Source organism: Bidens hawaiensis, unplaced genomic scaffold, assembly GCF_021521415.1.
Source record: "Bidens hawaiensis isolate Kalapana, Puna unplaced genomic scaffold, B.hawaiensis_p1.1 tig00067638_1, whole genome shotgun sequence".
Taxonomy (NCBI): Eukaryota; Viridiplantae; Streptophyta; class Magnoliopsida; order Asterales; family Asteraceae; genus Bidens; species Bidens hawaiensis.
In genome coordinates, this window is record NW_027501991.1 from 328 (window position 1) to 72,416 (window position 72,089).

The following is a 72,089-nucleotide window of genomic DNA, read 5'->3' on the forward strand; positions in this document are numbered from 1 at the left end:
GACAAAATGGGCGCTGGAATTAGGAGAGCATACGATCGCCTATAAGCCCCGTCCAGCAATAAAGGGACAAGTCTTGGCTGATTTCATTGCAGAAATCCCCGAAGGAAAAATTGAAGAGGCTCAGCGCGAGGTAGACCCTCCGCGAGCCAATGATGAAGAAAATGTTTGGAGATTATTCACCGACGGAGCTTCAAACAACGAAGGATCCGGCGCAGGCCTCAAGCTGGTGGATCCAGAGAATCAGGAATATACTTACGCCATCAGGTTGGACTTCAAGAGCACCAATAATGAAGCTGAGTATGAAGCCCTGCTGGCTGGCCTGCGCATCGCGCACAAATTCGGAGTTAAAAAGCTAGAGGCCCATGTTGATTCATACTTGGTAGCAGCACAGGTCAATGGCCTTTATGATGCCAAGGAGAACACCATGCCTCTGTATCTAGAGCAGGCGAAAAAACTCATCGAGCAATTTGACTTCTTCAGAATCATTCATATTCCGCGCAGTGAAAACAAATCTGCCGACGCGCTGAGTAAGATGGCATCAACCAGCTTCGATCACTTTGATAAAGATGTCAGGGTAGAAGTAATGAGCAACCCGTCGGTGGTAGCGAAGTCTGTCCTTGTAACTCATACAACCCCTTCATCATGGATAACTACAATAATGGAATTCTTGAAGGAGGGAAAGGTACCGGACAATCGCGCACAGGCAAGAAAGATATGACACAAGTCGCAGAACTATGAACTGCTTGATGGTACATTATATCGACGCTCTTATCTTGGACCGCTCATGAAATGCCTAGATGCTGAGGAAGCAAGCTATGTGATCAGAGAGATACACGAAGGAATCTGTGGAATACATGCTGGCCCGCGCATGGTGGTTGCCAAGGCAATGAGCGCAGGTTACTATTGGCCAGGCATGTACTTGGACGCTCTAAAAGAGATCCAAAAATGCAAAGCATGTCAGAGCTATGCGCCAAACACCATGCGGCCAAAGAACAACTTGATTCCGGTGACCTCCGCATGGCCTTTCCACAAATGGGCAATCGACATTGTGGGTCCCCTACCGCAAGCGCAAGGGCGAGTAAAATTTTTGGTTGTAGCAGTAGACTATTTCACAAAATGGGTCGAAGCCAAGCCATTAGCAAAAATCACAGCCGAAGCGATGAAGCAGTTTATTTGGAGCCACATCATATGCCGTTTTGGCCTTCCATGGAAATTGTGAGCGACAATGGCAAACAATTCACTGACAAGAAGATATCCAGCTGGCTCAAGGAATTGCGCATCAACCAAATCTTCACTTCGGTATACCACCCTCAGGGGAATGGCCAAGTGGAGCGCGCGAACCAAAGCTTGTTAAATGGGCTGAAGAAAAGGTTGGAGGGAGAATCCCATTCTTGGGCCGAAGAGCTACCTAATGTCCTGTGGGCACACAGGACATTAAGCAAAACCAGCAATGGCGAATCACCGTTCAGCCTAACCTATGGAACGGAGGCAATGATTCCAGCAGAAATTGGATGCCCATCCCATAGAGTGCTCATGATGAACAAGATTGATAACGAGCGCGAAAGGAGGTTGGATCTCAACTTACTTGAAGGGCGCAGAGAGGCGGCTATCATCAGTGAAGCCAAGTACAAGAAAAAACTGGAAAAATATTACAATCAGCGCGTGAAAGAATGCCACTTCAAGAAGAATGATTTTGTCCTTCGAAACAATGAAGCTAGCCGCGCGATACCACCGGGAAAGATGTCCCCCAATTGGGAGGGACCTTATCAAGTCTCGGAAGAATTGGGAAAAGGCGCATACGCTTTAAAAGATTTGAATGGAAAGAAGATCCCGCGCGCATGGAACGCGGCACAGCTTAGAAAATGTTTCATGTAAAAAGTGTCAAGTTTGTAATCAAGGCTTTTTAAGCCATTATGAATAATGATACGCGCTATCTTCTCTTAATGTGGATTCTATTACCTTTTGCATACATGTTTCACACTTCCCTTTATTAATTTTGAGCAATATGACAACATTGTATTGACATCAAAACGAAATAAAACGAAGTAAAACATACATGCGCGAGCTTCAAGCTCAAACGCGTTAACGAGTCTTAACTCTAAAACGTCAGGGCCTTAGCCCAATAATATGAGCCTTAGCTCAGGGCCTTAGCCCAATAATGCGAGCCTTAGCTCAAATCACTCACAACATCCATCCTACATGCTGCGCAGCCTGACCATAAAAATACCTAAGCACAACTAAGGCAAAGCAAATGCCAAAACATAGTTGTTAAGGTCTCAGGTCGAGGTCGCGCATGAAATTGTAATGGATATCTGAGTAACACATATTGACACGTAAAGGCTAAAAAACTCATAATTCCATATAATAAATGCGCGATAACGTCGCGCAAAAGAGGAATAATGAAAACGCCAAGGCACGTGTCAACATAATCAAGATATGGCAAAATCACTTACAATATGACAAGGATTAAGTATAATAATTTCCTTACAACCTTGTTCTTATTTCAACGTGCAAGCATATCTTATATTCAACAAGCAAACATGCAATATAAAGAGATGAATGGGGAATGCGCAAGATGTGAAGAAGGGAAACACAAAATTTCATTCCAAAGCATTGAAATTTACAAGTTTACAAGATGATGTGATACAAACTACAAATAAAAAAAAAAAAAAAAAAACATGAAGGGCTTCTCAAGTCTCCACGTCGACGTCAGCCTCTTCATCGTCCTCATCACCGCCCTCAGCATCTGGCGCAGCCCGCTCCTCGTCATCTCCAAACTGACCATAGTCAAGTTGTTCATCCTGAATGGAGTCTTCTATCACAATAGTGTCAGGAGAGGATCCTTTGGCCACGCCAGAGCCGCTAGCAGGAGCAGCATTCCCCGCGCCATCATCGCCGCCACCAGCCCCTTCGCACTCGTCAAGTAATTTCTTTAGCGCGCCGAGGTCGGGCTGGTCAGCAAGCGCGGATATCTGCAAATCATATGGAAAAATATGAGAACAAAAAAGACTTGGAAAATAAGTCAAGGTAATCTCATTAAGGTTAAAATACCTGCGCAAGGATGGGAATGGGAGTATTCAAATACTTCTCCCCCATCTCGGCCATGTCCGCGCAGGCAACGTCGCTCTGATAATGGTAGTCGGATGGGTTCTTCTTCAGCATGCCATATTCATAGCCATCCTTAAACCCTTCAGCTCGACCCACCAAGCGCGCGGCAGCGTTGCAATCCATCACAAGGGCCTGAAACTCGTCTGAGTATTTCATCGCGTAAGCGCAACGAGTCATACCCTGTGAGATTAGCCATTGGCGATCCTGCGCGAGGGAAGCAACAGACGTCTCAAGAGCAGGAATCTGAGAGTTTAACAACTCAACAGTTTCCTTAGTCTGTTTCAGCTCCTCTTTGTCGGACGCTGCTGCCGCCGAGGCTTCTTCCTTTTCCGCTCGCGCAAGCTCAAGTGCTTCCTGGCTAGACGCTGCCGTCGCCAAGGCTTCATCTTTCTCGGCCTGCGCGGCAGCCAGCTCCTTCTTCAGGCGCGCAACCTCACTCTCCAGTGATGATTTGTCAGTTATAGACTGGACAAGAGCTTGGTCACGCGCCTCCGCGTCCAGCTCCAAGTCGCGCACTCTACGCGCGTACTTGGCCGCGTCCGCCTCGGCCGCCTGTAGCTTCTCCCGCGCAGCCTGTAGCTCATGCCCGCGCTTCACGAAGGCGGTGTTGGCACTTGCTCTGTTCTCGCTGAGCTCTGCTTGGAGTTTCTCAGCTCTCTCTCGAGCATCAGAAAGATGCCAAGCAGACACTTTAGCCTCTTGCTTGGCTTCCGCAAGAGCATCACGTACCTTTACGTAATCATAGCGAAGCTCTTGGGAGGCAGCAAAGAAAGCCGACCCAGCAAACAAATGATCGTTGAGCAAGTCATCGCGAGCGCGGTCCTCCTGAAACCTCCTTTCAGCTGGAGGCACAGAATGAGCCCAGAAGTCTGCACACACACCCATGGACTGAAATGAGCTGTCCTCAGTAATATTCCATCTCGGGCGGTAAATGTGATCGGCTTCCTGCAAACACAAAGTAATGATCTAAGTCATCAAAACACTAATATGGAAGTCCGCGCAGTGGAGCAAAAACGAACCAATACCTGCGGGGATGAAGCAGAAAAGTCGGCGCCAGCCCCACGAGAAGACTGCGCCACGAAACCTCGTGGCGCTGCAGGGCTGGCGCGGCCGCTGTCGGAGCCTTCAACTTAAACCTCCTCATCCTCCTCTGAAACAGGCCTTTTCTCCTGCGACCTAGAACCAAAATCAGTCTCGCGAGGAGGGCTGCGCGCAGGAGGAGGTGAAGGAGGTCTCGACGCTGCCAGATCGGCGCGTAAAACGGCCTCCTGCTCTTTAGTAATCCCGATGAGGGGAGATTCAGCGCTTGCAGGAGCAGGAGCAGAACCAACGGCGCTGGCACCGGCGCCAGGAGTGCCGCCAGCAGCTTGTACGCCAGCTATGACTCCTATGAAAAAATCAACAAAAAGATATGGTTCATGACTTGATCTAAAAGGAAAAAGTCAGAAAATAAAAGCGCAATACATACCTTGGCGCAACGCCGTTCGCGAGTCAAACATCGCCATGAAGTCCATTCTCCCCTTTTTTGAGGGTAAAACAGGGGACTTCAGAGCGACCTCCGGCGCAGCCTCGGCATCTTGTTGCGCTTGAGGTTGATCCACCAAGGTCGCCGGCTCTACAAACATTTGAGTGAGCAAAGATTCATTAGTAATTCTATCAGAATCGCGCTCATAGAACCATAAAGGATAAGCAAAGTATACCTGTCGAAGAGGAAACGGCAGGCGCAACGCCGCTTCCCTTTTCCGCCGCGCGAAGGGAGGAGGTAGTGGCACCATACCTCGTGTGGACAGGAGGTCTGCCCACTTTTTGAGGCAGGGAAGACAAGGAAAACTTGGTGGTAAACCCCTGGGTTTTCTCAAGTCCCTTCGCCTGAGTAGGAGGATCCTGAACAACAGGGGCATCATCTTTCTTCTGTTTCTTACTGGCCCCAGCGCCAGTTTTCCCTTTAGCTTTACGCTTTAGTTGGGGCGCCTCCTCCTCCTCCTCCTCTTCCGCGAGCTCCAGCTCGTAGTTCTCAAGCGCGTCTACAATACACGCAACAGAAAGGTTAGCCAAATCTGGTATTATAAAGGCATAAGCATAAGTACAAAGGCTTACCAGGCGCATCGCTGTCAAAGAGAAATCCCAGATCAACAGGGATGAACATGTCATCAAAGCGATCGGGGAAGCCAACCTCCCCAGCGCCCAGCGCGACGGAGCCACCCTCCATATGCTCATCATAGGCGGCGTGGACATACTCCTTGCTGACTGCACAAAACAAGTCAAATGATATCAGCAAAACGAATTATATTCGCGCAGAAATAAGGCAATGAGATTAACTTACACAAGCCGTCAACTTGGATAACGGGCTCAGTCGCGCTGTCCGCCCACCTCCTGCTCATACCAACCCCCACCAGCGCCTCCTCGCAAATGTTCTTGGCGGGGGATGGTTCGGCAGTCAACTTTTTTACCCAGGCGCCAGTTGGGTTCTTGAAGACACCCACATCCGCAGGCGCAGAAGAGATCGCGCGCATGGTCATGCGGATGGGGATCACACCAGCCTTAATGTAGAAAAATCTCTCAGACCAGTCATGAAGGCTCTTGAATGAAACAGTGCAGCACTTGACCTTCTGACTGCGAGGAATAAATGAGAACCAAGAATCTTGGATCTTGGGCTTATAAAAAAACTGAAAGCGCCGAGGGGTGGGCTCCTCGCGCTGAGATTTGCACATGAACTCAAAGTGAGTCATGCGCACGAGTCCAAATGGATGGACTTGGGATATATGAATCCCATAAAACCTAAGCAGCGCACCCACAAACCTTGTCATCGGGAGACGAAGGTTGCAGTGGGTGAAAAAATGGCAATAAAGGGATATATAGCCGGTGGACGGGTCCGCCGCCGTTTGCCCGGCCGCCGGCAACATGCAGCCATACTCAGGGAGAAAACCCTGAGAGGCGATAAGGCTATCAAAATCGGACTGCCTCAGTTTACAAGGGATCTCATCCCACTTCTTCACTGCCTTGGTCTTCCCTACCTCCTCCGATGAGGCCTCAGCAGCCCTCTTCCCCTTGCCGGTCTTCTTCAACGTAGACATTACTAGCGATTTCACACGGCGATTGCTGGGGGAGATTGTGTTGTCTGAGCTATCAGACATACAACTATAAAATCGGACAAAGGATGCTTCTGAAGAACAGAGATCTGGAAGCAGAAGACAGTTAATCGGAATAGAATGAAAGAAAGGAAAGCTTCGAATAAACAACAAAGAAGATGAAGAATAAAAACTCTAAGGGCTTGCTTTTATAGGCCCAGGAGAGAGAAAATTTGGTACGGATCGGACTTCACGCGCCCCCACTCGTAGGTGTAAGCCAACGCGAGCGCGACACGTGTCCCTGACACTGTGTGAGGGGACACGAAAAGAAACGATACAGGTGCTGCCAGAGTTCACGCGCCACCACTCGCAGGTACGGACCAACGCGAGCGCGACACGTGTTCCTGACACTATGTGAGGGGACATGAAAGGCAACTGTAGCACCTCGAGCACACGAAAGGTCTGACACGTCTCCATCACTGACGCATGTCAGCAACAACCAACCACGTACAGGGACGATTCGTTTTCAACCAAAAGGATAGAATTTCGCGCACCGATGAGTAATAAGAAGAAAAGACAAACCCTATTAAAAGAGCAAACTATTAAGTCTAATATCTATCTTACCTCGCTCGCGCGAGACAAGACAAACATTAGACTGGGGGGGCTTGAAGAGGTATGTACCCGCCTCAACACCGAGCGAGGCGGGTCAACCCACAAGATATAGACAAGAGGCTTGAAATCAAGATATTATGAAGGCACAAAGCCAAAACCTATGCGCATGGCGCATATCACATATGCTCACGCATATCACATATGCTCATGCATCACATGCTTAGGCATCACATATGCTCATGCATCACATATGCTCACGCATCACATATGCTCACGCATATCACATCTGCGCGTGGCGCATCCGCGCGTGGCGCATATCACATGCTTGTGCATATCACATCTGCGCATGAAACATCTGCGCGTGAGAATAAAGAGAAGACCTCGCGCATCCTCAGGATAGGCGCATATCACACATGCACATAATCAACCTCGTCCTTATCCAAATCAGGATTAGGGCAACCTTGATTGTGCACGTCAGACAACCTTCCAGAAGGTATCTTTTTAAGGAATAAGAATATGCTGATGTTGACAGCTGCCAATGAAAGGTGGACAACTCAGCAAAACCCATGTGCTACCACGTGATTATAACCAATGAAAAAGCACCAGGTGTCTCAGGGACACGTGACGCAAAGCAATTGGAGGAGGCCAAAAAGGCCCTAATTGGGTCTGAGCCCAATCATTGGAAACCCTAGCACTATAAATACCACATCAACTCCACAAGGAGAAGACACCCTATCACACAGTATTCAGCTATATTAAGCAATACACTCCAATTTCCTTACTCTCATATATTATTATCTTCTCCTACAAATCTCTTATTCTCACACCGGAGGGTTACCCCAAAGAGGACCCCTCTGTCCCTTTCTGAGGGGTAATTTTACGGTGCTGTTCATTTTGTAGGTGGAAGAATCTAGATCCCAGAGAACCATAGGTGAAATTGCATAATCACACCCGAGGAAAGTAGATCGTCTACTAGTGAGTCGATCCACGTTTCTTCACTACACACATAGGCTTTTATAAACGTAACGAAAACTAAAGTCTTGATCATAACTAAATGAGTATGCAACCCAAACTAATTATAGAACTATTATTTAAACAATTATTAAATTGAGACACCATCTCACAATGAAGGTCAAATTGGCCATCACCACACAAACACTTTTGTTATATAAACAAACATAAGGTCTCGACACCCTATGGTATACAGGTCTTAAGTGTAAGAATCAAAGAGCAAAAGAAAGTACTAACTAGCCCATAGCTAGAGAAACTTGTTACAAATTAAATAGTTTCATCTATATTGATAATATGCAAAGTCAAGGAGGAAACACTATTCAACTTTAGCCCCCTTTGACCGATCCTCTTTATACACCAACACCCGCTCCCAAACTTGCTTGGAATAGTGAAAGAATTAGATGCAAAGTCATTTCTAGACCACAAGACCAACGGTCACCAACCTCAAATAAACTCTTACAGTCTTACACCTTTATGTGAAAAAAGCCAAGGAAATTAAAGGGAAAATATTAATCAAACCTTTCTTTCATAACCCCCTCCCCCAACCGTCCATTTTCCCTTCTCCCTTCCCTTTTCCCCGTATCTTTATTGTTAGTATACACACATCCAATTATTATTATTATTATTATATACATAAAAAGTATTTTATAAGGAGACTTAACACTAGGAAATAACAAACAACTTGCAAACACAAATCCACAAAGTTCACTGCCGCTCCTTTGCTTCTTCACTGCCAAACAATAACAACCATTATTTATCCCATATTTCATCCAACACACGCGACACACAATATATATATATAGGCAAAGTATAAAATGAAAACCCATTTGAGTTGTGAAAACCCGTGAAAACCCTATGTAACATCGTTTTTTTTTTGTTGTTACATGTAATATATATTGTAACATTTAATACAAAATATCGAAACATAAAAAATATGTTTTGCTATTTTTTAACATTTTTTTACTAATTTTTATATATGTTTTCAGTAGAGAGAAAAAGTTATATTTATATTTACATTTTTTATTCACTTTAATTGTGGACCACAAGATTTAAACTTTAATTAAAAACATGTAGTTGACAATGGGTTTCTAGTGTTTTCACAACTCAAGTGAGTTTTTATTTTAACCTTATCCTATATATATATAGGGGATGGTTCAGTGGAGAAATCATATTAGTGTAAGAAGTGTGAGAAATTAATCATAACCCTTGATTGTGTTGATCTATGGCCTACATTTATTATGACAGTTTTGTAATTAATTGGTTTATGAATTTAATGAGTTTTTAAGAAAAAAAGCGTGGTAGTAATTTATCTTAAGAGTTGAAAATTGACCATGTCAGTCAATTTAGCATATCATGCTACCGTCCAAATACAGGTTCTGTATCTTCCAAAAATAAAAAGTATTCTCTCAAATATTCCTTCCAAAAATATGCTAGTGGATACAAGAAACAATATTTCTTCTTAAAAAAAATTTAGTGTTTCTTTCTATATTCCAAGAATTTGATGTAATTAATTAATAAAAATCAGAACATAGTGCATGTGCCTGCTGTTTAAACAACGATAACTTCTTTTTTTTTGTGTAAGAACTTTATTTTATTATAACCTTTTGGTATTAGGTAATTTCAAAAGAATTTTTATTGTGTATGATAAGTTTGTTTACTATGTTGGACGTGTAGGATAAAATCCTTTAGTGTCTAGGGTGTGTAGGATACGACTGTTAACGATTTAACGTGTCTAGGGTGTGCAGGATACGACTGTTAATGATTTAACGTGTAAGGTGTGTAGGATAAATATGTGCAGGATACGATTGTTAATGATTTAATGATTTACTTTGTATGGTCCGTATATATAAATTGGTGTGTAGTATAAAATCCTTTAGTGTCTAGGGTGTGTAGGATATTATTAGGGTGTGTAGGACAAATATTTTTGCCTTTGTATGGTCTGTATATGTTAATTAGTGTGTAGGATAAATAAGTTTATTGTGTAGGGTCTCCTAATAAATATGTTTACTTTGCTCGATAAATTAGTTGTATACATGTATTTTGCATAGGATAAATAAATTTACTTGTATGTGTAGGGAATGTAGGATAAGTATATTATAGCTATTGGCTATATGTTGTCGAGTTCTAATATTAAGAGTATAGGCCAATGTCCTCTTAAGAAAAAAATACAGGCAATTATTTTAAATTTTATATGTTATATGCTGTACAATAATTATAATATATGTCAAAATATGTGATTTGTGTTATATATATGTTTGTGTGTATAAAGGGGACTACCAAAAGGAAAAGAATAATTTGTGTGATTTAATCATCTTTGAATCAATAATGTTCCATCCTCCAATGTTTATATGCATAACAATTAAAAAACCCAAATAATTTTAAATGTATTAAAAGACAAATAAGTTTAAATAAAAAAAAGTAGATTAGTATTCCAAACTTTCAAACTTAAATACTTACTAAATAAAACAATCTGGAGCTTTACCATTATACCCTTGTAATTAACTAAAAGAAAAAATAAAAAGAAAAAATCTAATTGGTTCAAAGGATTTCTCACACTTCTCACACTAATATGATTTCTCCATTGAACTCAAATTCTATATCTATAGGGGTGGGTTAAAATAAAAAGAGATAGTTTTCTAGGAAGATTAGGAATAAATCATAGCCATTGGATCATGGTAATCAATGGTTGAGATTTAAAATTACCAAAAACCAATATAGTTTCCTAGAATTACTCTTTCACCATTATAACCGACATAGTTTCTTAGAATTATTTTTTCACCATATGTTATAATGCCATATGTCAAAAATCTATTGGTTCTTACCATTTCTAAGAAACTTCTTATTTTAATTTGAACCATTTTCTATATATATATATATTCTGACATGTAACGTTAAAGAAAATATATGAATATCTAGTAGCTATTTACTTGTTTAATTTCGTAAAAGCCCATAAAAATACAGAAGTATGATTTAGTTATTAAAATCATATTTACAAGAATATATATTCTTAGATGTATTACTTAATGTTGAGTTTCTCAAAATGTGTTTATACTAAGTAATATATATTTATATATGAGGTTTATTAGCATAAATATATAAATACAATTTTCTTTTAAAATAAAGATATAGTGTAATATATATATATATATATATATATATATATATTATTTACTATTACTTATAAGATAAGTATATGAAGATATATTTACATAATGTATTAAACTTAACGTATCACCAAGAAGTCATACTACGCCTAAGTCTAGGTTGTTGGAAGAGCACTTAGGATAAACCGACATAACTAGTATGTCGTTACGACCCTTACAATAGGCCGTACTTGTCATAGGACACACTTAGGTTGGAGACCGTCAAGAGATTTTGTCATCACTACTCACCGACATCGAGGTGAGTTTCACTGCCCATTTTTACTACTTTTATTGTGTTACAAACTAGGGGCAAACATAATACCAAAACACTATTAAGATAACAAGGAAACAACCGGCATAACCTGGTCATGTGTATATACGAGACATTGATGCAATAGAGCTCGTTAAGTCCCCCATTTTAAATTTATAACCATTAACTAAGATATTAGATGTGGAAATATTAATAGTACTATTAGGATTGACAGTCCCAGATCATGGTTAGTCGCGCTACCGACGAATTACCTAGTCAAATGATAGTATATTGTCCAAGTAGAAATCGTGTGGACCGCCACACGATGGGGCATTGGAACATGTCAGGATTGGTTATAGACTTATAAATTACATAACCTGATGTTCAGATGGACTTCAGAGATCTCCCTAACTTGTTTTGTTTATCGTAACAATTATTATATTTTATATGAACAATGTTTTTGTACTATACATTAACTAAAACCTGTGAACTCACCAACTTTATGTTAACACATTTTAAGTATGTTTTTCTGGAAATTAAGTGTTGCTGCAAGGGTAATCAACTTAGGAAAAACAAGCATGCGAGGCTTGGATACTCTTTTGGAAGATTTACTAGTATAACTCAAGTTGTTGAGTCATATTTGAGGAATTTTCAAACAATTTGTCTTTTGAAAACAAATATAATGATTGTAAACCTTAAAATTAAATTTGTATTCAATGCATGTTTGTGTTTACAATAATCATATGCTCAATGAACCATGTTACGTCTCGCCCCGCGTTTCCACCTCAGCAGGGTGTGATAGATGGTATTAGAGACGTTGGTTATAGCGAACTAGGAGTATTAGCATGCCTAGACTATAACTTAAATGAATAAAAAAAATTCACCATTTTAAGCATATATTAATCAAGCTTTATTACACAAATAGCGTTGTCACATAGTTGTCATCTACCCCATACCTTAATACACATCATTGATCCCAATAGGGGGAATGCTCTAACTAGTGTCGAGTCGCCGGAACTTATATGCCAAAAGTGACATCCTACGTTATGTGCCCATGTTTTGACATTATTTTTATATATTGTCTTATCTTTTTTATCTTGTATATCAGAAAAAGAACATGCCGCCTAGAAGACAGACACGCAACGACACTAGTGGAAACCATCTAATGATCCCTGAAGAGATCGAAAAACTCATCACTTAACGAGTGGCAATAGCTCCCAACAAGGAGCTAACCGAAATAACTCTGGTAACTGCTTAGACAGTGGATCGGAATCATAATGGAGAGACTGATCCCACCCAGAAGGGGTGCACTTACAAGAAATGGATCGAGAAGATAGGTCGGTGTTTGTATCAGTAATTGTGCGCCCGATTTCATGGTCAAATATCCACTTTTACCCTCAATGTTAAGGCTTTAACTTGGTGGAACTCCCAAGTGAAAAAGCTTGTAAGAGAAGTTGCATACCAACTCTCGTGGGAACAATTGAAAATTATGATGACGGAGGAGTACTGTCCTCGAAATGAGTTACAGAAGATCGAGTTTGAAATGTGAAACTTGCAAATGGTAGGAGATGGTGCGTGTCACACCCCGACTTAGGGCCTAGGCGTGTGACTACCAGTTGGTACCTGTTTTGTAAATTTATCAGAGTTGCGGGTTTATTTTAGCGGAAGACTTTATTAAAATAAAATTTTAATTTATTTTGAAAACTTTTTCGGATAATAATTACCGGAGTGTATAATTTGAAAATTATATTCTAACCATTTACTATATTTAAATAATTAAAAACTGAGCCATCTTCTTGTAGCGAGCATCTAGCTCCTTGTGTTACTCTAACTTCTTGCTATTTGTGTTAAATCTGTTTCCTGAAATGTGGGGAAAAATACGTCAGCAATATGCTGGTGAATCGTTATGACTCTAAAAGCATTTAAATAACAATCATAACACAAATATAGTTTTCTTGACAAGCTCAGCAGATATATTGCTATACCTGGTATTTGTAACACTGCCCTACACACACACACAAGTCTCCGAGCCACGTAGCCCATACCGGAGAAACTATATATGACCATTAGCCCGCAGCCACGTAGCCTTTGATTGTTTAGGCTTAACGGTTATGTTTGGATCCAGACACATGTGTATTCGGTCTGAGTTGGTTTATTCTCTAATTTGTATTACAATGTTTTAGAGATCACGTAATCTCACGCAAATGCGTGACTGATTCTATAAGACAAACAACCTGTCTATCTTATAGAATATAAATATGTTTTGACTGTTTATAAAGGTTTAACGTATTCATCTGTGATTGTCTGTCGGAATGATTTGGTGATCTCGTTTGAAAACCTTTATGAATGATTGATGATTGACCTATAATAAAATAGGTTTATATATTTCTTGATCCAGCTGCAGACCTTTAGTCTGGTTTTGATAGCTTTAAACCTTGACTGATTATTTGTTTGAATAAAATATTTGTATATGTGATTTTTCTGTTTGGTTATCAATTATGTACTAAGTTTCTTCTTTATGAAGAAACGACAATTTGATTATAATCCTTGTATGTAAAGTCTAATGTTTCTTAGTCATGAAAAAACATTAGTTTGACTATTTCTCTTATGTATGAAGCTTTATGTTTCTTAATTATGAAGAAACTATATTTTGAACATATCCACATGTATGTAAGATTCAACGTTTCTTAATGTCGAAAAAACAATATTTCAACTATAACCTCTGTATGTGAATATTATATTTCTTAATCATAAAAAAATATTATTTTGACTATATCCTTTGTACGTGAATGCTTACGTTTCTTAAGCATGAAGAAACAATATTTGACTATAATTTTTGCTTATGAAAAGCTATATTATGTTAAAATGTGGTCAAGGTTCGGGCTATACCCCGATTATGGTCTAAGCCATATATGATAAAATAATAACTTAAGCGTAATCCATACCTCAATACGGGTATTTGGAGTATAAAGTTTAAGAACGAACGTGTAGCATTTCTATTATACGTCGGGTGTCGGGGAATGAAACATCCTTCGAGGATCGAGACTAGCCGACTCGTCCAGTAGCATGGGCATGCAAACCGAGGTAACTCTAGCATGTTTGGATGCTGAAATGTCACGCTCGACTTCCTATTTATAGTTGAGCCCGTCCACCTTTGGTGGAACGGAGTATGGCATGGCTGTGGTCTGCCTGATGTCGTGTCACCTGGCACGTATCTATTCGTGTTAGAGCGGATAACTATTCAGCGTGGCGGACCGTTGGTAACGCACCCACTGGCAGTGGCTCAACGCCAGATGTCACGCTTCGAAGGATCCTCATCTACCATGTGTTGCTATCAAGATGATTACTTCGGATTTAAGCGGACTTTCAGCAACAGAGACATCGATTCGTTGCTCTTGTTATTTCCAACAGGCCGTCTAGAGTGGGATATATTTTGAACTACCACCACCTTTGTAAATGGTCGCCACTATCTATATGCTTTGTTATTATATATTTTTTTATTCTTGAATTCTTAAAAGACATACAAATATGTCTTTCATTCCTTCAAATCTATTTATATTATCTATTTGCTTTGTTATTATATATTTTTTTATTCTTGAATTCTTAAAAGCATACAAATATGTCTTTCATTCCTTCAAATCTATTTATATGGTTTAATAGGTCGGTTCTTTGACTGAAAGAAAAAATGTCAACAAACAAAATTTTGGTGTTATCTCCTTGGGGACACAAACAAACATCTTAAAACAGATGTTGATTAATTAGTTTTAGGTGGCCTTTCAAAACAAACGTGGCATGTATTTGAGATTTGTATGTGCTTCACAATTATCATACCTACACATATTATTATAATTTATAATAAGATACTATTATATATGCGTTATGCCAATATAACAATCTTTTATATAACTGGTTTAATCTATATGTAAGCTTCTAAAAGTAATCTCGGGGGTATAATAAAAACGTACGTGGCATATAAATTGGAAGCACGAGCCGCCCATTTAGTTCATATTTAAGAATTTTAAAGCTATACTCATCTTAATGCATAGCATGTATTTGCACCCATTTACGTCGGTTATTAGATTTTAGCCCCGCAACTTATAAAAAGTTGATATTTTTTGCACGAACTTTGGCGGGTGTTACAGTGTGGTTGGCTCTACCAATTGATTTAATGAGTTGGCGACTCTGGTGCCTCACATGGTCACTCCAGAATACAAACACACGGAAAGATATTTGTGGGGTCTTGCCACCCAGATCCATGGCATGGTAACCTCATCAAATCCTGTTGACACCAAGAGCCCACAAGTTAGATGATGTTGTTCGAGATGGACTGTTTGGAAAGAAAGTTATTGAAGAGGCCAAGTCAGGGGGGAGGAAGTGGATGGGTAAGTCGGCCACTAAATTAGGAGAACGTCCATTCAACAAGCAATAGTTTGTGAAAGATTTTGTAGCTAACACTGTTGAGCCTTGAAAGTACAAAGGGCCTCTTCCTAAGTGCAAAAAATGCAATTTTCATCATGAAGGTACTTGTGAGAGTGCTCGGTTCTGTAAATGTAAACGAATTGGACACCAAGCCCAAAACTGCTGCAATGCCCCTGCTGACAAAACCAAGTCAGGGTCATTTGAATGTGGTGTAACAGATCATTTCAGGAACGACTGCCCTAAGCTAAAGAACCAAGACAATAATCCGGCAAGAGGAAGAGCATTTGTGTTAGGAGCCGGGGATGCACACTAGGACCCTAACATCGTCACCGGTATGTTCCTCGTGAATAATAACTATGCCTCTATATTATTTGATATGGGTGCCGAAATGAGCTTTGCTACAAGTGATTTAAATCTTTACACGATATTAAGGCAAGTAAATTAAATCAACGTTACACCATAGAACTACCTGATGGAAAACTAACTGAAACTGGTGAAACTATTCAAGGGTGCACCTTGTATCTAGAAAATTACCCCTTTAGTATAGACCTCTTGCTTGTCAAACTCGGAAGCTTCGACATTGTTGTTGGCATGGATTAGTTATCAAAGAACCATGCAAGGATTGGTTGCTTCGAAAAGATAGTTCGAGTTCCTCTCTTAAATGTAGAAGTTATTTCGGTCCAAGGCGAGTGGAGTGGAGTTAGGTTGAAAATTATTAATTCCATGAAGACTCGAAAGTATTTACGAAAAGGAAATTGTGCTTTTTTGGCTCATATTTTCGAGAAGAAGCCTAAAGACTGTCGACTCGAGGATATACAAGTTTTTAGGGACTATCCCAAAGTATTTCTTGAAGATTTACTTGGACTGCCACCGCCCAGGCAAGTCGGGTTCCGAATCGATCTAGTACCTAGACGTCACCAATCGCATGATCGCCTTATCGCTTAGAACCGTCATAAATGCAAGAACTATCCAATCAATTGCAAGAATTGTTGGATAATGCTTTCATTAGCCCGAGTTTCTCGGATTGGGGATTCCTAGCATTGTTTGTTAAAAGAAAGATGGAAGCTTCCGGGCATGTATCGGTTACCGAGAATTGAACAAGCGCACAGTTAAGAACCGATATCTGCTCCCGAGGATAGGTGAGTTATTTGATCAATTGCAAGGTTCTAGTTTCTACTAAAAAATTGACCTATGATCAGGGTATCACCAATTGAGGATCCAAGAGGAGGATATTCTCAAGACTGCATTTAGGACTTATTATGGTCATTATGAGTTCCTAGTCATGCCTTTTGGACAAATGCATATGCTGTTTTCATGGGTATCATCAAATAAGGTCTGCAAACCTTGTTCAGATAGGCTCGTAATTGTTTTCATCGATGATATCCTTATATATTTGCGAACTAAGGAGGAACAAGAGTGAAACCTAAAACTAATTCATGAGTTACCTAGAAAATGAAAAGTTGTATGCCAAATTCTCAAAGTGTGAATTTTGGACTCGAAAAGTCCAATTCCTTGGGCAAGTAATCAATAAGAATGGTATACACGTGGATCCTGCAAAGATCGAGGAAATCAAGAATTGGGTCGCACCGAAAACTCCGACTAAGGTGAGTCAATTCTTAGGACTGGCCGGTTACTACCATCACTTCATTGAGAATTTCTCCAAGATAGCCCAATCATTGACTGTTCTAACGGGTAAGTTGTGTAAATGAGTTGATGTGAGGTAATAGGGAAGTTAATTTAGATAGAATTGTACTAGTGACTTATCATGACTTGGGGATGCGTGGGAATTTAAAACAATGTGAATAATTTTGAGATATTTAATTAATTAGACAATGTTTATTCGAAAATCCAAAAATGAGATGTTATTGGGTTGGGCTTTCCATGGACTTTCCATTTGTAACATTTCAGGTTTTACCATATTTGTTTGTTTTCTGTTTATCGTTGTATGAGCATGATCCAGATCTTTCTTATTAATGAAAATTATGCGTTTATTAGTGAAGTAAGTATTTTTTTATTAGTTTATAATTCCTTAACTTTCATTTGTGCAAAATAAACCTTAGAAACTCTTAAAATCATGCATTTTTGGAACTTCAGGGACTAAAACTGTCAAAAGTTGAAAGCCTAGCGACACCCAACCTTCGCGCAACGCGAAGGATGGTGCCCCGAACCTTCGCGCAGCGTGAAGTTGTTCCAGATCAGCTGTTTTCGTATTAGATATTCGTTTAATGCTAAATCTTTGATAAATCAACCCTAAATCACGAAAATTGAGCCACAAGTTATTGTATTTAGTGTGTAATGGTATATAGGTTCATAATCAGTAAATTGGTCAACATATTGATGATTTTATGACTTGATTTCATTCTTAATTATGTGAATCGGTTACCAAAATCGACTCGTTTCTTGTCCAACAAGTTGGTTCAACATCTATATAAGCACATTATAATTCCAAACCCTAATGGTTACTGCACCTAACTGTTTCCAGCCGTCACCTACCATAACCCGACGATTTCTTGCTTGATTTTGCTCGTTTAAGTGAAGAATTGTAGCTGCAATTTGACTTTGGCCTTCGTTTAACCTTCGACCTTGATTTCTCGTTCACTCAAGAACCTTTCGGGTAAGTTGTTAACTGATTAAACGTTCATTATCAGTCGCTTGTCGATAACCCTCAATCAATTTATGAGATTGAGGGGTATTGACGGGTCAATTCGAGTAAAACCCGTTTAAGGGCAAAATTGTCAATAACTTTGACTTTGCGTTTTCTCATACTTCTGACCGGATTCAGCGTTCGGTCCAGAAGACGTTTCTTATCGTAACGAAATTTTAAGGCTTCTGACCAAAACCCGACCTCCGAATCGCTGTTTGGATTCTGGTCAGACTCGACACGTTTAAATATTAAAATTAACATAACTTGAGTTCTACTCATCCGTTTGGATTGATTCCAGCGGTATTAAATTTGTTTTTACTCATAGATTCTATTATTAAAGTTTCACGTTCTGTTGGTTTTCATCGTTTGATGCGTTAACGGACGAAGTCTTTGTTTATTCTTAATTGTTATTATACTCATTTATTAATTAAGGTGAGTTTATGTCATTCCCCTATTTTACTTATTTTCATACATTTAGGGGACATATGCATGCTATAGTATTTCGTATATTTCGTATTATATATATATATCTTAATATTAGAAAACATGATATTGGGTGTGATTTAACTAACATACTTGCTAGTTGATTACGTGTTACTTTACGCATTCGGAGAAGTCCAACATATTCTCATTATAGTATGATCATATGACCGTCATGTTTAACCGGTGCCCGATTCGCTTGGCTATGGTCTCTTGACACTTATTTGCTCATGGTTTGGTTATATTTACCGCTTTATTTATGTTTTGCTGCATTTCATATTATTATATATCATTGCAAAACTGGTGACATGCTCATTTAACATTATTGTTGACAAATCTATTGTATTCTATACGCATATGCAGGTTATCGCTTGAATTGAAGACTTGAAGTATTGGATTGTTTGTCGAGACCATAGGCTTTATCAAGAATAATTTAATTTGAGTTTATTTTTGGATTGTTTCTATATTTGTTATGGATTATATTTGCTATTTATGGATATTATGTTTTGAATTGAATTAAATTAATTATTAGATATTGTTACAATTATTGTATGATAGTTACCTTGAGCTATGAGCAATCATGCTCACGCCTTGACATTTCCGCCTTAGGTTGGAGTGTGACAGATTGGTATCAGAGCCGAATGTTTTAAGATATATGGTTAGAAATTGTCCTAGTCATATGCTTAGAACCATATACGTGCTTATCTAAATTGCCTTATGTGTTATTAATTGTTTATAGTTCATTAAGGGTAATTATTAGTTGCATATTTTATTTAGGGTAATTATTTATTATATTTTTTATTTTAGGTAATTATTTATTATATTTTTTTATTTTTGTAATTATTGCACACAACAAATATGAGGCTATGCCTCCCTTTTCAAAAACATAGTAGATTAGTTTTTCTAATTTGGGAAATTTCTTAATAATTCCTAAGATTTGTTTTACCCCCTCTTCTTAGGGCATGGGAGTATGATATGCTCGGTAGTAACTGTAAGGGGTGCGAGAACTGTGAGTCTAGCCTTGGCAAAACGGTTCTGAGAACCCAAGGTAAGACGCTATCCTTACCTGGAGGATAACCTAACCACAGTATTCGAGCCCCTAGGCCAAAGCTGGACAATATGTCATACAACTGGACCCTAAGTGAATCAAACGTGACTGATCAAACGGTTTCATTCCTTTAATAAAAACAGAATTCAAGGTGGTTCGTTGCTAAATTTGAAAACTTTCCAAAATTGTGTTTCAATTATTTTTAAATATTTAGTTGGGTGGAAAATCCATGACAACCCATGGGCATTCCAACTATCCATTTCACAACCCGTTTTGATTCGATATTTGGTTGGGAATATCACCGTGGTGGTTCACGAGATACTCCAACCACTTATTTTTGATTCGTTTATTTGATATTTAGTAGGGTCAGATAAAATGCCATGTAAAGGTCATGGGCTGACCCACTCCATTGATTTGATATTTCGTTAATTAGTTAGGTCAGTTAAAATGCCATGTAACGCTCATGGGCCGACCAACTGAAATTGTTTATTAATCGTTAATTAATTGGGCCAATAAAATGTCATGGAACGCTCATGGGAAGCCCAATTCTCAATATTTAAGTTCCGTTATATAATTGGGGTCATTTAAACTACCATGGAACGCTCATGGGAGGCCCAATTCATGAAGCTTAATTTTGTATTTTAGTTGGGCCATTCAAATTGCAATGGAAAGCTCATGGGAGGCCAACTCACTTGATTTGATTCGTTATTTACTATGGGTTCTTGAGCTACCATGGGAAGCCCGTGAAAAGCCCAACCCAATAACATTTTACATTTAAATTTAAACAAACATATTAATTACTTGAACATTATTCACATTATTTTAAATAGCGACTTACCCTCAAGTCATGACAAGTCACTAGCACAAATTTTTCACATGTCCTCATTGTCTTTCATTGATTCGTTTAAAAAACTTACCCGATTCTCTATAAAATTTCACTTTTGGTCCCTGCAGAATGTCTTCTCAACTTCGTTGTCGTAACAACCGCCACCCATCGGCTGCTCATGATCGCCATTTGGCTGCTCGCATCACGAAGGAGTTCACTACCGCCTTGCTCGAGGTTGTGGCCCAATTGCAAAACATCAACTCGACTGCACTTCTGCTACTTCGACTGCACCGAGCAACTTGTTTTACAAGAACTTCTCGAGTGCTAAACCACCTCCCTACGTCGGCGAGGAGAATGCTACAAAGCTCCTCCGCTGGTTTGAGAGGATGAAAAACATCTTCATCCACTGTGAGTGTCCGGACGACAAACGAACTCTGTTCGCTTCGAGCGTCTTCAAGGATCGAGCCCTTACTTGGTGGAACTATTTCAAGGCCCTCCAAGGCATGGAAGAAGTGTTTGTTATGCCTTGGGGGGAGCTCAAGGATGCTATGAAAAGGAGTTTTGTCAAAAGCATGAACTACAAAGGCTCGAGACAAAGTTTTGGGAGCTTAAGGAAATCGGTGGCCACAACTCAACCTACTCGAACCGATTCAAGGAACTGAGCCGTACCTCACCTTGTGACCCCGTTGTCCCGCGCTATCCGCAAGTATATCCGTGGACTACCTACTATTTTCTGTGATGCTGTCGTCAGTCGAGATCCTCTCACGATTGAGGAAGCCATAGCCCTCGCTGTTTCATTTACTGACGATCACGTTCGTGATGGTACCAATCTGTCACACCCCAACCTAAGATGGAAATGCCGGGGCGTGAGCTGATTGCTCACAGCTCGAAGATACTATCACAAATAAAATGTAACAATATCTATTAAGTTAATTATTTCCAAATACAGTGCACAAATATTCAAAATACAAACCAATAATTTAGTACATGTCATCCAATCAAGATTTAATTAATAATTGTCTCCATTAAAACCCTAAGGTCTTTCTAAGTGTCCACACTTCAACTTCAATTCAATAGCAACCTGCATATACGTAGAAAATAGAGCTTGTCAACAACACATGTTGAGTGAGTTTATCACTAGTTTTTGTGTAAAGATATAATAGTAATATTAATATAAGAAATAAGCAAAATGTAATAAATGCGGTAATGAAATCAAACCATGAGCAAATAAGTTGTCAATTAACCTTTGCCAAGCGAATCGGGCGCCGGTAATCAACCATGAGCAAATAATAATAATAATAAAACTGTTGCCAAGCGAATCAGGAGCGGGTAAATAGTAATGAGAACCATATATAAGGGAATATGTTGGACCTCTCCAAATACGAATGTGCACATAAGCAACTAAGCACATAACAAGTATATTTGATCAATCACACACAATTACACTTTTGCTATTTTTTGATATATATATATATATATAATATGAGATACGTATATGTCCTCAAAACGTTTAGAAAACTTAGTAAAATAGGGGAATGATAAAACTCATCTTAGATTAAAGGCAAGTGAATATAAATAAGAATAAACGAGTTAACGAATAAGCGAGTCGCCCACTATACGTCAAACGAGATAAACAATTAGAACCTGAAACTTTGAGATACAATAATATAAGTAAAACGAACTCGTTGCCACTGGAATTAATCAAAACGGACGTTCAGAACTCCGGTTTTGTTAAATTTAAGATTGAAGCGAGCTGGTACTGACCAGAATCCGAACAGCGAGTCGAAAGTTGGGTTTTTGGTCAGTAGCCTTAAAATTTCGTTACAAGAATAAAAATCTTCTGGACCGAATATTGAATCTGAACAGAAGTATGAGAAAACGTAAAGTCAAACTTGTTGACTGTTTCGCCCTTTAACGAGTTTTAAACGAACTGACCAGTCAACACCGTTCAAGCACCGAAATTTATTGAAGGTTATTGACTAGGGAATATGTATGAACTATTTATTAGTTTACAACTTACCCGTAAAGTAAAAGAATCAAGAGAAACGAAGAGTCAAAGGTCCACAAGTAAGCAAAGTCAACCGTTTATGTGCGTATCTTCAACAATATTGCAAAAACCGAAGAGTTTAAGGAGGGATAGAGGTGGATGACGGCTGAAGGCGATAATTAGGGTTTAAGGAAGTTTAATTTGATTAATAATAAAGATCTAAAAATGTTCCCGGTCGGGTTAAACGTAAGCAAATACGGGTTTGAAAAATCCGAGATGTTATAGTCTCCCCTACTTTAGGGAATTTCGTCCCGAAATTAAGGAAAACCAAAATATCATCGTTTTGAAAATAATTAAAATTTTAAGAAAAATATCATAACATAGAACTTCTAATAAACAAAGCAACGCTCCAAATGACAATCCGATAAGGGCACTTATATATAGGATGTACCAGCGGCGTATCCATCATTCCTTATCATCTTAACACTAATACCATTACTCAAACTACTTTCGGTTCTATGCTATGACACACAATTGTACGTATTATGATTTCCATACGAGTACTCGGATAATTATGTTCACGACCATGATAACTCTTATCGTCGGATGGTCCGTATAATCCGTTCCATCATTTGGATTATAAAACATTGAAAACCATCATTTGAAAGAAAGCAAATATTTTGATAATTTCAAATATAAATTCAAAAGATAACTAATAAATGTTCGAGTTGGATTGATAAAACCGTGAAATTTCTAAAACATCATTATGTATTGCTTTCAAACTAATGTTATGTTCGTAAGAATTACGTCGCCTATTTGGCCCTTGTGGTGGAGAAGGATAAAGATAAGAAGAAGATTCAAGATATTCCGATCGTGCGTGATTTTCCCGACGTCTTTCCCGATGACGTTGTTGGACTTCCTCCTATTCGTCAAGTTGAGTTTCGTATTGACCTCGTATCTGGAGGGAATCCCGTTGCTAAAGCACCATATCGTCTTGCACCGTCCGAAATGCAAGAGCTTTAGAGCCATTTACAAGAACTCTCCGATAAGGGTTTCATTCGCCCGAGTTCTTCTCCTTGGGGTGCACCTGTTTTGTTTGTGAAGAAGAAGGATGGATCGTTTCGTATATGCATTGACTACTGCGAACTTAACAAGCTTACCGTCAAGAACCGTTACCCGCTCCCTCGATGATCTTTTCGATCAACTTCAAGGAGCCGCATGCTTCTCGAAGATCGATCTTCGTTCGGGTTATCATAAACTTCATATTAATGAAGATGACATCCCCAAGACTGCATTCCGTACTCGATATGAGCATTACGAATTTCGTGTTATGCCTTTTGGGCTAACCAACGCACCCACGGTTTTCATGGACCTCATGAACCGTGTGTGTAAACCCTACTTGGATAAGTTCATAATTGTTTTCATCGATGATATTTTGATCTACTCCAAATCCGAAAACGATCACAAAGAGCTTCTACATGCTATCCTTGACCTCTTACGGAAGGAACAATTTTATGCCAAGTTTTCGAAGTGTGAGTTTTGGCTTAAAGAAGTTCAATTTTTGGTTCATATCGTTAACGACAAAGGGATTCATGTCGATCCCGCAAAGATTGAAGCCGTCAAGAATTGGAAGACACCGACTTCACCCACCGAAGTTCGTTCTTTCCTTGGTTTGGTGGGATATTACCGTCATTTCATCCGCAATTTCTCGAAGATTGCGTTGCCCCTCATCGCTTTAACACATAAGGGTAAACCTTACGAGTGGGGGTTAAAGCAAGAAGAGGCGTTTCTAACTCTTAAAGACATGCTTTGCAATGCTCCTATTCTTGCTCTTCCTAAGGGTAATGATGATTTCGTTGTATTCTGTGATGCTTCTAACCAAGGTCTCGGTTGTGTTCTCATGCAACGAGGAAAGGTTATCTTGTATGCTTCGAGACAACTCAAGGTTCACGAAAAGAATTATACGACACATGATCTCGAGCTTGGTGTTGTTGTATTCGCCTTGAAGATTTGGAGACACTATCTCTATGGTACTAAATGCGTAGTATTTACCGATCATAAGAGTCTCCAACACATTTTTTATCAAAAGGAACTCAATATGAGACAATGCCGTTGGGCCGATTTGCTTAGAGACTATGATTGCGAGATTCTCTACCATCTCGGTAAAGCGAATGTTGTGGCTGACGCCCTTAGCCGTAAGAAACAAGTCAAATCCGTGCTGCTTACTTGTGTTCTTATTCAAAATGATCCCGAAGAGCGTGTCCTTAACGCGTAACACGAATCCATCACCAAAGGCAATATGTATGACGAGATGTCGTGTGGTGCGGAATCTCAATTGGAAACCAAGCCCAATGGTTTGCTATATTTTCTTAATCGCTTGTGGATTCCCGATCGTGATGACCTTCGCACATTCATTATGGACGAAGCTCATAAGTCACGATATTCGTACATCCTGGTGCTGATAAAATGTATGTTGATCTTTGTTCCATCTTTTGGTGGCCCGGAATTAAGAAAGGCATTGCTCTTTATGTTGCGAAATGTCTCACTTGTTCGAAAGTCAAAGCCGAGCATCATCGACCTTATGGTTTGCTCAAGCAACTTCCCGTTCCCGTTTGGAAGTGGGAAGATATTTTTATGGACTTTATCATTAACCTACCCTCTACCGGAAAGCAACATGATAGTATTTGGGTAATCATCAATCGCTTGACGAAATCTGCTCATTTCATTCCCATCAAGGAAACGTATTCTGTTGATCAATTGGCGCATATTTACGTTGAAAGAATCGTTTGTCATCATGGAACTCCGTTAACCATTATCTCCGATAGAGATGGTCGTTTTACTTCTCATTTTTGTAAGTCTCTCCAATCAGCTTTGGGAACTCATTTGGATCTTAGTACCGCTTATCATCCGCAATCTGATCGTCAATCTGAGCGTACGATTCAAACTCTAGAAGACATGCTTCACTCATGTGCCCTCGATTTTGGGGGCAATGAGGATATTCATCTACCACTCATTGAGTTTTCGTATAACAATAGTTTCCACTCTAGTATTAGTATGGCACCTTTCAAAGGGCTTTATGGCCACAAATGTCGATCTCCTATTTGTTGGAATGAATTTGGAGAATCTCAAGTTACTGGTCCTGAGTTAGTTCAAGAAACGACCGATCGTATTGCTCAAATCCGCCAAAATTTACTCGCTGCTCGTAGTCGTCAAAAGAGTTATGCATATAAGTGTAGGAAACCTCTTGAGTTTAATGTTGGTGATCGTGTTCTACTTAAAGTATCTCCTTGGAAAGGTGTGGTGACATTTGGAAAGAAAGGGAAGTTGTCTCCTCATTTTGTTTGTCCTTTTGAAATCATTGAGTGTATTTGTCCTGTTGCTTATAGACTTCAACTTCCATCCGAACTCTCGAATGTTCATCCGGTATTTCATATTTCGAATTTGAAGAAGTGTCTTGCTGAGGGTAATTTTCAAATACCTCTCGATGAAGTTCGTATTGATGAGACCATGCATTTCGTTAAGACCTGTTGAGATCATGGACCATAAAGATAAAGTTACTAATCGTAGTGCATGCCGTTAGTTAAGGTGAGTTGGGAATCGAAGCAAGGAGCTGAGTTTACTTCGGAACGTGATGATCAAATGAAGAAGAAATATCCTCATCTGTTCACTACAGCTATTCTCTAATTTCAGGACGAAATTCCTAAAAGTAGGGATACTGTAACATTTCAGGTTTTACCGTATTCGTTTGTTTTTGTTTTATCGTTGTACGAGAATGATTCAGATCTTTCTTATTAATGAAATTACGCGTTTATTACTGAAATAAGTATTTTTACATTATTTTATAATTCCTTAAATTTCATTTGTGCCAAATAAACCTTATAAACCCTTAAAATTGCTTAATATGGCTTAAAATGTATTTTTGGAACTACAGGGACTAAAAGAATCAAAAGTTGAAAGTCTGGAGACACCCAACCTTCGCGCGACGCGAAGGATGGTGCCCTGAACCTTCGCGCAGCGCAAAGCTGTTCCAGATCAGATTTTTTCGTATTAGATCTTCATTTAATGCTAAATCTTTCCTAAATCAACCCTAAATCACGAAAATTAAGCCACAAGTTATTGTATTTAGTGTGTATGGTGTCTAGGTTCATAATCAGTAAATTGGTCAATATATTGATGATTTTATGACTCGATTTTGTTCTTAATTGTGTGATTTGGTTACCAAAATCGACTCGTTTCTTGTCCAACAAGTTGGTTTAACATCTATATAAACACATTATAATTCCAAACACTAATGGTTACTGCACCAAAGTGTTTCCAGCTGTCACCTATTTCATACTCATTTTTGCTCGTTTAAGTGAAGATTTGTAGCTGCAATTTGACTTTGACCTTCGTTTAACCTTTGACCTTGATTTCTCGTTCACTCAAGCATTTTACGGGTAAGTTGTTAACTGATCAAATGTTCATTAATACTCGCTTGTCGGTAACCCTTAATCAATTTCTGAGATTGAGGGATATTGACTGGTCAATTTGAGTCAAACCCGTTTAAGGGAAAAATAGTCAATAACTTTGACTTTACATTTTCTCAAATTTCTGATCGGATTCAACGTTCGGTCCAGAAGACTTTTCTTCTCGTAATGAAATTTTAAGGCTTCTGACCAAGACCTGACTTCCGACTCGCTGTTTGGATTCTGGTCAGACTCGACTCGTTTAAATATTAAAATTAACATAACTTGAGTTTTACTGATTCGTTTGGATTGATTCCAGCGGCATTAAGTTCCTTTTCACTCATAGATTCTATTATTAAAGTTTCAGGTTCTGTTGATTTTCATTGTTTGACGCGTTAACGGACGAAGTCTTTATTTATTTTTAATTATTATTATACTCGCTTATTAATTAAGGTGAGTTTATGTCATTTTCTACTTTACTTCTTTTCAAACGTTTTTGGGATATAGTATTTCGTATTATATATATCTTAACATTGGCAAACGTGATATTGTGTGTGATTTACCGAACATATTTGCTATTTGATTACGTGTTACTTTACGCATTCGGAGAGGTCCAACATATTCTCATTATAGTATGATCATACGACCGTCATGTTTAACCGGCGCCCTATTCGCTTGGCAATGGTCTGTTGACACTTATTTGCTCATGGTTTGGTTATATTTACCGCTTTATTTACGTTTTGCTATATTTCATATTATTATATATCATTGAAAACTGGTGACATGCTCACTCAACATTATTGTTGACAAATCTATTGTATTTTATACACATATGCAGGTTATCATTTGAATTGAAGACTCAAAGTATTGGATTGTTTGTTGAGACCATAAGCTTTATCAAGAACAATTTAATTTGAGTTTATTTTTGGATTGTTTCTATATTTGTTATGGATTATATTTGCTATTTATGGATATTGTGTTTTGAATTTAAATAAATTAATTATTAGATATTGATATAATTACTGTATGATAGTTACCTCGAGCTATGAGCATACATGCTCACGCCCGGCATTTCCGCCTTAGGTTGTGGTGTGACACCATTGTAGCTTGGGAACCCAAATTAAATAACGAAGCATATCAAATGAGTTGGCCTCCAATGAGCTTTCCATATTAATTTCAATGGCCCAACTAAATAACGCAACAGAATTTGTGAATTGGGCCTCCCATGAGCGTTCCATGGCAGTTTAAATGGCCCAATTAAAATAACAAGTTACAAAGCAATTGAGTTGGTCAGCCCATGAGCGTTATATGGCATTTTAACTGACTCAAATAAATATCGAATTAACGGATCCAAATATGAACAGTTTGAGTATCTCGTGAACCACCACGGGTGATACGTTCCAACTAAAAATCAAATAAAAAACGAGTTGAGAAATGGATAGTTGGAGTGCCCATGGATTGACATAGATTTTTCACCCAACTAAACATTTAAAACAATAATAATAAGATATTGGAAAATTTTCCGAATTTAGCCACGAACCACCGTGAATTCGGTTTTTTATAAAAGGAATGTTACTGATCGGTCATGTTGACCACTTAAAGTTCCGGTCGTATGACATTTGTTCCACTTTGACCTATAAGATCGAGTATTGTGGTCAGGTTATCCTCCAGGTAAGGAATAGCGTCTTACCTTGGGTTCTCGGAACTATTTTGCCAAGGCCCGACTCACAGTTCTCTCCCCCTTCCGGTTACTACAAGAACAAGTCATACTACCATGCTTTAAGGTACTGGAGTAAAAACAAAACAAGAGAATTCTTAAGGAATTTCCCCAATATAAAATCAATCTACTCAATTTATTAAATAAAGGAATTTAAAATATTTTGAGAGTGAGGCATAGCCTCGGAATTTTTGAGTGTGCACAACATTTAAATAATAAAAGAAAAATAATCTAAGTAAGCTGTAAACACATAATAACAAGCACATAAGGCAATCAAGTAGGCACGTATAGGGTCCTAAGCATATTACTAGGACATTTCTATCCACCTATCTTATAACCTCGGTCTCTGATACAAATCTGTCACACCTCAACCTAAGGCGGAAATGCCGGGATGCGAACCGTGGTTCACAGCTTACAAGGTACTATCATACAATATAAAATATGACAATATTTATATTATTTATTTCAAATATGTGCACAAATTCCAAACATGACGATAATAATCCAAAACAAAATAAAATATAACTATTCTTTATTTTTAATGTCTAAAGTCTCTCTATGTGTTCTTCACCTTAGCCTCAAATCAACTGACAACCTGCATATGCGTACAAAATAGACAGAGATTTGTCCACAACACATGTTGAGTGGAGATAATTGTCAGTTTTCATGATACAATTATATATATATATGATAAATGCGCAAACAAAACAATGTGAGTAATAATCAATCAAACCATGAGCAAATAATGTGTCAGTTGACTGTTACTTTGCGAATTGGGCTTTGGCTACTATGACTAGCATATAAATGTGATTGTCGGTTGACCATCGCCATGCGAACGGGCTTTGGCTACTAAGACGGCGTATGATCATACTTATTCTAATATATTATGATGGACTTCTCCGAATGCGATAAAATAAACACTTATACAAATAGCAATTAACATTTAATTGAAATACACACAATATTTATGTTTGCGAGTTTGTGTATTTATATGATATAAAAATATGAATTAAATACGCATATTTGCTAATATTTGCTACTGTCGACATGGCTGTAGACAAAGAACTGTCCTCCAGCTCCGACAACAAAACCGAAACCAAAACAATCGATCCCAACTCTCCTTATTATATTCATGCCTCAGATTATCCAAGACAGATGCAGGTTAACGATGCTCTCAACGACAACAATTACAATGATTGGGTTCAAGAGATGACTAATTTCTTGTTTGCCAAGAGCAAGATGGTTTTGTTGATGATTCTATTCCAAAACCCGAGAAAACAGAAGATACCTATATGATGTGGATGCGGTGTGACGCGATGATAAAAGGATGGCTAACCACCGCCATGGATAAAGATATTTGAGGGAGCGTCAAATACGCCAGCACTGCTCGCGAAATTTGGTGTGATCTAAAAGAAAGGTTTGGCAAAGAAAGTGCGCCACTAGCATACGAGCTAAAGCAATCCCTCATCGATACAAGACAAGATGGGCTATCTGTTTCAGCTTACTACACGAAGATAAGAGGGTTCTGGGATGAGATACAATCGTCTTTACCAACACCAAGTTGCACGTGTGGAAACTGTTCGTGTGGATTGGGTAAAAGAATAAGTGATTTCAAAGATAGGGAACGATTATATGAGTTTCTTATGGGGTTGGATGCTGAATTTTCAGCCATAAGGACTCATGTCCTATCCATGAAACCCAACCTGACTTTGGGAGAGGCTTATCGGTTAGCCTCTGAAGACGAACAACAAAGGAACATAGCAACAATGAAGAGGCCGTTTAATGAACCAGCCGCTTTCCAAACTTTCTCATAGAACCAAAGAGATGGAACTATCTCTCAAATATTTAATATTGGCCAAAAGGAGTCAAAACGAAACGGTACAGGTGAGCCCGAGCGTTGTAGTCATTGCAGCAAAACCGGTCACAACAAAGACAGGTGCTTTGAAAGGATTGGTTATCCGGAATGGTGACCGGGGAAAGGAAAGCGTGAGAAAGGAAGGTCAAGGGCAGCATGTGTTGATGTTGAACCAACCATGGTTGGTGGTTTAACCGAAAGTCAGTACCAAAGCCTACTAAAGCAAGTAAACGAAACTTGTTTTGGTTAAAAATCAGGCTAAGGATCAATGAACCAAATTCGTATGTGAGGATTGGTGCAAAAATGAACAGAATAACCAAACTAACGATTATAGGTAATGAACACGAAGATTTATACGAGGAAAAGCCCTTGGTAACTAGTATCCCGCCGGCACAAAAACCTCGAGTAGTGAAAACTATCACTACCAATTATATTGAACTAAAAAAGATTACAAATGGTGGAACAATAGCTGATCGTGATTACAGGGTATTTTTGCTAAGAATTCTAAGTGTGCTTGAGTGTTGTGTATCGTGTTTTATCAGCTAAGGTTCAGTATATATACAAGTAAGTTATAACGGCTAGTAACTACTTATGCTATAATCCCGGCCACGTTTGTTTACTTCTTCAACTTGAATGTTTTTGAAGCGTGGACGAGAAGGGAAGACTGAGTAAAACACTTCGTCCGTAATAGTAGGAATTCTGGTGATCACGTGTTATACCTGCAAAAAATATATTAGAATATAACTGAAATTGACTATTGAGGATCCTTGAACCATAAAGGATCCTTAGTCCCGCTGATTGTTGCTAATGATACTTGATTTCTGAGGATCAAAGATCCTAGTCCCAACAATTACCCCCAAACATGATAGGTGTGAATGGGGTACAGCTGTTATGTTTATCTCAATGCATATTTGAATCGGACCGTTAGCGATAAAGTGACGTGACCATCGCCTGCAAACGTATCATTATCCCTAATAAGTAGGTTTTCAAGCCTTATAACTTCTTTTTTATCATATCCACCCCCTTATTCTGGCGATAACGATCCTCAGGTATTCTTCTTTCTTACTCTTTTCTTTCTTCTACTTTTCCTCATCCCTTCGTTACAATGCCCAAAAGGAATCAAAAAGCGTCTTTTAGTTCGAACCCTAAGGACATAGGTCCCGTTCTTCAAAGCCAGCATCTTCTCAAAGACCCGGTTTCGAAGATCTGTAATTCACCAATGAGGAAATCCAGAGAATCTCCAACTGCTTCCCCGAAGGAATAGTATTCAGAGCATATGATTCTCGATTAAAGAGAGACTACGTTTCTTCTGACTGGGTTTGCTTTCCTGCACTCGCATTTCTTCTTGTATTCTCCTATCGGTTTCCCGACTTGACCTCTAATTTCTTCTGCTTCACCAGCCTCAGCTATATCCAGGCGATGCTGATGATGTGGAGGACTTTGCATACACTCGAGAGGTTGATTACAGAACAGGATTTAGATTTCAATCTTCCAGCCCTTTCTCACCTCTACAGCCTCGTTACCCATGGTTCCAGCAGGTTTCACTTCAAAAGCAAACCTTTTCAGCCGCTACCAATCAACAAGACTACCCACAACGATCAAAGTTGGAGGAACCAGTTCTTTTTCGTTCTAAGAGACAGTATTCCAAAGGGGAATTTGTTACCAACTCGCTGGATCCTGAAGGGTAGGGTAGTGGATCCTGAGGATAAGGATCCTAGTATTTTTGATTGGCTAACTGTGGGTTTGTTGTTTCTTGTGCAGTGTCCAACTTCTCAGAACTCGCCACCGACCAGGAGGGTATTAAGAAGGCGAAGGTATTCCTGTCATTGGATCCTTTCGACAGGACATTCAAGGCTGCTGTTGAAAAAGTGAACGATTCAGACGAAAGGATCGCCAGTTCCTCAGAAACAATGTCAAGTAAGTTAGAATAAATTTATTGATTGCTGATAAAAATAAAGAAAAGCGTTGAATTATAGAAAACTTATCTTTTTTCGGACAGGTGCACAAAAATCATCATCCAAAACGTCCAAGAACTTGTTGGGACAATTCTAGTTGGAAGACGTTGACAGCCACATCTCTTCCCGTTCCTCTGAGAAAAGACCTGTGAAAGGTTCCAGCCTTGCTCCCCCAAAAATTATGACTACCGCTCTAAGGCCAACATTGTAACACCCCGACCGATGGCGGATTATACATCGGGGCGCTACGAATTGTTTCATTACTCGTGACACTATTTGGGTGTCAATATTTAATAAATACATTTCATTGCGCATGCGCAAACACACCATAAAGTAACATAAATCACATATCATAACTCATAATATTCAAATACATAAATTTGTCTTGTTATATTTTAAACTAGGTCCAAAGTAAAAGAAAACATCCTACGTGTCCTCGAGTTCCAAAAGCAGCTACAGCAAACCTGAACATGTGTTAAAATAAAACGTCAACACTTGTGTGTCGGTGAGAAATCAAGTTTAATAGATATAAATAGATAATAACAAAGCACTGCGCGCAACATGTGTATAACTGGTGTTCAACATAGTGGTGTAAACAGATTGTGATCAAGCCTAAATAGATCATAGCTCATAGTTCATAGCGTGCTCCAAATCGAGCAAAAACAAATAATCATTCGTGTATGTGCAAACAAACCAAGAAAATCGTAACAATAGGTCTCCCGTGTTCATCTAATGGATCCATGAAAACTTCGGAATAGGCCGATCAAAGCGGTTAATGATCAACACATACAAATATACAACACTAGTAAACGTCCATAACACATGGGTTTTGCGCACATAAATTCATAAACAAGTTTAAGACTCAAGTTGTACGAACACATGAACATCCCAAAACGTAAAAAATAAAAGGGGATTAGGTACGAGATTACTCACTTGTAAAAGGTGCGTTGAAAGATAATGCAAGAACCAACTTTTAAACAAGCGAAAGTTAACCTATAAATAAGAGGTTATTGGTTTAACGATTGGTTTTTATGTCTTGAATATATGTAAGTCACTTAAACAAATTATAAAAAAGGTTATATATTATTTATTTACCGAGATTTCTGGGCAGAAAAGAAGAGAAGACGGATTGCAAAGAGAGGAGTTGGAGGCGTCGCTGAGGATCTTCGGCAGAGAGTAAGGGAGAAAGATTTTGGGGAGTGTTTAAGTGTTTGAGTGTAGCGTTTAATTATCCAAGAAATTAGTTTTATTTATAGGAAAACCCTAGGGAACACATCCCTTGAAATGGGGAAAAAGATCTTATCAAATCAAAGCAAAAGATATCAAAAAGCAAGAGATATGGTGGCAGCTGCAGGGGATGGGGAAGGCTGACAGGTTACTGTTCATAGCATGGGAGGGGTCAGTCAAAGTACTGTTCAAGACATGGAAAAGAAGATTTTAAAAGATTATGCCAGTTACTTTTTCTGACAACCAAGAGGGTTGGTAAGCAAGCTGCGCCGAAAGCGACTTTTCGGACAGATGTCAGATCTGGCCTACTGTGCCCATACCTTGGCAGGTATAGCACAGAAGATAAGATATTTCAAAAGCATACAGGCTGGCTTAAACTGGAGAAGAGACTAAGTGTCTAGCGCGAGAAGGCTTGAGTGCGCGAGGGCGAAGGCAGACAGAACAATCCTTAGCGCGCCGCGGGAAGAACTACAATCCTTAGCGCGCCGCGGGAAGAACTACAATCCTTTGCGCGCCGCGGGAAGAACTACAATCCTTAGCGCGCCGCGGGAAGAACTACAATCCTTTGCGCGCCGCGGGAACAGTTCGCCTCGCGTATCGCAGGAACAGCTGGTCTTCACGCAGGCTTCCTTGTAAGGAGTCTGGCGCGTGGAGCTGCGCAGACATCCTTAGGCGGGAAGAACCAAAGGACAAGCAAAGAGTTAAGAGAAAAAGGGGTTCAAGGCTTAAGGGTTAAGCAGAGGGGCGGAACGGCGACAAGAGAGAAAAAGGGGCGGGACGGCGACAAGAGAGAAAAAAAAGGGGCGGGACAGCGGGAAGGAATTATTATTATCATTATTATTATTATATATATATTTGATAAATTTATAAAGATTATAATCAAATTTTAAATCTTAAAAATCGGATCCGAAAAAGGGTACCTGGGTCGGGTCGGATTTGGGCAGATGTCACAGTCTCCCCTACTTTAAGAAATTTCGTCCCGAAATTTATCTCGAAGTAGGATGCGCAGAGAAAAGGTGCGGGTATTTGATCTTCATTTGATCTTCCCTTTCCCAAGTGAACTCGGCTCCGCGCTTGGACTCCCAGCGAACTTTGACAATAGGGATGCGACTGCGCTTGGTTTGCTTCACCTCGCGATCCATAATCTCAACAGGCTTCTCAACGAAATGCATAGACTCATCAACTTGAACTTCATCAAGTGGTATGTGGAGGTTCTCGTCAGCTAAACATTTCTTGAGATTGGATACATGGAACGTTGGATGCACATTGCTGAGCGCGGGCGGCAGGTCCAGCTTGTAGGCAACCTTTCCCACTCTCGCAAGAATCTTGAACGGACCAACATAACGAGGTGCAAGCTTACCTTTCTTCCCAAAGCGGACAACACCCTTCCAGGGCGACACTTTGAGGAGAACAAGATCACCAACTAGAAATTCGAGAGGCTTCCGCCTGCGATCTGCGTAACTCTTCTGTCGGCTTCTGGCAGTCAGCAGATGATCACGGATCTTGGCGATTTTATCGGTTGTCTCTTGAACTAGTTCGGGTCCTGTGATTTGAACTTCACCCACTTCGTTCCAACAAATCGGTGAGCGGCATTTTCGACCGTAAAGTGCTTCAAATGGGGCCATACCGATGCTGGAATGATAGCTGTTATTATAAGAGAACTCGATCAGAGGTAGGTGTGAATCCCAATTACCTCCAAAATCAAGAACACAAGATCGAAGCATATCCTCAAGGGTTTGGATGGTTCGCTCAGACTGTCCGTCAGTCTGAGGATGATATGCAGTACTTATGTCCAAACGAGTTCCTAACGCAGATTGGAGAGATTTCCAAAAGCGAGATATAAAACGGCCATCGCGATCGGATATGATGCTCAAGGGAGTACCATGACGGCAGACAATTTCCTTGACATATAGATACGCAAGTTGTTCAACACGGTAGGTTTCACGAATGGGCAGAAAGTGGGCAGACTTGGTCAATCGATCCACTATTACCCAAATGCTATCATGTTTGCTTGCGGTCGAGGGTAACTTGGTGATAAAGTCCATTGCTATACTTTCCCATTTCCACGTAGGAATTTCTGGTTGTTCGAGCAAACCAGATGGGCGTTGATGTTCAGCTTTTACCTTAGAACAAGTTAGGCATTTAGCTACGAACACAGCAATATCCTTTTTCATACCGGGCCACCAATAAGTAAGGCGCAAATCTTTGTACATTTTGTCAGCGCCAGGATGAATGGAATATCGAGTTTTGTGCGCTTCACTCAGTATGTCAGCGCGAAGAATCTCATCATTGGGAATCCAGATGCGATTGAGATAACAGAGAGTTCCATTCAGGTTAGGGACTAGATGCGCTTCCGCACCACACGCTAACTCGGCGCGTAGGTTGCCTTTGCTGATCGATGCGCGCTGCGCGTCGCGAATGCGCGATTCAAGATTGCTTTGGATCGGCGCGAAGTGAAGCTGCGTGCGCGGCAAAATACAGTTGAGTTGACTGGGTTTGCGGCTGAGCGCATCGGCTACCACATTAGCCTTTCCAGGGTGATATCGGATCTCACAATCGTAATCGCTGATGAGTTCGCTCCATCGGCGTTGTCTCATGAATTTTGAGTTGCCTTGACGCGTAAGCGATAACCTTGCCTCGTTGCATAAGTACACAACCGAGACCTTGGTTGGAGGCATCACAATAAACGACAAGGTCGTCAGTACCCTCTGGTAACGCTAGAACAGGAGCTTCACACAACTTTTGCTTGAGCGTTTGAAAGGCTTCTTCTTGCTTCGAGCCCCAAATATACGGTTTGCCTTTGTGCGTTAATGCTGTTAAAGGCAAGGCGATTTTTGAGAAGTTCGAAATGAATCGCCGGTAGTAACCAGCTAAGCCCAAAAAGGAACGGATTTCGGTAGGAGTGGTCGGTGCAATTCAGTTCTTGATTGCTTCAATTTTGGATGGGTCGACATGAATACCCATCTTGTTTACAACATGACCAAGAAACTGTACTTCGTCAGACCAAAACTCACACTTGGAGAGTTTGGCATATAGTTGTTCGGTTCGAAGCTTTTGCAACACCAACAGAAGATGTTGTTCATGCTCGGCCTTGGTTTTGGAATATACCAGAACGTCATCAATAAACACGATCACGAATTGGTCCAAGAAAGGCCTACACACCCGGTTCATTAGATCCATGAAGACAGCGGGTGCGTTGGTTAAACCGAAGGGCATGACCAAGAATTCAAAATGACCGTAGCGGGTTCGAAAGGCAGTTTTGGGAATATCCTCTTCGCGGATACGCAACTGGTGATAGCCAGAACGGAGATCGATTTTGGAGAAACAAGAGGCACCTTGGAGTTGGACAAAGAGGTCGTCAATACGCGGTAAGGGGTACCGGTTCTTAATGGTGAGCTTGTTCAGCTCGCGGTAATCGATACACATGCGAAACGAACCGTCTTTCTTTTTAACGAACAAAACCGGAGCACCCCACGGCGAAGAGCTAGGGCGAATGAATCCTTTATCGGTCAACTCTTGAAGTTGACTTGCTAATTCTTGCATTTCAGCGGGTGCAAGTCGATAAGGAGATTTGGCTACGGGGGATGCACCAGGAACAAGATCAACACGAAACTCGACTTCCCGAGCGGGAGGTAAACCAGAAAGATCTTCGGGAAAGACTTCAGGAAAGTCACGCACGATGGGGATTTCATGAAGTTTCTTCTTTCCTTCATCGGGTTTGACCACATGAGCTAAGAACGCGACACATTTATTTCGTAAAAGTCTTCGGGCTTCAGTGCATGACATAAGTTTAAGACCGTTAGATGGTTTCTCGCCGTAGATATGAAGATCTTGACCATTTTCCCGAGGAATGCGAATCAATTTCTTGGCGCAGATTACTTCGGCGCGATTTTGCGAGAGCCAGTCCATACCAATAATAACATCAAAACTTCCAAGAGGCATGGGAATGAGGTCGATTAGATAATCGTGTTCATTAAGGTTAAGCGTGCAATCTTTGATCACGGAGTTTATTATAATTGTTTCACCGTTAGCCATTTCAACTGTAAAGTTTCCGTTTAAGTTTATTCGCGGTCGCGCAAGTTTTTGTTCAAATGCGCGAGAAATAAAACTTCTATCGGCGCCAGTATCAAAAAGTATAGATGCATATTGTCCGTTAAGTAAAAATGTACCATTAACCACGTCATTATTCGCTTGCGCTTGGTGCGCGGTTATATTAAAAGCTCGTCCGCGCGCCACTTGGTTTGAAATTTGGTTAACCGGATTAGCTTGCGTAATTTGTACTTGCAGTCTCGGGCACGCGTTCCGGAAATGACTGGGGTCACCGCAGTTATAGCACGACCTGGGTCGTGGATTAGGGTATGTTGATTGTGGGTTTTGCGGGTAGGTTGGTGGTGTTTGCGCGATTGGGTTGGCGGGAAGGACTCTACAGTACTCAGCAGTGTGACCAATACGGCCACATCGGTTGCATTGTCGACACGGGGCTTGAGTTGGATGATGAAGTTTACAGGTTGGGCAAAAGGGTTGGTTTCCTGTGTAAGGTTTCTTAGTTGACGGGGCAGGGAGTGCGGAATTGGCTAAGGCATAGTTATGGACTACAGGGGGTGTTGGGTAGGTTGACAGTGGGTTAGGAGCGTGAACTGGAGGTTGGTAGGCGGGATGCTGGACAATGAGCGGGTTGGTAAGCGCGTAGGCTTGATGATTGGGTTTGTGCCTGCGTTTGAGGTTGTTACGGTTTGAGGGTTCTGGCTTGGTTTCTGTTGGTTCTGGGACAGTCTTGGTGAGTTTGGTCTTCTCGGCTCCCCGCAGGAACAGGGTTCCTGCCCTGACATGGTTGTCGCTGAGCACAGCGGCCAGCTCGATGGCGTCATAGAGGGTTACTGGGTTCCTGGCCCAAACAGAATCTTGAATTTCCATGGGGAGACCCCCAAGAAACTTTTCGATGGCGCGGCGGGAAGGGGTAACTAGGTGCGGGACAAGCAAACTTAGTTCGTGAAAGCGCGTAGCGTACTCGCGCGCTTCGCCACTGTACTGTTTCAAGTTCCAAAATTCCTCCTCAAGGTGCTTTACTTCGTTGGGAGGGCAGAATTCTCGAGTCAAAAGATCCTTGAATTCCTCCCAGAGCATGCTAGAAGCAGCCTCTGCGCCACGCGCGTGAGCTACTCCGTTCCACCATGTAAGCGCCCTTGATTCCAGGACACTTGAGGCGTATAAGGTTCGTCGGTCTGGAGGGCAATGGGTATGGAGGAAGGTGTTCTCAATTTTCTCGAGCCATTGGAGTATTACGGTGGCTCCTTCAAGCCCTGTGAATTTCGGAGGGTTACCCGCATTAAAGAACTTAATATTGTATCCGGAGGGGTTGGTATTATTTTGATTTAAGGCTTGGGCTATTGCGGCGGCCATTTCCTGGGAACGATGCTGTATACGTCTGCGCGAGGCTTCTCTCCTCTGATGACGGCGAGCTGATAGCGGAGGCATTCTATAAAAGTTTTAGTTAATATCTTGGTATGGGAAATCGTTTTAGCGCAAAGTATATCATTGTAAAGCTTGTTTCGCGGAGTTAAATGCTATCAAATTTTGAAGTAAAATATGAATTTAAATGCAAACTTAATACAGGTAATGAATTCGAATTGAAAATCGACAATTCATGCATCACCATGACTTTTCAAATCTTCAATTTAAAATATACGAGTAAATGAGTATTGGAGATTGACAATTCATGTATCACCATGACTTTTCAAATCTTCAATTTAAAATATACGAGTAAATGAGTATTGGAGATTGACAATTCATGTATCACCATGACTTTTCAAATCTTCAATTTAAAATATACGAGTAAATGAGTATTGGAGATTGACAATTCATGTATCACCATGACTTTTCAAATCTTCAATTTTAGAACATAAAGTTAATGGGGATTGAAAATCAACTATTCATGTATCACCATGACTTTTCGGATTTTCAATGTTAAGTCCCAACCACAAACGAATATGTAAGTAAAGAAACGAATTGAAATTTAACAATAAAAATCGAAAGATCGCGGATAAAACATGAAATCATGTGCTGCGTATGCGCAAGCATATTTTATAAATATCGAGTAATTAACAATTAGCGCGCAATCATGAGATTTTTCTCATGCGCGAGAAGGGACTCTTAGGTATTCTAGGTCGTTACGTCTAACCACCTAATCCTAAAGTCACGGAGCTCTGATACCAATCTGTAACACCCCGACCGATGGCGGATTATACATCGGGGCGCTACGAATTGTTTCATTACTCGTGACACTATTTGGGTGTCAATATTTAATAAATACATTTCATTGCGCATGCGCAAACACACCATAAAGTAACATAAATCACATATCATAACTCATAATATTCAAATACATAAATTTGTCTTGTTATATTTTAAACTAGGTCCAAAGTAAAAGAAAACATCCTACGTGTCCTCGAGTTCCAAAAGCAGCTACAGCAAACCTGAACATGTGTTAAAATAAAACGTCAACACTTGCGTGTCGGTGAGAAATCAAGTTTAATAGATATAAATAGATAATAACAAAGCACTGCGCGCAACATGTGTATAACTAGTGTTCAACATAGTGGTGTAAACAGATTGTGATCAAACCTAAATAGATCATAGCTCATAGTTCATAGCGTGCTCCAAATCGAGCAAAAACAAATAATCATTCGTGTATGTGCAAACAAACCAAGAAAATCGTAACAATAGGTCTCACGTGTTCATTTAATGGATCCATGAAAACTTCGGAATAGGCTGATCAAAGCGGTTAATGATCAACACATACAAATATACAACACTAGTAAACGTCCATAACACATGGGTTTTGCGCACATAAATTCATAAACAAGTTTAAGACTCAAGTTGTACGAACACATGAACATCCCAAAACGTTAAAAATAAAAGGGGATTAGGTACGAGATTACTCACTTGTAAAAGGTGCGTTGAAAGATAATGCAAGAACCAACTTTTAAACAAGCGAAAGTTAACCTATAAATAAGAGGTTATTGGTTTAACGATTGGTTTTTATGTCTTGAATATATGTAAGTCACTTAAACAAATTATAAAAAAGGTTATATATTATTTATTTACCGAGATTTCTGGGCAGAAAAGAAGAGAAGACGGATTGCAAAGAGAGGAGTTGGAGGCGTCGCTGAGGATCTTCGGCAGAGAGTAAGGGAGAAAGATTTTGGGGAGTGTTTAAGTGTTTGAGTGTAGCGTTTAATTATCCAAGAAATTAGTTTTATTTATAGGAAAACCCTAGGGAACACATCCCTTGAAATGGGGAAAAAGATCTTATCAAATCAAAGCAAAAGATATCAAAAAGCAAGAGATATGGTGGCAGCTGCAGGGGATGGGGAAGGCTGACAGGTTACTGTTCATAGCATGGGAGGGGTCAGTCAAAGTACTGTTCAAGACATGGAAAAGAAGATTTTAAAAGATTATGCCAGTTACTTTTTCTGACAACCAAGAGGGTTGGTAAGCAAGCTGCGCCGAAAGCGACTTTTCGGACAGATGTCAGATCTGGCCTACTGTGCCCATACCTTGGCAGGTATAGCACAGAAGATAAGATATTTCAAAAGCATACAGGCTGGCTTAAACTGGAGAAGAGACTAAGTGTCTAGCGCGAGAAGGCTTGAGTGCGCGAGGGCGAAGGCAGACAGAACAATCCTAGCGCGCCGCGGGAAGAACTACAATCCTTAGCGCGCCGCGGGAAGAACTACAATCATTTGCGCGCCGCGGGAAGAACTACAATCCTTAGCGCGCCGCGGGAAGAACTACAATCCTTTGCGCGCCGCGGGAACAGTTCGCCTCGCGTATCGCAGGAACAGCTGGTCTTCACGCAGGCTTCCTTGTAAGGAGTCTGGCGCGTGGAGCTGCGCAGACATCCTTAGGTGGGAAGAACCAAAGGACAAGCAAAGAGTTAAGAGAAAAAGGGGTTCAAGGCTTAAGGGTTAAGCAGAGGGGCGGAACGGCGACAAGAGAGAAAAAGGGGCGGGACGGCGACAAGAGAGAAAAAAAAGGGGCGGGACAGCGGGAAGGAATTATTATTATCATTATTATTATTATATATATATTTGATAAATTTATAAAGATTATAATCAAATTTTAAATCTTAAAAATCGGATCCGAAAACAGGTACCTGGGTCGGGTCGGATTTGGGCAGATGTCACAAACATGAAGAGAAAGAGGGACCCAGATGTGGAAGTCCACAGTGCCCAGGACATCTTTGACCAACTTTCGGAAGTAAGGATCCTTTACCCTTAGCCATCTACATTTCAATTGTGTCTTTAAGTTGCATACATCTTGCAGGCAGTGGCCAACTTCAAGACTTTGTATGATGAAAATGTGGCCAACACAGAGAGGGAACTCGCCAAATACCGTGCCGGGATATCCTTGAAGGACAAGCTGATCATGGAGTTGCAGACTGAAAAGGGGATCCTAGAGGATAAACTGGCTCTTGCAGACATCCGGGCTCAAGAACAAGTGGTCGAGGTTACCGAATAGGCTAAGGTGTGGGCCAGCAAAGCGGTATTAACGGCTAGGATAAAGATGGCCGCCGAAGCTGAGGATCCTAACTTCGACAGGTCCACTTGGAATGTGTCTATGTGGGAGAAGGCCTTAGCTAGTTTTGGCGAAGAGAGAGAGGATGCAGGGGCTGCAAAGAGGACCGAGGATGTTGGAACGAGTGGAGTCAAAGATGATGTGTTGGAGGTTAAGGAGGCGGGTGATGGTGAAGGTGATGCGGCTAAGGAGTAGCTGGTGTAATGGGCAATGATGGATATGAAAACAAGGCCGGAGCCCATTTTTTATGATGTTTTAATGATTTTTGTTTATGGTTTGTATGGACAATGGTAGTGGCAATCCTTAGGATCTGTGATCCATAAGACAATTTTCGAAGGTGGTTAGGGTAGAGGGATCCTTAGCTTTATGGGGATGAAACCTTAACCGCATTTGTCTTCTAAATTTCTGCATGAACTTTGATGTAGTTTGATTCGGGTGGATGGTCCACGTTTTGCTGGTGAAGCCCGGATCGCCTTTTTATCTTGCATATTATAATATAACTCTTTTGATTTCTGCTTTATAACCTGTGTCACTAGGATAGAGGATTCTCAATCCTTAGAACTTTTTTCTTTAAGATATTTTCCTATCAAAACAAATCATCAAAAGAGGATATAATAATTAGAAAAGTTGGATTAAATTCCAACTATCTTGGGGACAAGCCCAGCAAATCGTGGGGACAAGCCCAATAAAACGTGAGGACAAGCCCAATAAAATGTGGGGAAAAGCCCAATAAATCGTGGGGACACGCCCAAAACGTGGGGACAAGCCCAATAAAAACGAACGACGAGCCGATCCTTGGCGTTGGCCCAATTGTACGCGGTGACAAGCCTAACCCAGCGTTGACCTTAACTTGTGTATATGGTACGTCTACCATTTAATTCGTAGGATCCAAGATATAATTTTTAGCCATGAAATTGTCAGCCACGTATAGTGCACTGGTCCCACAGCCTCCAATTATACCTGGATAATCGTGCGCTCCAGGTGAGGGTGTAGAAACCCTAATTCGGGAGATAAGGTGAAGACCTTAGAAACCTGGCGACAAGGCCGATTAAACTTAGGAGAGAGTTGGCCAACTCGTTTTTTTTCACTTGAGGGCCCTATTGCTCGGTATTTCTGCAACTTGACACATTTGACAAGACAAGAATATAATGTGAAAATCAATATAAGTAAAATTTTACCAAGTATCGGACTGAAGCAATTGATTAGGATCCAGGATCCTGATCAATAAAAATATTTCTTTAGATGAATTGCATTCCAAGCCCTTGGGAGCATGTCACCTTCCATATTCATCAAACGATATGCCTCCTTTCCTGCTTTGGCTTTAATTAGATAGGGACCCTCCCATTTGGGTGCCAGCTTCCCATCGGATGGATTAGTTGTGTTTTGGAACGCCTTTCGAAGGACTAAGTCTCCAACCTCAAATCTTTTAATTCTTATATTCTTGTTGTAAGCACCAACCATCTTTTGTTGGTAGGCTGCCATCCTGAATCTTGCTTGATCTCTAAGTTCTTCCACAGTATCTAGATCTTGGACAACATTCTCGTCATTTCTTTGAGGATCACGGATGCTTGTTCTGGCTGTTGGGTACACCATTTCAGTGGGGATCACTGCCTCAGCTCCAAAGACTAATGAGAATGGCGTCTGTCCCGTGGCATTCTTTGGAGTTGTCCTATCTGCCCAGAGCACATAGGGTAGTTCTTCAACCCATTTGCCTTTCTTTGCTCCAAGCTTTTTCTTCAAGTTGTTGATGATGATTTTGTTGCTTGATTCTGCTTGGCCATTTGCTTGTGGATAGACTGGTGTCGAAGTGATCATCTTGATTTCTCAACTGTCACAAAAGTTAATAGTTCTTTTCCTAATAAATTGGGAACCATTATCACAAATAATTTTAGAATGGATTCCAAATATAGTAATAATGTTACATTTAATAAAGGGTATAACTTCCTTCTCCATAACTTGAGGGAAAGCCTCAGCTTCAATCCATTTAGAGAAATAGTCTGTCATTGCTAACAAAAAGACTTTTCCCCATGGAGCTGTAGGAAGCTTGCCCACTATATCCATTCTCCATTTCATGAATGGCCACGAGGAGACGATGGGATATAAGGGTTCTGCCGGTTGATGTAGAATGTTGCCATGCCTTTGACAAGCATTGCACTTCCTGGAGTACTCCATAGCATCCTTTTTCATAGTAGGCCAGAAGTACCCAGTCCTTAGGATCCTGGAGTATAATGCTCTGCCCCCTGTATGGTTGCCACAATCTCCTTCATGGAAATCCTTCAGCACCTCCGGGATCTCGGATTCTTCTATGCATCTTAAGTATGGACCTGCAAGGGATTTCCTGTATAGCATATAACGTATAATAATATATTGAGATACCTTGGCTTTGAAAGCTTTGGAATTTTCGCCTTTCAGGATCTCCCCGTCTTGAATGTACTTCGTTATCAAAAGGATCCAGGATGAATGAGCACGAGGGTGATCCTCAGGATCCATAAGTACATTCCCATCTACCTCCATTGCTTTGAGTTCCTCGATTGCAGTAGATAAGATATGAATGATAGGAACCTTCATGTTCTCGGGGAGCTTCAAGGCTCAGGCCAGGTTTGCCAAGGCATCAGCCCCTGCATTCTCTTTTCTAGGTATCTGCGTAATATTAAAATACTCAAAGGATCCTGCAAGATCCTTTACTATATCTAAATATTTCATTAACTTTTCACTTTTGACTGCATTTGAGCCATTAAAATGATTAGCAATTAATAATGAATCTACAAAAATTTGAAGATACCTGATTCTCATACCTTTGGCTAGTTTTATACCTGCGATGAGTGCCTCATATTCTGCGTCGTTGTTAGTGGCCTGGAATTCACAGGCTGTCGAATGTGGTAGTATATCCCCATGTGGCGATTTTAGTAGTATTCCCAATCCTGTTCCTTTGACATTTAAGGCCCCATCAGTGAAGAGTGTCCAAGGATCCTAGGTTTCTTCAAGCTGTTGGACTACAAGATTGGCTTGTTTTTCTATGTCACTACTGAAATCAGTCACAAAGTCTACTAGGGCCTGTGACTTGATTGCGTTTCTAGGCTCATATTGAATATCATAAGCACTCAGTTTACAACCCATTTAGCCATTCTACCTGACGTTTCTGGTTTTCTAAGGACATTCTTTATAGGGTAATTAGTTTTTACACTGATAGTATGAGTTTCAAAAAAATGTCTTAACTTAGTTGAAGCCATAATTAGAGCAAGAATACGTTTTTCTAAGTGAGAATACCTGGATTCTGCATCAAGGAGACTTTTACTTATATAGTAAATTGGATGCTGGTTACCTTCGTGATCTTTTACTAGGACTGCGCTTTAAGCAGTGAGAGAGACGGCTAGGTAAAGGATCAAGACCATTTCCTTAGAATCCTTTGGGACTCTTGTATTTCAACTCCAATTAGGACTGTGTAGTCAGGATCCTCTGGTTGCAAGACCACTTCCTTATAATCTTGTTCCCTGGTCTTCATGACATTTCTTCTTGCTTTCCGTAATTGCTATACTTTCCTTAGCTTTTTTATAGGCTTCATTGAAGAAGTATAGCAATCCTTAGCGTCTTGTTGGTCGCTTTCTATCTTTGCTATTCCCCATGGGGTAGGTAGCTTCACACATTGGTGGTAAGTAGAGGGAACTGCCTTCATTTCGTGTATCTAAGGCCTGCCAAGAATAACATTGCAACAAGACAAGGTATCGATAACACAAAAGTTTTTAATAGAATTTACTCCCTCTATATATATGGGGAGTTTGATGTCCCCCAGTGTGTTCTTCGTTTCTCTGCAGAATCCTACAAGGACTGAGAATCTTGGGACAATTTTTGACTTTGGAATATTCATTTTTTTGAGCACTTCTAACTGGATAATGTTGACTGAACTCCTGCCATCAATTAGGATCCTGCAAACATAATGGTTAGAAATAAACATAGTAATGATCAAACCGCCATGACGAGGATCCTGGACATTGACTCGATCATCCTCATCAAAAGAGATGACTTTTTGTTCGACCGTTGTAGAAGTCCTGATCGGCCTTTCACCATTCTCCAATTTGCTTTCTTTGGCATGCTTTTTCGCAGCAGAATACGAAATCCCGCATATGTCAGAACCTCCAAAGATTACATTGATAACTTGAGCATTCGGGGGAGGTGGAGCAGCCTTTTCTAGGACTGGCTCAGGATCCTGGGTCCTTGACTTCTTTCTTCCAAACAGCTCCTTGAGGTAGCCTTTGCTGAGGAGGTAGCTGATCTCCCTTCTCAAGGAGATACAGTCTTCTGTCATGTGGCCGAAGTCTTCGTGGAAAGCACACCATTTGGATTTGTCTTTGTGAGGAGGCGCCTTCTCATTTTTCCTCGGCCATCTCGCTTTGTCACCCAATTTCCTAGCAGCAAGCATTACTCCTCCCATATCTAGAGAAAAGCAGTAATCGAATATCGTTGGGCAATCTTCATCATCTTCTTCTTCCTCCACAGCGTTGATCTTTTGGCCATTTGGTTTGAAGTATGGTTTGGAGTTGTTATTCCTGAAGTATGATCCTTGTTTCTTGTCTTGAGTTTCACTCTTTGCCGGGGTATTAAGTTGATCTTGTATTCTTTGATCCTCCTCCAACCTGATGAATCTTAAAGCTCTGTTTCAGACTTCATCTAAGTTCCTACAAGGGGTCATAACAAGATCTTGGTAAAATGGAGAGTCTTTTTGTAATCCCATTTTGAATGCCTCAACAGCTGTTGGGACGTCCAGATTTGGAATTTCCAATGCCTCTCTTCCAAACCTAGTAAGGAACTGCCTAATGGGTTCCCTACGAGGTTGGACAACTCTATATAAATCACTAGTTAATTTTTCAAAGGATCTACTGCATGAAAATTGACTATTAAACAGATTGATTAAATGAGAAAAAGAAGTAATTGAATAAGGAGGAAGACTTAGCCGCCATTTGAGGGCGGATCTAGTGAGTGTTGAGCCGAAGCCTTTGCATAAGCAATCCTCTTTCACTCTTTCTGGGATTGGATTGATTTTCATCCTCTCATGGAATAAGGCTACATGTTCCTCAGGATCCGTGAATCCATCATATAACTTCATGCTAGGGGCGGTGAAGCGCTTTGGTATCTCAGCATCACAAATTGGTGGAGCGAATCTGGATATGTTATGGCTTCCTACTGGTAATTCGAGAATAGGTTTAATGACTCCTGGTACACTTGATATCATATCCTTGAGCTTTTGTAGCTCACGGGCTAAGGTTTGGTTGATCCCGGTATCCTGCATACCACCATGATTAGTGCCAAAAGATAAATTATCATAAATGTTACCTCTTGCGTGATCAAAAGATCTCGCTCCATAGCTGCGTCCGGGGTACACTGTTTCAGTATCAAGAGTTGGTCCAGCAGGAGCAGTGGTTTGCATAGTATGAAATCACCTTCATGGACCTCCAGTGGCCTGGACCGTGGTCCCTTCAAAGGTTCCTTCCCATAAGGGTAGTAGGATTCTGGATGCTGATAGATGATGGATTCTATTTGGAAACCCAAGGATCCTGGTTGAAAGACTGAGGATCCTTGAAGTTGGTGGGTGGAGGATCCTTGACGGAGTCCTAAGGATCCGGATTGGAAGGCCAAAGATCCTTGTGCATGGTGATTGGAGGATCCTAATTGAAGGATAGATGATCCTTGCGAATATTGGTCAGAGTATCCCTTCTGGAAGAGGTCCGAGGATCCTTGCCGAGGATAAGTGGATGTTGGACACCTTTCACCCAGGGAAATCCGGAGTGCTGAAGTCAAGCATTTTCGGCATGATGGGACTTGCTTCTTCAGCAGTCTTCCTAGTTCTCTTAATTTCCTCAATCTCATCGAGGATCCTCTGGTTGGTCTTGTTCTGCTGCTCTATATAGTTCTTCATCTGTGCACATAAAACTGAAACATCATTGTTAGTAGTTACCGTTTGGAAGACAGTGGTGGATTTTGATCCGGAGAAAACGGCAGTCTCGTTCTTCTGAGCAATAGTTGTAGGCTTTTGTGGCTTCGTAGAGCCAGGTAGCGGTGGCAGAGTCACTTGAGCCGGGATACTTGAAGCAGCGATTGAGGGAATAGCTTTTCCTTGAGAGGCCATTGAGTGATAATTTTGAGTGTATGGATTGAATAAAGGTAAGAATTTTTTGGGATTAAAGCACCAGAAGCCCCACGGTGGGCGCCAAATTGTTTTGGTTAAAAATCAGGCTAAGGATCAATGAACCAAATTCGTATGTGAGGATTGATGCAAAAATAAACATAATAACCAAAGTAACGATTATAGGTAATGAACACAAAGATTTATACGAGGAAAAGCCCTTGGTAACTAGTATCTCGCCGACACAAAAACCTCGGGTAGTGAAAACTATCAATACCAATTATATTGAACTAAAAAAGATTACAAATGGTGGAACAATAGCTGATCGTGATTACAGGGTATTTTTGCTAAGAATTCTAAGTGTGCTTGAGTGTTGTGTATCGTGTTTTATCAGCTAAGGTTCAGTATATATACAAGTAAGTTATAACGGCTAGTAACTACTTATGCTATAATCCCGGCCACGTTTGTTTACTTCTTCAACTTGAACGTTTTTGAAGCGTGGACAAGAAGGGAAGACTGAGTAAAACATTTCGTCCGTTATAGTAGGAATTCTGGTGAGCACGTGTTATACCTGCGAAAAATAGATTAGAATATAACTGAAATTGACTGTTTGTTGAGGATCCTTGAACCACAAAGGATACTTAGTCCCGCTGATTGTTGCTAATGATACTTGATTTCCGAGGATCAAAGATCCTGGTCCCAACAAAACTGTAGAAATATCCCAGGGTGACAAAATGCCAAAAGCGAACATGGCAGGTAAGTTAAGAAACCATGAGGAATGGATCATTAATTCGGGCTCCACGGAGCATATTCTACACGTTCTTGACTCACTCAAAAATGGCAAAATAGTTGAGAATGAACCTCCTGTTATGATTCCCAATGGGTACAGTATACCTGTGAAAGCAAAGGGAGATTGCACCTTATTTGGTGCAATCAAGATTAAAAACATTTTATTCATTCCTAATTTCTATTGTAACTTACTTTCTGTTAGCCGATTTGCAAAAGATCTACAGTGCTCGGTTAATTTTTTCCCGGATTTCTGTGTCATGCAGGACTTATGCTCGAGGAAGTTGATTGGTGTGGGGAAGTGTGTAAACGGTCTATACAGAATGGGCATGGTGGCAAAGGAAAGAAAGGCCTTGGCAACAAAAACTGATGCAGAAATATGGCACAAAAGACTGGGTCACGCCTCTTATTCAAAGTTATGTCAAGTTTTTTTTATTGAAGATGTTACCTTTAATTTTAAAGACAGTAGTTGTGGTACTTGTTCTAAGGCAAAACAAACTCGTAAGCCTTTTCCAAAAAGTTCTACAAAAACTAGTGCATGTTTTGAATTAATCCATTACGATATTTGGGGTAAATATCGTAAGCCTTCTACCAATTATGCATCTTTTTTTCTTACCATAGTAGATGATTATAGTAGAGCGGTGTGGGTTTACCTCCTTAAACACAAAAGTGATGCAAGTGACTGTTTAATGAATTTTCAAAAAATGGTCAAAACCCAATTTGGTTGCTTAATTAAGAGAATTAGATGCGATAACGGGGGAGAGTTTGTTTAAAACCGTATGATGAGTTTCTATGCAGATGAAGGCATTCTATTAGAAACCACATGTCCACACACGCCCCAACAAAACGACGCAGTGGAACGAAAACATCGGCATTTACTTGAAACAGCCTGTGCACTTATGTTCCAAGCAAGTTTACCTAAGAGGTTTTGGGGAGAATGTGTACAAACTGCTACATACATCATAAACAGAATACCCTCAAAAGCAATACAAAATAAAACCCCGTATGAAGTAATTTTTGCCAAAAGAGCAACATATGATCATATGAGAACCTTTGGTTGTTTAGTTTATTATAGAAGCATAGAGACAGGGGGAGATAAATTTGAGCCTAAGGGTAGACCGGGTGTTTTTTTGGGATATCCACTTGGCACAAAAGGCTATAAAATACATGACATTGAGCATAGGAAAATCATTACATCTCGTGATGTTAAGTTCATTGAAACTGTTTTTCCTTTTTCCCAAGTTAAAGAAGGAAATACAGACATGAGGGAGTTCGACTTTCCTATGGGATATGACACGCCTTTCGAACCAGAACCAGGCGAACCCGACTACTCCACTACGAAACCTAATGTTGGACCGAACAGAAATACTAGTGACCAGGTGTTTGAAAATCTGACCACGGAGTCCACATCTACTGATTTGGAGAGTGGTGAATTATTGGGTAAAAAAGCAACATCTACTGTTAATGAGGCACCCCACCAAAATGCTCAAAGTCCACCTCCCATGCATGGGCAACATGCCATGCATGAACCTTATAATGAACCACGTACAAAGAGAAGCAAAGTTCAACCCATATATCTTAAAGATTTCAATGTCAATTTGCCTCCATCAATAGACCATACACAACCCGCACACGATCAAGATTCCTCGACGGTACATCCTCTTGCTAATTATCTTTCTTATGATAACTTTTCTAATTCACATAAAGCGTTCTTGGCAGCCATCAGTACCAACGATGAGCCAAAAACTTTTCGCCAAGCTATGCAGGATGATAGTTGGAGAGAAGCAATGAAAAGGGAAATCCAGGCGCTCGAACAGAATGAAACTTGGACCTTGGTTGAATTACCTGAAGGCAAGCATGCTATTGGCTCGAAGTGGGTTTATAAAATAAAATACAAACCCAACGGCGAGATCGAGCGACACAAAGCACGTCTTGTGGTAAAGGGTTTCACTCAAATGGAAGGCGTCGATTACCACGATACCTTTGCACCCGTGGCCAAGCTTGTCACGGTATGAACTTTACTTGCGGTTGCTACTAAACGTGATTGGCTAATCCAACAACTTGATGTCAACAATGCCTTCTTACATGGGGATTTAAAGGAAGAAGTCTATACGAAAATCCCACAAAGATTCTCAAAGGAAAATGAAACAAGAGTATGTAAGCTGAACAAATCTCTTTATAGGTTAAAACAAGCCTCTAGAAATTGGTACCAAAAATTCACATATGCTCTTCTTGAGAATGGTTTTACACAATCCAAGGCCGATCACTCCTTGTTTTTGTTCCATGAATTAGGCTTAACTGTTGCGGTTCTAATATACGTTGATGACGTGATAATTACTGGGGATCATGTTAACAAGATAAAACAGACAAAAGAACATATTGATAAACAATTCAGTATAAAAGATCTTGGCACTCTAAAGTACTTCTTAGGTGTCGAAGTAGCAAGAACTAATGATGGTTTGGTATTGAGTCACCGAAAGTATACACTTGATTTCCTTGAAGATAGTGGTCTTCTCGGAAGTCGTCCTAGCCCTTTCCCGATGGAACAAAACATCAAACTTGATTATTGTGTTGAAAGTGGCAAAGCAGATGCACATCAATATCGTCGCCTTATTGGACGCCTCCTATACCTTCAATTCACTCGACCGGACATCGCCTACTTCGTCAATTTTCTTAGTCGGTTCGTCTCGGATCCTCGAAAAGGGCACATGGAAGCTACCATCTGCATACTTCGTTACCTTAAAACAACCCCAGGTCAAGAAATTTTCTTTCCAAAAAATGGAGGGCTAGACCTTGTCGCTTATTGTGATGCTGATTGGTTGGGTTGTTCCTTTACAAGACGATCCCGTATAGGGTATGTTATTTTTTTACTGGGAGGTGCTCCAATTTCATGGAAAACTAAGAAACAGTCGGTCATCTCCCGCTCCTCAGCTAAAGCAGAATACCGAGCTATGGGATCTACTTTTAGCGAAATTTTGTGGTTACGGTGGCTATTGATGGAATTACAAGTCGCTTCTACCAATGTTTTAAAAGTCGTTAGGCGGTCCTAGGCGGTCGACTGGGGAGTTGCGAGTACTCGGGAGTAGTCGGGGATTACTCGGAAAATACCTAAGGAGTACTTGGCCGAGGCGGGGAGTACTCGATCTAGGCGGGGAGTAATCGGGGAGTACTCGGCCGCCTACTTGGGAATTTTACAACATTGGCTCCTACATGTGCCACTCCTTTATTCTGTGATAACCAAGCGGCTCGACACATAGCAAATAATCTGGTTTTTCACGAACGAACCAAACATGTGGAAATGGACTGTTGTTTTATTCGTGAACGTGTTTAGTCTCATGAGATACCTCCGCTGCACATCAAGTCAAAATAACAAATTGCAGATCTTCTTACCAAACCGTTAGGGGCTCAACAACTTCGTTATTTTCTCGGCAAGCTGGGCGTTTGCGACCTCCACGCTCCATCTTGAGGGAGGGTAAAGGAATAAAAAGGAATTTTAGTTGACTTATGCTATGCTTCTTATATTTATCCTTTATTTTATTCCAATGTTTATCTTTTATCTCTATTCCTATCTGATGTATAGTTTGATAAGGTTTAGAACTCAGATGTGTATTTAAGCATCAATCCCTCAATGAAATAATTGAATCATTCTGATATCATAAATTTTCATTCAAAGTTTGCAAAAAAGTAAAAACGCAAGATATATAGACAGACATACCTGCTAGGACTGATGTAAGCAGAGCCTGAAGGCAAGTAAGGTGAAGTAGGCGGGCTGCAAGAAGAAAATTCAAAACATTCAATATGCCACTAAAAAAGAGTAAGCTTCAGTTTGAGTGCATTAGTACCTGTAGCTAGGTGATTTCGGGCTATAGTTTGGGGATTTCGAGCTATAGGATGGTGAAGTGGGGGTGTAAGATGGGGATGTGGGGATGTATAACGGAGAGGTGGAGGAGTATGCAGGACTGGTGTGGCCAGGTGAGATGGCGCTGTAGGACGGGGAAGCGGGTATGTACCGGTGATTTAGGACTATAGGATGAAGAAGAGGGTGTGTACTTGGGTGAGCTGGGACTGTAGGACAGAGAAGCGGGTGTGTGCTTCGGTGATTTGAGACTGTAGGATGGGGAAGTAGGTATGTAGTTCGGTGATCCGCGACTGTAGGATGGGGAAGCGGGTATATACCTCGGTGATCCGAGACTGTAGGACGGGGAAGCGGTGTGTGCTTCGGTGATCAGGGACTGTGGGAAGCGGATGTGTGCTTCGGTGATCTGGGACTGTTGGAAGGGGAAGCGGGTGTGTGCTTTGGTGATCTGGGACTATAGGACGGGGAAGCGGGTATGTAGTTCGGTGATCCAGGACTGTAGAACAAAGAAGCGGGTGTGTACTTTGGTGATCTGGGACTGTAGGATAGAGAAGTGCGTATGTACGCCGATGATCTGGGACTATAATTAAGCAATGTGGTAGGGTAGCCTGGAGAGGTGGGGGAGTCGCTAGGTGATGCAGCCGAAGAAAAGCCCATCCTACCAGCATTAACCGATGACATGATTCCATCATGATAAGGAGTAATTAGTGGTGTCATTCCGATGGGATGACCGTCCATATTACTAGAGAGCTTATCATCAATAGCTTGGTGTAACATCGCTTGTTTACTAACAAGCAAATTAATTAAGATAATCTCAGCTTAATAAAACCCAAAGATGGAAACATAATATTAATAAAACCAAATATGTTCCTAATTCCTATACATGAGCAAATAAGTTTTCCAAGCAATATGTAAATATAGTCAGTCATGTGCACACTGCTCATCAGCTCTTGGGTTACAAAATATTTATTTGTTTATAGTTTGGAAGAAAAATCTATTTACAGTTGAACGAAACTACTTAGCAGAACAAATTATGACACCATTTAATTGCATAATTACACAGTTAATAACAACAACACATCTAACTATACAGCATCTACATGTCAGATGTAGATAGGTTATCATCATTATATAACACCCCATTGTCACAGCAAATTAGGGCTTTGTAAAACTCGTGACCTTGAATTAAGATATTGTGATTCAACCTTTGGATTTGATTTGTTTAACGAAGATTATAGATTCAGATGCTCAATCGCTAGAGAGCGTTGCTCTCCAGATGGTATGAAAATGAAAAACAATAATAATAATAATAGTAAGAGAATCGAGGGCGAGGAGGTATGTTTATAGGCGGTCTGCCCTACCGGGAGTGAGAAATCCCATAATGCCCCTATGCATGGTGGAAAAGTAAAAGTTAGTCGGTTACTATTGGTTTAAATACACAGTAAAAGGTTTAATTGGTTTTCTTTTAGTCGATTACAACATACACCATTAATTCCTAACAGGCTACTTTTTCCTTTTTGTTTTTTTTCTCCTATCAAAGGTTTATCTAACAAGGATTTGTGTGATTTCCAAAAAAAAAATTCAGATGGTGTCAGATTCAACACCGTTATTATGGGCTCATCATTTACATTCTAGCTTGGTAGAAGACATCAAAACTCCTCAGACATCAAAGGCATTAACATTTCTTAGTCAAAGTTAATTAGGCTGAGGGGTGTGGGGCTTCAACGGGGGCGCTAGAGCCCCTCCGCTCGCGCCCCCAGGCGCTAGCACCACACCACCGGGGCGCAAGAGGGGCGCTAGCGGGGCGCGAGCACGAAAAACAAAGCAGGCGTGATGGGGTTAGCGGCAGAGGCCGGCGTAAAGAGACATGGGGGAGTGTGCTGCTAGCCGTTGGACATTTAAAATGAGCCGTTGGGCTCTTATTTAATAAAAAAAAAGTTTTTTCTTCCTATATATAACCCATTTCACATAAAACATTCACCACAACTTCAAAATAAAACCCAAAATCAACCCATCTTCCAAACTTTTTTTTAAAAACAAGGCTGGAAATTGATACCCAAACCTAGATTCAGATTATATTGACGACGATTTATGGTCGTCACCGCACCAACCGATGTTTTATTCGGAGCCGCAACAATCATCCGGCTTTCAACCATCCAACATACAACCGTCTCCTAACTTTGTTGTTCCGGAGACACAAGAATCACACGGTGAAGCTACGGGATAAGAATAATATTTTTTTAGTACTTTTATTTTAATTTTATTTTTAGATATTAATGTGTTTTTTCAATAATGTGTGTTTTTTTTAATAATTTATGAGTTTTTTTAATAATACTTTTTTTGAATATATTTATAAAAAAATAAAAAAAAAATCCGCTGGAGCCCCTGCTGGAGCCCCTCCACACCAGGGCCTGGGGCTCCAACGGGGGCTCCAACACCCCCCTTATCCAGTTTCTCTCTCTGCCACACGTCATAATATTATTGGCTGGAGCCCCCACTAAAGCCCCCATTAGAGCCCCCCACACCCCTCAGCCTTAGTATGGGCTCATCATTTACATAGATGGTGTCAGATTCAACCGACACCGTTATTATGTTTCTCTAATGGTTGAATTCATTGGTTTGATAAACAAAATAATTTGAACCAATTGGCCGTTAAATTTTAGTAAACAATTTTCGTATAGAACTTTAACTACATAAAAATGTTGCATGTTAAAGTTTAACCAATTAAACCTTCTTATTTTCAATTTTAAAAAGCCCAACTATTTTACTATTATTTTTAAATAAGCCCAAATATGTTACCAATAAAAAGAAACCTATTTTGTTAATTTCCCAATAATCCAATTTTCAATTGTTTAACCTTATCACATTTTCTTCTTTTAGTGGACTTATTTTAGTGATAGCCATCTTAGCTGGGGTGGATCTACGTTGATTGTAGAGGGTTCAAGGGTACCCTCGAGTTTCGAAATTATAGTGTAACATTATATTGAAAAACTGAAGTGAACTCCCTTACAAACCCAGACAAGTGGTGTAGTGAATAAGGCATGAGTTGTTTAGTTAAATGCCTCGGGTTTGATTCTTATCACGGGTTTGATTTTTTAAGTAGTGCGGTTTACTAATTTATAAATTTAGTTTAGTTTTAAGGTAAGAAATATAGCAATGCAGTTTAAATAATAGCAATTGGGTCACTAACTCCATCGGGTTGGCCGAGTAGTCCAAATGGGCTAAATAACGAACGAGTGTTCAACGTAATTAAATAGTAATGGTTCTAAAATCGTTTGAGCCTAATATCTATGAACATTATTGGGTCGGTTCTATCGTTAATGTAAAAGGGATTGATTGAACTAAACACTGAATTAGGTTGAAATACATAAATTTAAGAGAAAATTTCTAAATTAGCCCTTTTTAAAGAGGGAAAGCTCAAAATAACCCTTTTTTCCTCAAAATATTTTAGAATTTGGACTGTCAAGACGTATTGGGAAAAGATAAAAATAAAGAGGAAGCATGCCAAATATCAAGGGAAAGTTAGGGAGAAGACGAGATTTGGGGAAATAATGAAGGCAAAGTCCAAATTTTTTTGAAATCTTGAAGCAAAAGTTCAAATTTTTCCAAAACATTTTTTCTCAAAATACCGTCTTGAGAGACTGTTCTTTTATGTTTCATACATTTTCCGACCATGTTTTTAAATTCTAGGAAAATGAGATTTTCAAATCTCGTTTTGAGAGACGAGATTCTACCACCACCACCCACCGTTCGCCTTCTACCGCCACCACTGCCGCCGCCACCACCACCACCACCGTTCGCCACCACCACCATCCACCCCCACCACCCACCCATAGTCCGCCATCACCATCCGTCACCACCCACCACCATCGTCAGCCACCACTACCCACCGTCCATTTTCTTCATCATCATCATCATTTTCATCTTCATCTTCACCTTCTTCATCTTCATTTTTCATCTTTATCGTCGGGTGGTAGACGGTGGTGGTGGTGGCGAACAGTGGGTAGTGGATGGTGGCAGTAGTGGTGGTGGTAGAAGGCGAACGGTGGGTGGTGGTGTTAAAATCTCGTCTCTCAAGACGAGATTTGAAAATCTCTTTTTTCTATAATTTGAAAATATGGACGGAAAATGTAGGAAACATAAAAAAAATCTCTCAAGACGGTATTTTGAGATAGAAAAGTTTTGGTAAAATTTGAACTTTTGCTTCAAGATTTCAAAAAAATTTGGACTTTACCTTCATTAATTCCCCAAATCTCGTCTCCTCCCTAACTTTCCTTCAAAATTTGGCCTGCTTCCTCTTTATTTTTATCTTTTCCCAATGCGTCTTAACAGTTACTTCTAAAATATTTTGAGAAAAAATGGCTATTTTGAGCTTTCTCTCTCTTAAAAAAGGCTATTTTGGAAATTTATTTAGTAACTAAATTGAATGGATTTATTTAGTTGGGTTAGGGCCTCACTAAGTTAGTTGAGTTCGGGCCTAATCTAAAAGAAATGGGTTTAGGCCAGAAGCTAAGTATTTCACTTGGGGTCATAAATTGCTTATTCTATCCAGGTTATAATGCATTTTATTAAGTTTTTGAGCTTTCGGCTATGCCCACGTAGGCAAATGTTTTAGATTTGGTCCATGTCACGTTGTGGGTAGGGGTGCAAATGAGCCGAGCTACTCGCGAGCTACTTGAGATTGGCTCGTTAAAAAGCTCGATCGAGCTGAGCTTAATCGAGCCCGAGTCCGAGCTCGAGCCTAAATGTAAGCTCATTTAATAAATGAGCCCGAGCCCGAGTTTCACTTATCGAGCTCGAGCCGGCTGCGAGCCTAAACGAGCCTGCCATTTATATAATTTTTTAATATATATATTTTTAATAATTATATATATATATATATATATATATATATGTATGTATAATGTTATGAAAAAATAACAAAAATAACTAAATAACATATATTATTTTATACATAAAATTATAATAGAAAAAAAATATAAAAATAAATATACTTATATAAAGAATAGTTGATATATAGTAAACGAGTCGAGCCCGAGCCAAGCTCGAGCTTTGAAAATAGAGTTCGAAACGAGCCGAGCTCGAGCCTAGTCGAGTTCGGGCTCGGCTCGGCTCAGCTCGTTTGCACCCCTAGTTGAAGATTGAACTATAACATGTAGACATATAAAATTCATAGCATGTAAGCCGGTAATCATGTATAACATATAATACATGTATCTATTATATTTCTTATTATGATGGGCTGATTAATTTTAGTGGTATGTTTGTGAAGAGGTAGGTCCCAGCAGAGCCCAGTTGGACCCGCAAGACTCACCTTGAAGAGGGACGTTTGCGCAAGGACCAACTGGTTCCGCAGGACCCACCATGCTCAGAGATGAAGACCTTACGCGCAGTACGCCAGCTGTTCACGCAGGGAAAGCCTCCCAATGGTGAAGTACCCCGCCTGTCCCCGCAGCTGCGGATACAAGCCATCAGGGAAGGCTACCCGCACTAATAGCAAGGCTACACGCACAAGGCACTCAATAATTCAGTGTCACCAGAAGGAATGAGCAAGGCGGTAATACTCCCGCCCAAATGAGCCAGTCCGTATGCTTCTGGAAGATCTTTTGTACTATACATGCCAAGGTATGGACAAAATAGACAAGATCTGACCAAAGCAGCCCATGAACCAATCACAGGGTGACAGCTCACCGACAAACAATACGAGGAGCATGCTCTAGTACTGTTTGTCACTATTAGCCGCTGCCTACTCACCAACCCTTGTCGTGGCACGCACATAGCCTGCAGTTGGTGGAAAAGGAATAGTACACAGCCGGCCTGGTCACTATCAGCCGCTGCCTACCCACCAACCAGCATGGCACGTGCGTAGCCCGTATTTGGTAGAACAGGAATATTATACAGCCGGCTGTACCTGCTTGGAAACCTACCTTCGGCTATAAATACTCCAACACCTTGGAACGGTAGGATCATCTGGTATTTTACCTTCACTAGCTATTTCTCTCAATATACACTTATATTCAGAGCAATCTAGTCTGATTCTCACGCCGGAGGGTGGTCACAAGGAGGAACCCCCCCCCCCCTTCTCAGTGACGAGCTCATGGTGTCTGTTTTGCAGGTCATCTGAAGAACATCCTTCTTTGCCGGACCTAACCCTCGTGGGAAACATTAATTAACCCCCAGATTATCCATAATCTACCCGGGGTCAATTAGTGTTTCTTCATTGGCGCCATCCGTTCATAAAAGCTAGAACTAATTTACTCAGTTTTTTCAAAACCTCCGAAAAGATGGTTAAGGTTACTCCGTTGCCAAAGCCAGCGAATGACCAAGAAACCCCGGTAACCACAACCCCAGCTACTGGGGGGAACACCGGCGAATAAACACATTTTACGAACACTACCCCGGTTACCCAAGCGGGGCAAGTGCAGTAAATTTTACGAACACTACCCCGGTTACCCGAGCCGGGGCAAGTGCAGTAAACAATCCTCCCCTGGGATTCATTGATACCCAGGTGGAAAGACAACAGACGAGACCCTCCCGCCAAACACTTGAACAAGTTAAAGCGTGGGCGGAAAAACGTTAAAGGGAATTCCAAGCTGGGTTGGATGAACGCTTGCGTTCACTCCAGCAGGCTGACGAATTCGGAAGCACTCAACAGCTCAACATGAGCAATGAGTGCGAGTACTTGGACGATGATTCGGAGGAATCTGACACCGACGCAAACCCTCGCCATAGGGCGAAAGGGAAGCGTAAGGAAACGGACTTCCAACCGAGAAGGAATTTTGGAGAAACCTTCAAACCAAAAAACGCGGGTGGAAACCCACGTGACTTCTCTAAAACCTTCATACCAACCGCTGCAAATGCGGGAACCTCCAAGTTTGCAAGGGACATTGCGGAAGCAATCGCCCCAAGAAGTGCCAAACAGATGTCAAACATCGGCACCTATGATGGTATATCTGACTCAGACGATCATTTGAACAGATTCATAGCGGGGGCAACCGTCAGCAACTGGACGGAACCCACGTGGTGTTATATGTTCCAGATGACGCTGGTTGGAGCAGCCAGAGCGTGGTTCGACCGTCTACCGGTCCACCACATCTACGATTGGGCAGACTTCTAACAGAAGTTTAGCCAACACTTCAGCCAACAAAGAAAGTATACCGAAGAGCAATGGACAATCCTCAATTGCATTCGAGATGAAGATGAATCTTTGCTAGACTTCATCACTCGCTTCAACTCAAAGAAGCTAAGTCTGGGTAATATTAGCGAAGATCTTATTCGCGCTGTTTTCATCCAGGGCACAAATGACCCAGAGCTCATCCGCACCTTAATGGGTAAAGATGGCATGCCATCCACATGGGATGCCATCATGACAGCAGCTAAACGCTTCGCGGAAACGGAAAAGCAACTGGGTAGAGATCTTCCCTAAAGCACAAACCTCTACACCCAGAAAACAAGAGAAAACAATGTCCTTACCGCCCGACTAAACAAAAAAAGGAAGCTAGGCATGGCAGTCAAGGGTAAACTTTGACACCTCATCCGGCTCGCACCCTCGGTTAGGCGGAAAGGATAACATGCCGTCATCAAACCGGAACTCCAGATGGACGCCACTTACCAAAAGCGTCACCGAGATATTCGACACCGAGAGACTCCCATGGCCAAAGACTCCAATAATCCGAGAGCGTCACAACGCTGATCAGAGCAAATTCTGTGACTTCCATAGGACAAGAGGCCACAACACCGAGGAATGCTTAGACTTGAAGGACATCGTCGAAGCATTTGTCAGAGATGGGACGCTCACGCATCTCGTGGCGTAATGAACGCTGAGCAGGCTAATGCGTGTAGAACCCCAGTTGGGGAAAACACGAATAAAACTGCAGCTTCAATATCGGAGACTACATACTGCGTAAACAACGAGATTCCGAACCAAGTGCATATCGGCTCGAAAGGCTCGATGACACTCCCAAGAACATGGAATGGAGCTCAATTACACAGTCTGCATGTAGATCAATTCCAAACTTGTAAAAGAAAAGGCCCAGAGCCACTTCTAATGGAAATGATTCTCATCACTTCTAACTTGTAAGTAATGACTAATGATGTAACATACTGCAATTAAATTTGACATAATTCTTTTTACTGAAAAAGTATCTCAAATTTTTAATTATAGCCCGATAAACTACTAATTACAAACAAACCACTATTTCTTAAGCAGAACATGCGAGTAAAATATAGTAGTTGAAACACTTAAATGCCTATTGCCTATTTATTATTTCAACTAAGGTTGTTCATCACCAAGGATCTGTGGCGCAATGGTAGCGCGTCTGACTCCAGATCAGAAGGTTGCGTGTTCGATTCACGTCAGGTTCAAATCCTGTTTTTTTTTTAGTTTTTCAAATTTTTTTACACACTTGTGGCGCAATGGTAGCGCGTCTGACTCCAGATCAGAAGGTTGCGTGTTCGATTCACGTCAGGTTCAAATCCTGTTTTTTTTTAGTTTTTCAAATTTTTTTACACACTCTCCTATACGATGTTTGAAATGACAAAATGGTCCCGTAATGTGCTATGGCTTCAAGTTCCTTTACGGCTTTACTACCATTAAATTTATGAATTGAAAATTGAAATTAGACTTTTAAGCATTTGCTATATATAAAAAAAAAGTTATTTATTTAGACTTCATCTGTGGTCAGTCTTCTTGTAATGAGTCATGAAAGCTAATTTGACTACATTTTCATTATAAATGGGTATAGTTTTCATTAGAGACAGATGCATGTAACTAAATCTACTCATGATTGGTTTCATGGTTTGATTGCTTGCTTTCTTATATCCTTCTCTCAGCAACAACATATAAAAAGATACACAGCATATATAACCGAAAGTCATAAAATGCTTCACCAATGCACATCTTATATTTCTCTCCTCTTTCATTTTGTTCATCAAATTGGAAGGAAAATAAGGATGACTTATGTAGTATGTGTTCTTAGCAAACATTGCACTACAACCCAATTAAACTACTCATCAAAATGTCTCAAGAACATAACAAGAAATGAATAATGCTTCTCCTATCTTCTCTAAACAGAATGGAATACGAAAATCCAAATAGATAATACAACTTTTAGCTCAACCTCATTAAGATCTAAAAGTAAAGTGGTAAACAAAACAAACATAAAGATCCATAAATCAACACATAACATAAGAGTAACATGTAATATTGTACTTGTGAAACATCCTAAATTTATAATTAAAGAATCTTCATTTTAAACAAGTTCCAAAAGATGATCAAATAAATAGTTCAAACAAGTTTCATGAGATTTACAACACCAAAAACAAAAAACCTCGTGAAGTGTTTGTATGTCACCATGTACAATGAACCAATCACTTCGTTCAAACAAGCATTGGATAAGCCAAAACTTGAATGATATCAGATTAATTGCAGCCTAATTGCAGCCTGATGATCCACATAAACTAGTAAAATACAAATCCAAGTTAAGTTTTCGTATATCAACACGTAAAAGGAGCCAATCTCTTTGTTCAATACTCATAGGAACGTAAACTACATAAAATTAGTAAAAATAACATTAAATCTTTCAATGTGATATAGTTGGTTGTTGTTCTGATATCGTAGGTCCCCAAAAATCTTGAGTTAGTTGTTTCTTTCTAAGGAAACTGTTTTAACAGAATGGAACGTCCCCAATAAGACAGAAGTCAACCACAATTTGTGACCAGTAATTCGAACCTATAGTTTAATGATACCAACGTGCTTTTGTGGGGTTTCTTGGGGGTTTTATGAACATCCTCAAACTCCGGACACAATTGTTCAATATTTTAAATAAGTTTTGTGTTTTGAGGATTTTTCATGTTTTTATAAGTGAGTCTAACTATACTATTAAAGCAATAGAGATTTTGGACACATGCCCTCCTCTTATTGGTCCAACACTATTGTTTCCATATCTAATAAGCGGGTAAGGTTAAAATAAAAACCCACTTAAGTTGTGAAAACTCTAAAACCATTCTCAATCACATGTTTTTAATTAAAGTTTAAATCTTGTTTTCCACAATTAAAGTGAATAAAAAATGTAAATATAAATATAACATTTTCTCTCTCCTGAAAACATATATAAAAATTAGTAAAAAAATGTTAAAAATAGCAAAACAATTTTTTTTAGTTTTCGATGTTTTGTATTAAATGTTACAACATATATTACATGTGTAAAAAAACGATGTTACATAGGGTTTTCACGGGTTTTCACAACTCAAGTGAGTTTCATTCTATACTTCCCCTATAATAAGCACTTCTTTGATTTTCTTCACAATTACATAATTGAAAAGAAAATAAAATATCAAGCCTTTCTAGATTTTATTCACATTTAAATAATTCTAAATTCATATTAAATGACAACTTATATCTAATCTAACTATACTATTAAAGTAATAGAGTTTTTGGACATATGACCTCTTATTGGTCTAACCCTATTATTTCCATATATAACAAGCACTTCTTTGATTTTCTTAACAATTAAATAATTAAAAGAAATAAAATATCAAGCCTTTTTAGATTTTATTCACATTTAAATAATTCTAAATTCATATTAAATGCAACTTATATCATATGACCATTAAATATATTTTTAAATCATAGTCAATATATTTATTATCTTTAAATCATATTCAATGCAGTAACTATCTTAAAATGTATTACTACAGTCAAGGTGGATCTTTAAAACATCATTTATTATTTTTAATATTATTTTATGAACAATCTAAATTATAAGTAATTAAATTAAATTACTTTTAACACATAACCATTTCTTATGCAACGACTCGGAATTATGTTCAGAAATCTATATCTATATATACTATATTAAAGCAATACCCTTTTTGAACACATGCCATTTCCTATTAGTTAACTTGACTATTTTCTATAAATAACTTGCAACCTTAAAATTTCTTACTATTAAAATAATTCTTTATTAAATTAAAAAAAGCCTCCTATTGAATGCACCCTTTTAATATATCTTATAGCCCATGGCTCATTTAATCCAAATATTTTATGACCCGTTTGTTAGTTATATGAGATAATTGACAAAATTGATAATTCATATTCTTAGTGTATGATTTTGTAAAGTGTGACATTTGTCAAATTTTGAACCCAAAACCTGACCCGTTTCGATTTTTGGAATATCCTAAAATTTAATGTTTTTATACGAGTATTTAGATAGTGAAACCTATTTCCAAATTTTGTAAACTTAATATTTTTTTTATGAGAGACTATTTAACTTGTGCTTATTACGTAATAATATAATATATAGATTGTTAATAACGGTTTAAATCATTATTCTTTTCAAATCCTAATAATGGTTAAATTAGCTAATAATTAGAAAATGTGTTTTTCAAATTTAACAATTTAATTATGTTAAATTCAATAATTTTTGTTTTATGAAACTTATTCGTAATATTGGATGATTGTTATAGAGTAAGTGATTTATATCACTAAATGAGAATTCACGTAAAGTTAAAACATACGGCAGTTACGATTTATAGATAATTAAAGAAAGTTGAATTGTAGGAATAATTATAATAATTATTGCATTCATTTAAATTTAAATTGGAATGAACTAAATTATCGGTTCACCATAAAAAGTTTTGACTATCTTATGAAACTGATTAATAATTGTCATTATTAGCCTTAAAACACATGTTTTCTTTAGACCCTTTTAAATACCAACTTATCATTATTTCGAGCACACACCTCAATTGACAGAAGTTTCCCTTCACCCAGCCGTTTTCTATTTTGTATTTAGCTCCCCCCCCCCCCCCGGCCGTCGTTATTCGAATCATGTATCAATCAAGGTATTTAAACAATCCATTTACTTGTCTCTTTATTATGAATCAAAACCCTAAGTTTATTTTTTTTTCCAATAGTATGGCACGAAAAAAAAATCAAATTTTGGTCATTCAGTTTGGGATCAGTTATGGGGTTTGAATGAAGATGACGACTTGTTTCTTTTGAATTGTATTAGTATTATTTTCAAATTCAGAACCATTTTTTTATTAAATATTTATGAAATGCATTATTTATAGTGAAATAAGATCTGATTTTACTAATAGTTATATTAATATTATAAATTAATCATTTCTTTAAAATTATGATTACTTAGAAACTAATTTTACTTTTATATATATATATATATATATGTGTGTGTGTGTGTGTGTTCATATTAACATAAATTTTTATATATCTTTAAATAAATAAACATATATGTTTACTTGATAATGTACTAATTTCCACCCACGTAGTACACGAGTTAATAACCTAGTGATTGAATGAAGATGTTTAAGTGGTATTAATGAAGTGGAATGCACCATTATTTAGACCAGTAGTGTTGTGGGTTAATATTTTCCATTTTTACATTTTAGTTTTTACTACGAACTTTTAGTTTTAAGTTTAATTTTTTATATTATATCTTTTTACTTTAAATATTTATGTTTTATTTTTACAGTACTTTATAATTTAAATATAGTGAGTTTATTAAATAATTACAATTATTGTATTAACAAAGATATGCTTGATATCAACAAATTAAATTAAGGAAATAAACCATACTAATGTGTACGTTTTCAATATTAAACCATACGGGTTGAGTTGTTCTACAAAGATACATAAAAATCAAAAGTTTCAGAAACCATAATTAATTGTAGCGTGTCAATGAGAAGGAGATAAAAGTAATAACACATATTTTATCTCTCCACATGCAGGTATATGTTAATTCCCTATTATTAAAACGCCTAAACTTTTTTGTATGATATTTAAAAAAAATTTCATCATAATAACAAGTATTATTTATCTTTAATATAAGTATGACTTTGTTATATAAAAATTAAAATTATGTAATTGTGTCTTTATGCTTATCATTATATCTTTTTAATCATCATTATGTTTTTTTTTTCAATACTAATAGCACCGTTGTGTAATCATAATATGTAAATAATGATAAAGTAACAACAAATTATCAAATACATAAAACACAATAATAAATACATATTACGCAATAACCTGAAACGTAAAACACTATGGTTAACACAAATTACACAATGACCTGAAACATAAAACACAATGGAAAATAAATATTATACAATGAGCGTAATATTATTTTTCTCAAATTAAGTGAATGCCACTTGTCAATTCTGAACAAAATACAATGAACATAATATACAATGACAAAAATACAATTATGAATAGAAAAACACAATTAGGAGCAAAAGAAATGATGAGTAGAAAGACACAATGATGAACAGAAATACACAATGACGTAATTTTTTTTAATTTTTATCTTTAATATGAGTACCAATTGAAAAATACAATGACCAGAACCTATAACACAATGCATAGAAAACCCAATTGATAAACACAATATATAAAAACTTACTATTTTTTTTGTAATTTTTATATAACAATATGATACTAATTTAAAGATTAAAAAACCTTATTATTATGGTGATTTTTTTTTTAAATTGTCATATGAAAAAGTTATAGACATTTTAAAATGATGGGGGATTAACACGTGTCTTGCATGTAGAGAAACGAAGTCAACAAATGTGGGTTATTCCGTTATGCCTTTTTCATCATTTTTTTCCGAGAGAATTCCACAAATGGTCCCTGTGGTTTGAGCCAAGTTTTATGAAGCGTCCCTACTGTTTAAAACTTGCATGCATGATCCTTAAGCACCAACTTTAGTTTCATTGTTGGTCCAAAAAGATAACTCATTTAACTTTTGGTGTTAAATGCTGCACGTGAATCGATAGTTTAGTCCATTTAATTCTCTCATCTTTTTCTTTCTCATGTTATTTTCTATTATTCTTTTTGGTTCCACAAATTACACCAGCTTGAGAGTTCATACATTATAATGATATTCTTTAACTAGTAATTCAATTGTTTCTGGTAAGGTAAATAAGAGATTTTATTGGCATCATTTATTTCTAGCCGCGTGTGGCAGTGGGGGTGGCTAGCATAAAATAGATGCATTTAGAATGTTGTTGATTATTCTGGCTAAATACCAATTAAATGACCATATGCGATAATTGGTACTCAGCTTTTGGAGTATAAAAGAGTCCGTACCAAGGTTTTTTTATCATATAGATTATATTAGAAAGACGTACAACTATTAATTTAATGGCAATTAACTCTTGGTTATAATTTGTTTAGACATAACTCTTGGCTACTGAAGCGTTTTGGTTGGATAATGGAACTATGGTTTGAAAATTAGGTTGGGTTGATTCCACGAAACGCCCATGATAGTTAAGACAAAGTAGACATAATCAAATAGTGACAAATTACATAATTACATAGTAATCAGTATATGGTAAAAATTTGGTACCTTTCTTAACAATGAAACATCATTTATTTTGGGATTAGAAGATCTAGTCTTGAGGTTGAGGTGGGGGATGAGTGTGAAAAAGAGCTTTGCTTATATACGAGGAAAGAGAGAAAGATGAAAGGGGACCAAACTACCGCTCACGTGCAACATTTAACACCAAAGGTTAACTAGGCTATCTTTTTGGACCAATAATGAAACCAAAGTTGGTGGTTAGAGACCATGCATGTAAGTTTTAAACATTAGAGACCATGCATAAATTTAGACCAAAACCACACGCATTCGTGGAATCTGCTCTTTTTTTCCTCTTAAATTAATCACAACCATTCAAATACAAGATCAATGAACTAGATTGTTTCTCACACTTCACCTTTTTATGGCTCTTTGTATTTTAACCTTATCCTAAACTGTTAAAATACATTTTAAGTTATTGAATTTTAATATCTAGTCATTCATAGGGTGCATATAGTATACCATGTGATCCGCATAAGCTAAAATTGTTAAATCATGTTTTCATCTATAGGAGTTGTATAGTGACAACCACATCACACGATTACACAAATGGTTGTCTGGTTTCCAGCAATACATTGTGAATATACATATACGTCGTATATGTATATACACCGTATATCTTATACGACGTATATAATTATGTGCCGTATATGTTAGTCTCTCTCTCTCTCTCTCTCTATATATATATATATATATAATTTGTATTTTTCTTACTGGTAACTTTTCATTCTGATTGAAAGAAAATTCCTTCTTTGATTCTTCTTTCTGTCATTCTGTGTCATCGTTCTTCAGCAATTTACATGGTATCAGAGCAGTGTTCTTAATCCTGCTATTCGTTTCAACCGGTTTTTCTCGATTCACTAGTTTTCTTTGTTTGTGCGATGTTTGTTCTTGATCATTTGATCATTTTTCTTTCATCGTTCCTGTGTTTCTTCAGAAATTGATCTCGTTGTCTTCTTGAAAAACTTCAGTTTCATCTCTTTTTACCTATTTTTCTTTATTTCAGAAGTTTTAACCGTTCAAATCTTGCCAAAATTTCACAAGATGTCATATTTTTTGTTTTAAACAGTCTCCCAAAATTTCAGAATATTTCACCTTCATTCTTCCACAAAACTTGTAAAATGTTTATTTTTTTCACTTATACGGCGCATAAGGCTGAGAGTATAAGCATATACGCCGTATAAGTCACCACATAACACTTATACATTGCATGATATATGGCGCATGAGCTGTTTTTCTTCTTCTCGTGCATTTGTTTCATTCTGTTGTGTTTCTTCTTCTCGTGCATTCTGTTGTGTTCAATGGCAGACTCGAATAGTTCGGTTCCTCAGGATATGTCTATCGACTCCTCGAACCCTCTCTATTTTCATCCTTCTGATCATCCCGGGATGATCCTCGTTTCCAAATTCTTTGATGGTACTGGATTCGGGGCTTGGAAAAGAGCAATAACGATTGCTCTGTCAGGTAAAAACAAGTTTGGTTTCATCAACAACACTTTAACCATGCTGAATAACGAGCAACAGCTGGCAGTTTGGCAGAGTTGTAATGACATGGCGATCTCATGGATTCTTAACACTCTCACTCGTAACATCAGTAAGAGTGTCTTGTATGCTGAAACTACTCAGATTCGTTGGAATGAGCTTAATTCTCACTACGGTCAGGCAAATGATGCTAACTTTTATCAGTTGGAAAAGAATCTTTGCCAAATCACTCAGGGAAGCAGTGATATTGGTATCTACTTTGCTAAAATGAAGTCAAATTGGGATGAACTGAATGCGATTAATATCATTCCCTCATGCACTTTTAGAGCTGCTCATTCTTTTGCTATGAGAGATGAAGATAAAAGACTGATTCAATTTCTTATTGTTTTAATCCTAGTTATGACACAATTAAAAGTAGCATTTTGATGATGCAGCCTCTTCCTACCATCAATCATGCATATGGTAGAGCAAAAGGAAATTCACACCACCATTGATTTCACTACATCTATGAATGTAAGTAGTGAAGGACCCACCAGTGGAGGAACATGGGAGAATATGAGAACTTTGGTCTGCACTCATTGAAAGAATAATAGGCATTCTGACAACAAATTTTATAAGCTGATTGGTTTTCCCAAAGATTTCAAGTTCACCAAAGGAAAGAAGTTCGCTAACCTTGCTGAAGATCAAGGAAAAAATGGTCAAAATCAGACTAAACAACAGCAAGGGATAACTCAGCAAAAATATCATTATTTGATTTCATTGTAGCAAAATAAAGTTCAACCTGGTACTTTAACCACATATGCTGCTAACAGTGCCACAACCATCAATCAAGAATCTTTCCGAGGTATAATGTATTGCAATTCTTCGTAACATTATTCCAAATGGATCATTGACACTGGTGTAAATGATCATATGTGCCATGATCAAAATATGTTTTCAAGTGTTTCTTTTCTTGAAAATCCTATTTTTATCACTCTACTAATGACACATCCATCATAGTCCGTCAATATGGGACTGTTCCTTTGAATGATGAATTTCTTTGTTGAATGTTCTTTTCGTGCCAGATTTTAAATAGAATCTTCTCTCTGTCTCAAAATTATTTATTAATACTGATGGTATTATTCTTTTCTATAAGAATACCCTTGTTTTGCAGGTCCCTTCTCTGAAGAGCCCACAGGTTCTTGATGATATACTAAATGGACTTTATCTTCTCGAGGCCACTTAGGATTTTCCTATCAATTCTTTTGTTTCAAATAATGTTTGTAATTCTGTTGTAAGTTGTGAAACTTGGTACAACAAACTTGGTCATTTACCAAGTTACAAACTAAAACAATTACATTTCATTTCTAATGCTTCTTTGAAATCTATTGAACATTGTGATATTTGTCATAAAGTGTAACATCTCAGATTTTTCGTATTTGGATTCATTTATGTTTAACCTGATTTGGGATTTTATTTGGATCTTTCGTTATCATTAAACAACACGCATTTAATTAGTAATTATTTGTGGTAAATTCATTTTGTATTATGTGTCCTCTAAATATGTTAAACAACCTTTAAAATTGCTTAAAACGTCTAAAAATCGTGCTTATGGAAGTACCGGGACTAATTTTGCCAATTCTTTCCTATTTTCGACTAAATTAATGAAACTTAAGATCCAAGAAATGTTATAATGATCTTAATTCGTTTTCTTGTTGTTCAAGCTGGAATCTTTGAGTTAGTATATCCGATTTTGTCATTTATTGATTATTTCGTTTCCTAATCGAGTTGTTTACCTAATAAACAAGTTTTAACCTTAAATATTTAATCAAGACATGTTCTAAACCCTAAAAAACTACTTAAACATCAGCCACAATCTCCTAAAATTGAAATCCCGGTTCTCCTTAATCAATTTCATAAAGATTGTTCAAGTTCTTTCATCTACGGTTTGACTTTGGTGTTCAAGACCCGTTGACTCGTCCTTTTCCCATCTCTCCTTTATGTTCCAGGGTAAGTCGTCTTCATGAAAAACGTTTATTTTTATTTAAATAACAAAATCTCATCAATTTTACTTATTGATTGGGGGGGGGGGGGGTTTCGGTCAATTACTCTCCGGCCCGTTTTAGGGCATAATAGTCAAAATATTTGACTATCCGATTTCTCTATCTTTATATTGAAATTAGCTTTTGGACCAGAAGACTTTTATGTTTATTTTGAGATTTTTTGAGTGTACTGACCAAAACCCGACTCCCGACTCGCAGTTCGGATTCTGGTCAGTACCAGCTCGTTTATTTACTGAAAATCTCATAACTGGATTTCTATACATCCGTTTGGATGATTCCAGCGGCTATGTTTCTATTTTGACTCTATTTTATTTTTTATAAGTCTCAGATTTGTTTGGGTTAGATCACTCGTTGCATTAACTTTGATCATTTATTCTTTCTCTCGGTTTATTCGTTTAATCGTCAAGGTGAGTAATCACTCCCCTATTTTACAACTTTTAAACCTTCTGGGAACCTTATGCTTAACTTATGTTACTTTTGTACTTTTATATATCTTATTTACATCCCTTGCAAATCTCAAATATTGTGTTGTGGATCAATTGAATATTATATGCTATTTGCTTTCTTGTTTACTTGTTTAGTTTATCGCATTCGGAGAGGTCCATCATAATCACATTATAGTATGATCATACGAATGTCATAGTATCCATAGCCCGCGTTCGTGAGGCATGTTCAAACCGTCACCATAATTATATTTATTTCGTCTTAGTAACCATCGACCGTGTTCGTGAGTCATGGCCAAACGACACCAATTACTTGCTTTCATTTGATTGTTGATACACATATATTGATTTACATATTTCATATATAATATATTTATTATCAAAATCTGGTGATTACTTACTCAACATGTGTTGTTGACAAACCTATTTTTACGCATATTACAGGATGTTTACCATGGATGGTTGAAGTTATTGGAGAAACTAGTTTATTTGGCTTGTATGATATTAAAATAAACAAGAGTATTTATTTATTCGATTATTTGTAAATTCTTTTTAATATTGTATACTTGATTTGAATTTAATAAAATAATTATATATTGTCACTAATATTGTA

The 72,089-nt window shown here is 39.0% G+C and overlaps 3 protein-coding genes and 2 non-coding genes across 5 annotated transcripts; all 5 read left to right on the top strand.

The window, feature by feature from the left end:
• The first annotated feature begins 29,805 nt into the window (after nucleotides 1–29,805).
• LOC143605019 (uncharacterized) lies at nucleotides 29,806–30,572 on the top strand. The gene is made up of 2 exons (XM_077081287.1): nucleotides 29,806–29,981; nucleotides 30,140–30,572. Exons 1-2 carry the CDS (start codon nucleotides 29,806–29,808, stop codon nucleotides 30,570–30,572), a joined length of 609 nt encoding a protein of 202 aa, XP_076937402.1.
• Nucleotides 30,573–49,239: 18,667 nt separating this feature from the next.
• On the top strand, nucleotides 49,240–51,291 carry LOC143605020 (uncharacterized). Its single transcript, XM_077081288.1, has 2 exons — nucleotides 49,240–49,750; nucleotides 50,342–51,291. Exons 1-2 carry the CDS (start codon nucleotides 49,240–49,242, stop codon nucleotides 51,289–51,291), a joined length of 1,461 nt encoding a protein of 486 aa, XP_076937403.1.
• A 10,133-nt stretch (nucleotides 51,292–61,424) lies between these two features.
• TRNAW-CCA (transfer RNA tryptophan (anticodon CCA)) lies at nucleotides 61,425–61,496 on the top strand. The gene has a single exon. It is a non-coding gene; the product is annotated as a tRNA-Trp (tRNA).
• Nucleotides 61,497–61,533: 37 nt separating this feature from the next.
• On the top strand, nucleotides 61,534–61,605 carry TRNAW-CCA (transfer RNA tryptophan (anticodon CCA)). Its single transcript has one exon. It is a non-coding gene; the product is annotated as a tRNA-Trp (tRNA).
• Nucleotides 61,606–68,811: 7,206 nt separating this feature from the next.
• LOC143605021 (uncharacterized) lies at nucleotides 68,812–69,417 on the top strand. The gene has a single exon (XM_077081289.1). The coding sequence runs from the start codon at nucleotides 68,812–68,814 to the stop codon at nucleotides 69,415–69,417; it is 606 nt and encodes a 201-aa protein (XP_076937404.1).
• Nucleotides 69,418–72,089: the final 2,672 nt, after the last annotated feature.

Excerpts from the sequence above, each read along its gene's own strand:
- LOC143605019 (XM_077081287.1), top strand. The coding sequence starts at position 29,806 with ATGGCTGTAGACAAAGAACTGTCCTCCAGCTCCGACAACAAAACCGAA. Across the intron at positions 29,982-30,139 it reads CAAGAGATGACTAATTTCTT|CACTGCTCGCGAAATTTGGT; the intron begins GTTTGCCAAGAG and ends CAAATACGCCAG.
- LOC143605020 (XM_077081288.1), top strand. The coding sequence starts at position 49,240 with ATGGCAGGTAAGTTAAGAAACCATGAGGAATGGATCATTAATTCGGGC. Across the intron at positions 49,751-50,341 it reads TTTTAAAGACAGTAGTTGTG|TTTATTATAGAAGCATAGAG; the intron begins GTACTTGTTCTA and ends TTGGTTGTTTAG.
- LOC143605021 (XM_077081289.1), top strand. The coding sequence starts at position 68,812 with ATGGCAGACTCGAATAGTTCGGTTCCTCAGGATATGTCTATCGACTCC.